The sequence below is a fragment of the Neoarius graeffei genome, chromosome 3 (genome assembly GCF_027579695.1).
Source record: "Neoarius graeffei isolate fNeoGra1 chromosome 3, fNeoGra1.pri, whole genome shotgun sequence".
In the NCBI taxonomy this organism is placed as follows: domain Eukaryota; kingdom Metazoa; phylum Chordata; class Actinopteri; order Siluriformes; family Ariidae; genus Neoarius; species Neoarius graeffei.
Window position 1 is genome coordinate 84452080 of NC_083571.1, and position 72089 is coordinate 84524168.

At 40.8% G+C, this 72089-nt stretch overlaps 2 protein-coding genes across 2 annotated transcripts in view; one reads left to right on the top strand and one right to left on the bottom strand.

Annotated features, from left to right (window-relative positions):
* Window positions 1-10178: 10178 nt before the first annotated feature.
* Window positions 10179-29950, bottom strand: prdx6 (peroxiredoxin 6). The gene is made up of 5 exons (XM_060917544.1): window positions 29758-29950; window positions 15852-16008; window positions 12938-13084; window positions 10969-11115; window positions 10179-10506 (listed from the first exon to the last, which is right to left on the bottom strand). The coding sequence occupies exons 1-5, from the start codon at window positions 29847-29849 to the stop codon at window positions 10378-10380; spliced, it is 672 nt and encodes a 223-aa protein (XP_060773527.1). The 5' UTR covers window positions 29850-29950; the 3' UTR covers window positions 10179-10377.
* Window positions 29951-56928: 26978 nt separating this feature from the next.
* The window catches only part of plpp6 (phospholipid phosphatase 6), a 16989-nt gene continuing 1828 nt past the window's right edge, over window positions 56929-72089 (top strand). The window contains exons 1-2 of the mRNA XM_060917545.1: window positions 56929-57643; window positions 70563-72089. The exon at window positions 70563-72089 is cut by the window's right edge and continues 1828 nt beyond it. Of these exons, the coding sequence (XP_060773528.1) occupies window positions 57118-57643; window positions 70563-70930 (894 nt within the window). The 5' untranslated portion in view covers window positions 56929-57117 and the 3' untranslated portion in view covers window positions 70931-72089. The remainder of the gene's footprint in view (window positions 57644-70562) is intronic.

Below are 72089 nucleotides of genomic sequence, written 5' to 3' on the forward strand. Positions count from 1 at the left end.
CTCATTTTTCATAGTTAAATATGTTAAAAAGTGGTTGTACAGCCATTAAAATCAAATTGAAAATGTGGTTTGCTGGAGAGTTTTAAAATGCAAAGCAGGTTTTGTAGGATTTTAAAATTCACTGGGTCCTTCATAGTAGCATTTATACAAGGAATTTGGGATGAAAATCTTGTTAGTATGGAAAAATGTACATATAAGGAGGACACACTGCAGTGGTTCAGCTGTAAATTGTTTCCATTTGCCATGGCCTTTCCTTTAAATGCTGTGCAACACTTTAGAGCCAGGACTAGGTGACTGATAACTGACTGATCTGTTATGTTTCAATCTACGATGTGCTATGTAATCCTGTATTGTGCTGCATGCCATCATCAAGCATTGTGCAAACATCAAGTTTCCTTACAACACAAGCGCTTGCTTTTACAACACGGCCTCAGGAGGGCAAACTGGTGTGAGAAAGATGAGAGTGTGTGAGAGGCTGAAGAGCATGTCGGAATGAGAGAAGCAGAGAAACATAAAACAATTAAACATAGCCATTTTCTGTGTGTGAACTGCTTGGTATTCATAATCACCTGGGTACAGCATCGATATCTTTTTCTCCATGTTGATGTCAAACTGTTTTCTTTTCACCTCACTTGATTCATACATAATTTATAGTTTTTGTAATTTGTTTTGAGATTTTAACCCTTTCTGGTGCTGTTACAATGCAAAATGCAATTTTATTGGTATAGATGTGAGTTCAAGAACTTCCACTTTTGCCTCTGATAAATTATTTTCCTGATTGTTTTGCCCTAATTTTGCTGTTTTCAGCACTTTGATTTAGAGCTTTGCCTTTTATGGCATTTTTTGGGCATTGATCATGGCAAATGAACTATCGGAGCCTCGCATGCGCTTTGAGCTTTATAAATGATTTTATAAATGATAGAAATGCCATTCATCAACATATGAGTATGTGAGTATGATGAAAATCGGCAGAATTTTTTTCTGGGTTCAGTTTGGCTTATGAAAAATTCACTCACAAATCTGTTAGAATATTGATAAATGAGTCCCTTAGTGGTGGCACAGTGGTGTAGTGGTTAGCACTGTCGCCTCACCACAAGAAGGTCCTGGGTTCGAGCCCATCAGCCAGTGAGGGCCTTTCTGTGTGGAGTTTGCATGCTATCCGCGTGGGTTTCCTCCGGGTGCTTTGGTTTCCCCCGCAGTCCAAAGGCATGCAGGTTAGGCTAATTGGTAGCTCTAAATTGACTGTAGGTGTGAATGTGAGCGTGAATCGTTGTCTATGTGTTAGCCCTGTGATGACCTGGTGACTTGTCCAGGGTGTACCCAGCCTCTCACCCATAGTCAGCTGGGATAGGCTCCAGCTTGCCTGCGACCCTGTAGGACAGGATAAGCGGCTACAGATAATGGATGAATGGAGTCCCTTGGTTAGTAAACTTAAATATTGTGATACAGTGGTGCTTGAAAGTTTGTGAACCCTTAGAATTTTCTATATTTCTGCACAAATATGACCTAAAACATCATCAGATTTTCACACAAGTCCTAAAAGTAGATAAAGAGAACCCATTTTTAAAAATGAGACAAAATATTATACTTGGTCATTTATTTATTGAGGAAAATAATACAATATTACATATCTGTCAGTGGCAAAAGTATGTGAACCTCTAGGAGTAGCAGTTATTTAAAGGTGAAATTAGAGTCAGGTGTTTTCAATCAATGGGATGACAATCAGGTGTGAGTGGGCACCCTGTTTTATTTAAAGAACAGGGATCTATCAAAGTCTGATCTTCACAACACATGTTTGCGGAAGTGTATCATGGCACAAACAAAGGAGATTTCTGAGGACCTCAGGAAAAGCACTGTTGATGGTCATCAGGCTGGAAAAGGTTACGAAACCATCTCTAAAGAGTTTGGACTCCACCAATCCACAGTCAGACAGACTGTGTACAAATGGAGGAAATTCAAGACCATTGTTACCCTCCCCAGGAGTGGTCGACCAACAAAGATCACTCCAAGAGCAAGGCATGTAATAGTCAGCGAGGTCACAAAGGACCCCAGGGGAACTTCTAAGCAACTGAAGGCCTCTCTCACATTGGCTAATGTTAATGTTCATGAGTCCACCATCAGGAGAACACTGAACAACAATGGTGTGCATGGCAGTGTTGCAAGGATAAAGTCGCTGCTCTCCAAAAAGAACACTGCTGCTTGTCTGCAGTTTGCAAAAGATCATGTGGACAAGCCAGAAGGCTATTGAAAAAATGTTTTGTGGACAGATGAGACCAAAATAGAACTTTTTTGTTTAAATGAGAAGCGTTATGTTTGGAGAAAGGAAAACACTGCATTCCAGCATAAGAACCTTATCCCGTCTGTGAAACATGGTGGTGGTAGTATCATGGTTTGGGCCTGTTTTGCTGCATCTGGCCCAGGACGGCTTGCTACCATTGATGGAACAATGAATTCTGAATTATGCCAGTGAATTCTAAAGGAAAATGTCAGGACATCTGTCCATGAACTGAATCTCAAGAGAAGGTGGGTCATGCAGCAAGACAACGACCCTAAGCACACAAGTCATTCTACCAAAGAATGGTTAAAGAAGAATAAAGTGAATGTTTTGGAATGGCCAAGTCAAAGTCCTGACCTTAAAGTGCATATTACGGATAAATTCAGGAGCAAGATCAATGTAATTCTCCTATTTTATATTAAACTTTGGTCAAATATCTGTCACATTTTGTATTTTGTGCAATTTTTTTACCTTGCGCAATACCAGAAAAATTCAGTTGAAATCAAGCCATTTGAGGCGAATTCATCCGCCTCTGAAAAAACTTGCCATTTGGATTTCCCGGCAAACATTGATTTTCGTGACATCACGTACAGGATGCCTCCTTCTGAATCCTACGTCAATGCTGGTTTGTTTATGAGAAAACGACCTGGTGGTTTTCTGCAAATTTCTTCAACGTTATCACATAATTATTAAAATGGTTAACAGATGTATCATAGGAGGGTATAGCAACACCAATATTGATGGGATTAGTACTCATCATTTTCCAAAAGACCGGACAATGAGAGAGAAATGGGAGCGCTTCATGCAAGGCACCCGGAAAAATTGGCTACACGCTACAGACTACAGCATTATTTGTGGTGCTCACTTCACAAGGCCTGACAACTTTGAGAACTATTTGCAGTGGGAAATGGGCTTCGCGAGGCAACTTGATCTGAAAAAATACGCAGTTCCATCTGTCAGAATGCCCAAAGCAACACCATCTCCATCTGTGTCAGTGTCACCAAAGGAGCCAGCCGTGTTCGTCTCCCCTGACAGAAGGCGAAGTGCCACATCCACTGAGGCCCTCGAAGCCGAGGACCAAGCAGAGCCAAGAAAAAGACCAAGAAAACTGGCAATTCACAAGTTGACTGTTGCCAGAGTAAGAAATAATTCTGACATCTCATTATATTCTTCATCCAAAGGTGAAGTAACATTGCGCTCAGGTGACAATTCCATATTTCAATGCAAAATCGCTAGCTGCTAAACGTGGTCTACACAGGCTGTGCACTGAAACCGTGCAAGCTCTCGCAGCCTGCTGGCAATTCAGCAGGTGACGTCACGAATCTGGCTCCAGACTCCCTTGGGATTTTTCCAGACGTGTTTTGTTATTTTATTTTTTTTCTGCTGTAGACAGATGGCCTTGTGCAAAATTACCCTTCTGGATGAGTGTGTAAAGGGACATACTTTCATATAAAATAAAAACGAAATTGGTCCAGCATATGCACTTTAATCCAATCAAAGGACCTGAAGTGAGCAGTTCATGTGAGGAAACCCACCAACATCCCAGAGTTGAAGCTGTTTTGTATGGAGGAATGGGCTAAAATTCCTCCAAGACGGTGTGCAGGACTGACCAATAGTTACCAGAAATGTTTAGTTGCAGTTAATGCTGCACAAGGGGGTCACACCAGATACTGAAAGCAAAGGTTCACATACTTTTGCCACTCATAGATATGTAATATTGGATCATGTTCCTCAATAAATAAATGACCAAGGATAATATTTTTGTCTTATTTTTTTAACTGGGTTCTCTTTATCTACTTTTAGGACTTGTGTGAAAATCTGATGATGTTTTAGGCCATATTTATGCAGAAATATAGAAAATTAGAAAGGGTTCACAAACTCTCAAGCAACACTGTATATCTCCAATATCATAAAATGCTTTCAAGTACCCTAATGTAAAGTTTGTGTCAAATACAAATTATTGCATTTACACCTAAAAATCCAGCAAACAAGTTTTTTCAACCTGCATGTTCATCCTTCCCTGTCTCTTCAATGGTTAAAATTTTATTCCAGATAAGTTCAAATCAGGGCGGCATGATGGTGTAGTGGTTAGTGCTGTCGCCTCACAGCAAGAAGGTCTGGGTTCGAGCCCCGTGGCCGGCGAGGGCCTTTCTGTGCAGAGTTTGCATGTTGTCCATGTGGGTTTCCTCCGGGTGCTCCGGTTTCCCCCAAAGGCATGCAGGTTAGGTTAACTGGTGACTCTAAATTGACCGTAGGTGTGAATGGTTGTATGTGTCAGCCCTGCGATGACCTGGCGACTTGTCCAGGGTGTACCCTGCCTTTCGCCCATAGTCAGCTGGGATAGGCTCCAGCTTGCCTGCGACCCTGTAGAAGGATAAAGCGGCTAGAGATGATGAGATGAGTTCAAATCACAGAACTTCTTGTGTAGATGCATGAAGTATACGCTACCTTATTTGCTAAGGTGGTAAAAGTTTTATTACTTATCTAAATAAGCAAAAACATTCGTAAACATTGACATAGAGCTCTGAATTCTTCACCCTGGTTAAAGTAGAAAAGTGAAAACTCTTAAATTTACTTAAAGTATGAATGTAAAGCTACATTAAAGATTCACAAAGGGAAAAGGTACAGTATGTGCCTCAAATCATACACGGATTTTACTTACTGATGGTAAATTAGTTGCCCTTTCACCATAGTAGGTGTGGAAACTTTAGCTAAGGCTAACTAACAACTTTTTCTTTTTCTCTCAAAAGTGAACTAGCATGATAATAAATCTGATGATACAAAACTAGTTGAATGCTAATACCTAGCTGTCACAATACAGACTCATGAGAAGTACAAAGTGTTTACATAGTAAGTAATGGGTATGAGGATTCATTCTTGTTGCCACATTTTTTGTTAGGATTTTTTTTCTGTGTCAAGTAAACAATTATAAAGAAATGTAGTGATGTAGGGTTTGAAAATGTAGTCAGTAGAGAGCAAATGTTTGGGTTTTTTTTATGTTGTAACTAAAAGTATTAGGTGAAAGGGGAAAAAAGTACAGATATTTAAAAAGCAGACTTAAGTACAGTTAATACGTAAACTTTCCAGCTCTGCTCACTTGTATAAAAGAGGCATTAGCTGCAGCTCTATGCCTCTAAAGCTTACTATTATACCTGGACCAGTCAGTTGTCCCAGAGGAGTCTGAAGCATTACTCTCTGTGATCTATCTCTCTCTTAATGCAGATTTCTGTAATAGTTCTGGCTGTGTTTATGAGCCTTTGAGTTTTGTGTGTGTGTGTGTGTGTGTGTGTAGCTGCAGTGCTGAAAGGTCATGGAAGCTAATATATGAGAGTGGAGGAGGAGAGACTTGGGTACAGATCCCAGTAGATCAGGCTCATAGGTTCTGCTTTAAAGAGGCCCTTGTTCTGAAGGTCATGCTCTGTTGAGATAAACCTGAAAATACTGCAACAGAGCAAGACCACTTGTGCTGTTTTACCCTTTTAAGCTCTTTCTGTGATAATGCTCTAGACTCATTCCAGACCCCTGGACAAGGAGGGAGTCAGTGCATGTTTTTCTGTAGAAGGGTGTGAGAATGTGGGCTAGTGAGCATGTAGGAGGCAGATCAAGGGCAAAGGAAAGAAAAAAATGCAAAAGGGAGAGGATGTGTGTGTGCCTGGATAATACCATGTCTATGGAGGCTGCAGATTAGTTTTGATAGTTTCCATACAAAAAAAAAAAAAATCCTTCCAAAAAATTTGAGATGGTGTTGGGATGTGGTTTTAGAAAGAACAAACATAATAATAATAATAATAATAATAATAATAATAATAATAATAATAATAATAATGTCATTCAGCATCTCTCATTTCCCAATTTCATGTCAAATAAAATATCAATAATATCAGCCTTGTATTGTTTATCAGACAGTGACAAAAACCACTTTTGTTATGATGGATATAAAAAGTCTACACACCCCTGTTAAAGTTTAAAAGAAATAACCCAGTTTTAATGTGCAGCAACCAAACTCAGATGATAAACAAATAGAAACATTTTAGGGGGGAAAAATGAAAAAACTTACAATAAACTGGTGCACACCCTTTTATAATGAGGCATGTGACATCACAAAAGCCTGCAATTTCAACCTGGGTGTGTAGACTTTTTATATCCACTGTACATCCAATTAGACACATAGGCACACAACCCCCCCACACACACGTACTGTATACAAACCTGTTTAACCCCTGACCAGTGTGTTGTACATTGGAATGTCCTGAGTGCTGTGAATCTGATGTATCTACGTATGTTGTTTTCACTCACTATATAGTGGTCAGTTGATAGGAGATCCTCAGGAACTGAATGAAGACTGGATGAAGCACTCATACAGTTAAAACTTGTAATTATTTTCAAGATGATCTCAGAAAAGTCTTGCACCTAAACTATGAACAAGAGAAGGTAACATATTTATTATTTGGGCTGAACATGATTCCAAAAAACCTAAGAGACCATTTTTTCTTTAACTTCTCTTTCTTTCTTTTTTCTTTCTCTCTCTCCTCAGAACCAAAAGCCATAAATTGGGAATGCTGGATGGAAAAACCATATGGCTAATGAAATGAAACTCCTAGCGACGAGCAGATGCAGTGATTTGTTACAGTAATTTTAGTAGCATTCAGATTCATGGGCTTAAAGACCTGTGGCATATGGGGAATGCTTATAACCCACATATAACTAAGGCTTGTAGCTTTCCCAGGCTCTTTATCAGCTGGATTGGCTCTTTCTCTCAGTGTTAGGCCAAATAGAAGGCAAGTTCCATAAACTCTTTGAAAATATCAGCACTGCCCTGTGATTACTGTCCAATTATGCACCCTAAAACACAATAAGCAGGCTGCCAGAAGAACACGAAGTGATCAAAGCAACCACATTAATACAGAACGCTGCAGTTTAAAAATAAGCCCAAAATGGGTTGGATAAGATCACATCTTCTAGCCATAGCTGTTTTCATTTCTCATTAGGTGTAGTACTGATCAAAAGTAACAGTACATCTTGCCCTGTGTCTCTGTTTGGCCTTTGTTAGATGTGCACAGAGTGCAGTGTGTATTTTGTACGGAGTAAGATAGGGCTGATATGTGATACTAGTTGACATGTGGAACCCTATCAGACCCATGGAATAATGGAACACATTTTGTACATATGGGTTACGCACACACACTACACATAGACAAACATGCATATGTATGTATGTATACAGTCTTTCCTCACACCCACTTGTGAAAATCTGAAAACAAACCCGAGGACACGCCGACTAGAAGCCACTGACATATAAATACATATACAGTACTAAACATTTATATAGACACACAAACACCTGCACACACTCTCTCTCACAACACTTAATCCCACACCCTGAGACTCATTCCAGGCCAGACATACGTACATTACTCTGGGAGGCACAGCAGTAGTAAATAGTAGTGGGAGCTACACCACAAAGACAGACTGTCTGATTCTCCCGAGGATATTTGTCTATGTGACAGCATTTACATAAAGTTTAAATAGGAATCAGTGTCTGTCACTAATAAATTTTTTGACAGCCATCTTTGTAGTCAGGTATTTGAGAAATGTGTTTGATCCGTAGATTAAGTTGCATGATAGGTATGCTGTATAGAGGGTGTGTGCACGCATATGTATATAATCTCTTCCTCTCACAGAGCACACACATACACACGCCTACACTCATAAATCAGGGGTCATACAGATACTTCAACATAAAATCCCAGAAACATTCAACCACTATTTAATTTTAAGGATGTTTATTGAATAATATATTTTTTTCCCCAGTTAGGTGTCACATCATTAGCTCAGGAAATATAAGCTAGAGTGTTGGGTGTCAGGTGTGAGGTCTATAGAAGTGCAATAACTGCTTAGTCTGGAAGTTTACAGCTTCTTAATGTTGTGTTTGTGAATTAAGAACTATTGTGTTTCCTGTCCAATATCAAACATACTATTAGGCCAGTCTCAAAAAGCAATTTAGACTGATGTCATAAACAAACTTGGCCCAGCCTGTTGGACAGTGAATTCCTATCTTGATTGCTGTCATTAGTTTTGCACAGGCCAATGTTTTGATGTCCAGTAATTATATGTTATTGTGTCTCGAGTTGGGCTTCAAATGCATCTTTCTCTGGTATGTAGTAAACACAAATTATACAATGAATTCAAGTTAAAGTTCAGCTTAGTTGTTGTAGTTAGTAGTGTATTTTGACTCCATTAATACCAATAAAGCTTTCATTAATGTATTAATAGCCTATGTTCTCTGAAATATTGGTAAATAGGGTGCAAAGAGTAGCCCTGACTGTACTACAGAAAGGGTTAGGCTCAAGTTTGAATAGGCATGAAATAGCTTTTCATGTGTAACAATGTACCACTGACATCTAGTGGATATGGAGATTCCTGCAGAGACCCTGAAACAGGAAGCAGAGAGATCTCACACGCCACAACTTTCTGCATGGGGGTGGTTTTTTCAAGAACCAAAAAGACATTCCATGTGCATTCTAAAAGCCTCAGTGGACAATGAGGGGAATCCCAGCCTGTGTCCATGACCTTCTGAAACACAGAGCGCAACTAGATCTGGAAACTACACCACACCAGAGCATCTGGCCCAAAACCACTGAGCCACATAGCTTCCAGGACCTTTTAGAGTGTTACATGAGCCGTAGCTATGTGGGTCGTGCAGCTCTGGTAACCCACACCCAGCACTCTGAACACTGTTCCTATCACCTGCTTCTAAGGGCTCAGGGCCAAAGGCAGCCAGAGCTTCCCGCTCTTACAGGAGAACTGAAGATTGTGTGTCAATGATTTACTCAACCAAGTGTCAGCCTGAGGGCATTCTTTGGTTTTAAACTGGACAGGTGGAATGCTTGTAATTAAGACACTTCCTTGAAGGCCTCTCCAACCCTCCACGTGTTGTTAATTTGGCTTGGAGTACCTTCTTCCCCAGGTACTAGAACAGAACCGACAACAAAGCATAAACACAATAGCAGAGGAAATAAGATTCATTCAACGACAGTCAAAACTGACAGCATAAACCATTAAATAAAAGGTTGACCACTATGCCAGTTTTATAAACAGTTCTACATTCACTGGATTTATGCTGCCACCTATTGGGTACGATATTAAAAGAACATGGCTTGCTCTGCCTGCCTGCCTCCTTCTTAAACTGTTAAATCTTTCATTGTCAAGCAAAATGCAAACAAGGCAATACCATGAAGTGTAGTAAAAATTTAGAATTTAAAATACTTTAACTCAAGCAATATGCACCAATTTACTTTTCTAAATAGCCAACAAGTTAGCCCATTAAATTAGTGTATGAAATTCTACATATTTCCATTATGAAGATAGGTTTTGGGAGTACAGGTACCATCTTTAAACACAATCTGAACGTTTAATACATCAAAACGGTTCTAAAATGTTATGGCATTGAATTTAAATTCATTCTAAGCACTCAGCAAAAAGGGCCAATACTTCAAGCACCAAATTCTAGATGCATTAATTATGAAAACTTCAGTCACTTCAGGAAATCAAAGTAATAGCAATTGTTCTGAACAGTCAGTCATCTAAACTGCTGTTATTCTAATGACAGCATGAACCAGTTTTGTATAAACCACATGGGATCAGGTCTTTTTTTTTATTTCTCAAGTAGTATAAAAAATAAATTAGATTCAGTTTCTTCATCCACACACCTGTTCTTATTCCTACTGCACCTCAAGCTATATTTTATATAAAGTGTTTATTCACCTCCATGGACAGAGCAGATGACTAGCACAATCACAGGACAAATATAACTGCAATAACACCAAATTACTCTAGTTAGCATTCACATACATTCTTTTAATACATGGTATCATACTAAAAGAATAAATACACGAGTCAAAAATAATTTGCCAAAAATAAAATTTATTGTATGCAAGGCACTATTTTAGAGTGAGGTACATTCCATGATTTAAGTGAATGTCTTAATTATGAGCAATACAAGCCCCATAATGCTGAGTTGACAAAATTAAGTTTAAAAAAAAAAAAAAGTGAACCATTAGTGAAAACAGGTGCACTGTTTATTTTCTTGAAATGCCTGCTGTTTATGGCTGTGGGGTGTAGCGTAGGTACTTTTTCCCAGAAGGCAGTTCCTTGGTGGTGAATCCAGCAGGGAAAAGCTTCTTGGCCTCTTCATCCGAGAGAGAGGGGATGACCATCACATCCTCTCCAGACTTATGGACAAAGAGAAAATAACCATTGAAAGCCATTTAATCAAAGAACCAAATATTATAGATAAATAGATAGATATGAGTAATGTTTATACATCAGTCTCCGGTACAATCAGTGCAGTTTTATAAGGAAACCAGCCACAGTTCTTCTGGACACTCTGGCAGTCACACTTGCTCACTAATTTTGCAGCAAAACTCAGTAGTTTTCTATAGGTTCTTTTTTTTAATCTGAAAAAGCAGTCTGTGTAATATGCTGCTCAGATACAGTTCCCCCCGGCAACATTAATTTTCTAGCTCAAAATTAAATGTTTGGAACTCTAAAAATGTTTATTGACTTGATAATGTAGAAGTCATAAAATAGAAATCTATACCAGTTTGTATTTAAAAAGTATCAGACTTTTGCAGTGTGATTTAAAAAAAAAAAAGCATACTCTATTTAATAAAACGCAGTGTTGGTAATCTTACCTTCCAGTCCACAGGTGTAGCCACCTTTTTGTTTGCAGTCAGCTGCAGAGAGTCAATGACCCGAAGGATTTCGGTGAAATTGCGCCCCGTGGTGGCAGGATAAAGGATGGACAGCTTCAGCCTCTTATCAGGCCCAATAACAAACACCTGTAAAAAGAAATCCTTTAGAGCAGGGCTTTTCAAAGTGTGGGGCACGCCTCCCCTAGGGGGCGCCAGAGTTCTTCAGGGGGGGCGCAACGTGAGGAAAAATAAACCAGAATAAGTTACTATTGCGGACATTTAGCGAACTTCAGCTAGCCTTTGCCAGAGACAAAATGGATCGATTTTTAGTACCTAAAGCTACAGTGAGTGAGGAGACAGAGTCTGGGCCAAGCAAAAAAAAGTATGACTACAATTATTTAAAGTTTGGATTTTCATGGACTGGATCTGAAGATGCTCCACTGCCACAGTGTGTTGTCTGCCAAGAGGTGCTAGCTAACGATGCTATGAGATGTTTAAAATGTGTAAAATATTTTTTTTTTTTTTTTTTAAAGTACAGATGTTTAAAATGTGTAAAAGAAAAAGTGTACAACAACCTTTTTTTTTTTTTTTTTAAATACGAATGGAACATTAAGTATAGCAACAAAAATTGTAAGGGGGCGCTGTTGTTTATTTGCTCTCTGAGGGGGGGCTGACTGTCCTACACTTTGAAAACCCCTGCTTTAGAGAGAAGCTTCTAGATCATTATCCACAATGCTGAACATTTTGATGGTCTACATGTTTTCAAAAGTCCTGTAGTTACAGTAGCTGTAATCACTGGTTGTCTTATCACCACACCTGAAACTGTGCATGCTTGGTTTATATTTTTATAAACAGGGATACTGAACAGTGAACATTCCAGTCCTCTGAGAAAGTCTTGCTAACTGAAACTGAAGTGATTTGCCTGAATGAACAACAGCCATATCTTTAAGGCAAGTATAAAACATAAGCGAGTTTTCTTTTTTTTTTTTTAAGCCATGTCAGCACCTAAGGCTATTTCATGGCAAGAGCATTTCTAAAGAGGCACTATAATTTCTTAATTAAAAAAAAAAAGTTACATAAACAAGATGCATCAGATACATGTGATAAATTCTAAAACTTGTGGTGTATTGAAACAAATCTTACAACTTTCAAAATCAGCACAAACATGTTCGCAAGTGAGCTTATGCAAGGCTATCAAATTGTACAACAGAAAAGTGCGCAGCAGATCACGAGTTCAAATCCCTGTGATGCCAGAGCAAGCTGTGGCAAAGTACAAGAGAGCAAAATTTGGCTACAGCTCTAGGCCAGTGACTGGAAGGTTGAGAGTTCAAATTGCAGCACCAAAAGAAAGCTACTGTTGGGTCTGACCCAGATACGCAGAGGTGCACTGGATAAAAGAATGTAACATGAAAACGTAAAATCAGATCTACCACTAATCAATCACTGAAGTATGTGAGCTCATGTATGTGGAAGAAGGCAATTAGCACCAAGTGTCCCCCTCACCGAGCTGCCCTGTGATGATGCAGCTGGCTTTAGTCCTTTCAGAGGAAGCATGATCAGTTAAATCTAGCTAGTGAGTAGAAACTGGCAAAAGATCAAATTGGGAGAAAATTTTATATTTAACCCCCCCCAGTGTGCTTCTCAAATAGTGCTTATACAAGATGATTCAAATAAAGTCTACATTCACTTTCTGTAGTATTCTGTAAAAGTTATAGAAAATCTTATCCACAGAGGAGCACTGTGGCTATTATTCTAACCAAGAAGGCAACAGATCTTGCTCCAAGTGTATAATAAAGTGGGTGTTACTCAGTCAAACAATTAAGTGGTGGAATCAGGTGCGCTCCTGCTTGGCTGCAACTCCAAAGATTGATCATGACTGGTGTAGAATTTACTTCCTAGGGCTTCTGTGTACACTTGGTCATAGACAAAGACAAGATCTAGGTCATTCGAAGTCACCAGGGAAACGCACACAGCGAGCAGTGAGAGGCATGCCATCTTTGTCCCTCTCATCAGGATCCAGCATTCCCAGAAGAACAGACAGCTCTCGCTTATCATCTGCTATAATGGGGAATGGCAGATGACTGCCTGCTGTCTCGGAGTGAAGCGCCACCACATCCTATAAAAACACAGTGGAGTTTAAACTTGGTCAACCTACAATGAACACATTAGTGGAAAATGTGATAAGCAGCAATAGGGTGTATAAACATTACCAATAATCACTTTATCAAAATAAATTGGTTTTAAATGAAGTGGAAAATGTAACTATGTATAAGCACCTAAAGTAAGTGCGAGTTGCTGTTCTTAAAGCACACCAATTGCTTATCAGCAACTGGACCTCAGAAAAACAATATTCTACTGTGGGAAAGATGAGCATTTGCTGTTCACACAAGTTCAGCCAAAGGTCTGTGAAAACTGAGTAAGGCAGGATATCTTGCACTCAAACGTATAAAATAAAGAGGTACAATATCATTTAATAACCAAATAGCTCCAATTCAACACTAATTCAATAACCATAGGCCAGGAGGTCCCAAATTAGGGGGACATGGCCCAAGATGGGGCGAATGGATTTACAAATGGGGGTCACAAGATTAGTTTGTAAAAATGTTTGAAATGAACAAAACATGTAAATATGAGAAGAAATATCACCAAGATATATTAAATGTGACTCCCAGGGACATAAAGACAAGCCATGTTTAATGCAAGAGTACACCTGCTACTTTCATGCCTTCACTGCCCTGACAAAGCACTAGTGTAGGACTTCAGCAATATAAAATGGACAAATTTTCCCCTTCTAGCTACCCCCCCACGAGTGTGTGTTCCAGAATCACATACTTGTGTACCATTTTAGACTGCTATTGAGCAACACTTCCACACTACTGCAACTTGCTCTTAGCGTCTGCATTTTAAAAACCTCTCATTGTCTTTAAACCTACCAAAAGATCCATTTGTGGACACTTTGGATTATCTAGATTACTAAAGTTCAAGTTAACTTTGTCAATAATGCCATGTGCAGGACATACAGAGAATTGAAAATTACGTTTCCCTCTTATCCGCAGTGCAAACAGTAATAAACATGAAATATAAAATATAGGTACAAGGTATAAACTATAAAAAGGAAAAAAGGGGGGAGGGAAAAGAAAAAGGGGGGGTTACACACACACACACACACACACACACACACACACACACGCTAAAGCTATCTGAGAAAAGACAAGACAGTGGCAATCCAGAAAGTGCAAGTGTGGCAGTATGAACAGAATTAATGGTATAAATTTAAATGTGACGAATGACAATACAAATAGAATGAACAATGTAAACGGGAACAGCAGTCTGACATTATAGTAATTATCAGTATAAATATAAATAAATAAATGGCAGTATGAGCAGAATTTTCAGTGTAAGTATAAATATGGCAGATATGACAGTATAAAGAGTGTAGCAGTGAAGTCTATCAAAGATTAAAGATGTATAAAGTGTAAACAGTGTTGTAAACAGTTTTTATATAGTGCAATTAACTAAAAAAAGGCAGTATGAGCATAAGCAGTATGAGCATAATTTTCAGTGTAAATACTTCCAAATGCAGGTTCAAAGTTTTAGTTTTTTTTGGGGATGCAGCTCATGACAGTCACAACTACAGCAGAAGGTTTTAAAGATAAAAAGAGCTCATTAGTGTTTAAGGTCACTGTGCATTAACCTACTATACATTTTACAACCAGGAATGTTTTATCTCCAATGTGCCAACTAATGAATGTCATTTAAATGTCACATGCTTCTGCATGACCACAAAGTCAGGCATCTAAACCCAGTGTTAACCAGACCCCTTTGCTTCACATTAGGCCACAACACCACCCCAGTATGGATTCTTTTTCTAAAAACACCCTGTCATGCTTTATTCCTTATGTAGTGTTCAAAGCTTAAGGGGACAGTGGAAAGAGACAAGCCTTTTTAAAAACCCCTCCTGACCTGAAAAGCTGGGTCAACAAATGCAAGTTCAGCCTTCCCACACGACTGTTAAATCAGTGCAAGAAATAGTACTTTGGATTTTAATCGATCATGTTACGCACATGATCCTGAACTAAAAGTAAATTTTACCCCATTACAGCAAGTCATTCTGAATAATAAATCTGGAATATTTATTTTAATGTAGGGTGGTCAAGGCTTAGGCTTGCATAAAACTGAATGTCCATCCGGGGTCGTTTGCTCAAAAGTTTCAGAACCAAATGTGGTTAGGGGTTATATACACACACGTGCTGTAAACAAACCCTTTTGATGAAGACACCAGCTACAGCTGGTAGCTTCTCTATCATGATCACTAACAAAGTTAAGAGATCTCAGCCTTGGCAAGATAAGACATTTTGGAAGTTTCAGCACCTCGGAATTAATAATTTAAGTGATTGTATGTAAATTTAACCCTGCATGTAAAATTTTGACCCTGTGTTGATTTCAGAAAGTCCAAAGAAAATTAAAACTTGTGCACCAAATTCTAGTTTTTTTTTTTAATCAAAGATGTATGCTGTACAATCATTCCGCCACAGAAAACAGTTCAAAGAAATTACCGAATAAAAAAAGTATATAAATAAAAAACACTTCTTTGCAACCACACAAGGTTGGAGCAGTTTCTACCAACCAGAGAGCGCACGCTAATGGTTTTAAGGAGCAAATCTCTGATAATGAAAGAGTTCATTTAGCTTTTAGTTAAAAATCTATTCAGGGAGTGGCTTAGTGGTAAAGCTATAAACTGAGCAGGTGATTGTGTAAAAACAAACCAAATATGGAGAGCACTGTGCAGTAGGACAGGGGTCATATTACACTTCAACAATAATGTATAACCCATTGGCCATAGGTAGAATATGCAATACAAGCTGATGAATCCCAAACCACACCTTGCTCCATGCACAATGATCCGCCACACTGTCTATAGACAGAGCAATCATCTTCACATCCCGCTTCTTAAACTCGTCACTGAGCCTAGCAGCACAAGCTAGCTCCGTTGTGCATACAGGGGTGAAGTCACGTGGGTGAGAGAACAGGATGCCCCATCTACAAGACAGGGGGGGGGGAAGCACCATTAAGAGACATTAAAATTATTGCACTTAGCATATCACATCACTGCACAGAAAGAAAAAAAGAAACCTTTATTCGTCACATGCACACTTCAAGCACAGTGAAATTCATCCTCTGCATTTAACCCATCTGAAGCAGTGAGCACACGCACACACTCAGAGCAGTGGGCAGCCACACTAGAGCGCCCGGGGAGCAGTCAGAGGTCAGGTACCTTGCTCAAGGGCACCTCAGCCCAAGGCCACCCCACGTCAACCTAACTGCATGTCTTTGGACTGTGGGGGAAACCGGAGCACCCGGAGGAAACCCACGCAGACACAGGGAGAACATGCAAACTCCACACAGAAAGACCCTCGCCGGCTGTGAGGCAACCGTGCTAACCACTACACCACCATGCTGCCAGCAGAAAATTCCTGCTATTTGTTCACAGATTTGGAGTCACTTGAATTTAAAGTTACACAATAGCTTCACCTGGAGAGTCTGGCTAGTAACTCATTACACACTGCAACATCGCCTGATGAAACTTTATACCAAGCATTAAAGAAAAACACCTCCACCCATCCTATAAAACTCAAAATGTAAGCAGTTGCTGATCAGTGAAATGGCTCTCCAGAAGTCCCAGGTTGCTCAAACATGCAACACCAGACATTGCTTAATATTTTCCCACTGAGACACGATTTATACTTCATCTTCATATCTGCAACTGACAACAGGAACGTGTGCTATGAGACAGTGCCATATGTACTGCAACATATTAGGGCCATTGTAGGTTTAAAAAAAAAAAAAAAACGGATATCCTAAGACAAACTCAAATTCCAAGATTAAAGTGTTAGTCACATGCTTCCTGGCTGCAATGCATTCTGGGAAATGTACTTGAAAATCTGTTGGTGCTTTATTCTTTTATTTTGAGCAATCAAGGAGGAAAGACCACATTTTCTATAACTCTTGGGTCAGTGATACAGCCTTGCAGTGTGTGTGGACACACACAACGACAAATACTATTTTTCCAAGATTTTCCTCGCAAATGTATGACTTAATTTTAGAAATGATCAGAGCATTTTCCGCCCCTCAAATTTACTACTTTAATCTTGGAAATTCTCTGAGACTATACTCAGAATTACTCCCTCACTTTTTTGAATCTACAAATGGACCTTAAATTGTACATACAAACCAAAATGTACAGAAAAGTTAACAATACATTTTTCGGTCAAAGGTCAGAAATAAGGATTGAGGGACACAAACCCTGCATCCATAATCTTGGATATGTATCCCTGCTGAACTAATAACCCAACACTGAGATTTGAGGCATGTACATTTCATCCTTTGCAGACATCTGTGCAGTACATGTACCTATAATCCCGTTCTCTGCACCATGACGCATTGCACAATTACACACAACAGCTGAAGTCAGTCAGCTGTGAATCCTTTCAGCCAGTCTACTTTCACTGAATTTTAAGAGCTGTACATCAAGAATCATAAGACAAATGTGCAGTATTTTGTTTAATAATAATATTTTTATTCATTTCATTTGGAAGCTGAGTCCTGGTAATACACCAACTTTCTCATGGTTATCACATCTACACTGCAACTCGAGACACTAGCTTTAGTGTGCACACTCAAATTAGATTCACAATGGAGGGAAGTGCTGTAAACCACAACTTCCCCCAGGGACAACCATCTGTTCAGGTTTCAGTAACCATTCCAAAATGGTCATAACAGGGGGGAGGAAATCCTACTCAGTGTTTTTTGCATAATAGGTGGCTAAAGATGGCGCATGCATATTTTTATATATATATATATATATATATATATATATATATATATATATATATATATATATATATATACACACAAATCCTGATCAGCCTCTGACATGGTTGATTCTTACAGTTCAAGTAGATGTACTTTAATTAGTCAGCAATACTCAAGGACTGATCTAGTAACCTGGTTGTATGAAAAAGTCATTAACAGTAGTTAATGTATTCCTGTATCTGTGTTCATCCCCCTTTCCTTTATAATGCCACATTAACAAGTTGCATGTTTATGAAGGCATCCTGGTTTCCTATGGTCTACAGCAGACATGTGGACTCGAGTCATGTGACTTGGACTCGAGTCAGACTCGAGTCACCATTTTCATGACTTGAGACTTGAAATCCCTAGATGAGGAATGACTTGCAACTTGACTCGGACTTGCACGCTGTTGACTCGAGACTTGACTTGGACTTGACAGTTTTAGCTTGCAATGACTTGGCGTATCAGGTATAAAATATTCTTTTTCCCCCCCCTCGATTTTGAATCCAAGTACACTCATTATTTGAATGCGGTGTAGCTCCTTGTCCTAGGCTACAGCAGCTCAATCCACTAGCATAGGGTATTAGGCAGAAAAAGAAATTTACCAGTCAAAAATAATATTTTATATAATCCTGATAAGCGCCGCAGGTGCGAAGACGAGCGCCGCAGGCGCGAAGTCCCTCTAGGGGGGTCTGGGGGCATGCCCCCCCAGAAAATTTTTGAAATTTAGACTTCATTTCCTGCATTCTAGGACATTTTCAGGGTAAAATGGCGTGTAATTTTTGATCAGAAATATTGCATATTTTTACTTTGTATTTTTTTCAGTTTCACTCCTGAATGTATCAGATGTATGTATGGTGTTTGATTTGGTAACAAAAGTGAAAAGAAAATAAACAACAATGAATTGTATATAATCTTTTGATCTAGTTACAGTATTTAATAAAAAAAAAAACCAACAGTATTCTATTTTACCATACCCCAATGAAACCCCCTTGTTAATCAATGTATCACACATACCTTTTCTGTCTTTTTGTGGAAAAACGAATCAGTTTTTGTCACATTCAATTTGGGGCGTTTGTTGGGATTCATCTTGATCCAGAAGAGTGAGTCAGCAAAAAAAAATGCGGTTCTCCCGCCAAGAAAGAGGAAACTACAACGCAGGGTGTTTGGCAATTTTCGACCAATCAGAATTCGCGATTTATTCAGTCCGCATGTTACAAGATTCAGTGCGGGCCAAAATGGCGGAAACGATGAAATATTCTGATTTTTCATTTCAAGTTTTCAGTATTTTTCGTATTAAACTGTGTTTCTTACGATTTGTAAATGATGGCGGAACCACACACGGACTGGCCATCGGGAGTAGCGGGAGTTTTCCCAGTGGGCCGGTGGTTCAGTGTGGGCCAGCGGAGAAAAAAAAAAAAAAAAAAAAAACAGTTGCGCGCTGGCCTTTAATATGATAAGCAATGTTAACAGTTTCTTTAACAAACTGTTAACATTGCTTATCATATTAAAGGCCAGCGCGCAACTGTAATAAGCAATGTTAACAGTTTGTTAAAGAAACTGTTAACATTGCTTATCATATTAAAGGCCAGCGCGCAACTGTTTTTTTTTTTTTTCTCCGCCGGCCCACGCTGAACCACCAGCCCACCGGGAAAACTCCCACTACTCCCGATGGCCAGTCCGTGTGTGGGCGGAACATAACTGGATTTATCGGATGACATGTGGGAGTATTCATGTGCGAAAATTTTCGGCATTATCGTCCGTTTCAGTATCCGTCTGTGTGTATACTTGCCCGTTGAAATCGGCAATCGCCCGTCAAATTTACGGGTGGACGGGTCTCTGCCTAATACCTTACACTAGCACTAGGTGTCACTCAAGCACTTCAACTGGTTCAAATGAAAAACCAAACGGTGAGCAACGAGGACGCTGAACATTGATGACGCTGAACGATGAACGGACGGATAAAAACATGATTCCCCGCGTAATTTCCTTTGGATTTAAAGAATACTCCAATACAGATGGCAAACGCACTGCTACGTGCAGAACATGTGGAGCCACAATTTCGGACAGCCAGTCAACCACATCAAACTTCGCTCGTCACCTGAGGCTGCATAAGGACAAGTAAGTAACAAAGCTAGGCTACAGCTAGCAAGAATCTGTACAGGCTAGTTGGTGGCTAGAAGTGGAATGTGTTAATGTATTAACGCTGTCAAGGATTTGTTTTGCTTTGCTGAATATAAAATAGTGAAGTAGATTTTTTATTGGATTGCTTTTGTGCTCAGTCTAGTGTTAGATTATTGGGCTAGGCTACCAGTTAACACGCATTGGGAAGGCATAGCCAGAAGGTGGTGATTTGGTCAGAGCAGAGAACGTTTACAAGATTGTTATAAAGGCTCTGGTCAGAACGACACAGACTTATGATAAGAACCGGACAGCAAAGGATAAAACGTGAATCAAATAAACAGTTACCCAGGCTGCAAACTAAGTATGTAAAACAGAAGTTCGCTCTTTGCAATGAGAGTCAGTGCTCGTCATGAAAGGCATTTAAACCATTGAGACGAGATGACTAGCAATGCAAGTTAAACCAGGCGTTTAACTGTTTGCTACGTACTGCACCAAGTCGTGGACGCTGTGCGGTGTGTTATTAGTGCTGGGATTACGTGTCATCAGAGACATTCAATTCTATTCTCTTCCTCTCTCTGGTGTCGTGTAGGCAATGTGAATAATGGGCCATTTGGGCTATGTAAAATGTAAGCTCAGCTGATGTTTTATAGCGCAGTACATCCCGACAGATTGGAGTGTAGCCTACTCCGACGCGAAGCATTATCCCACAGTCTTACCCAAACGACAGGGCACACAATGCCTCTACATAGCGTGGCTTTACCAGTGCATTTATTAGTCTCTGGCAAGAAACCAAATTCGCCAAAAGCACGCAACTTGGATCTGGAGGATTCCGCTGAACATTCTGAAATTCACAACAACTGTTTATTCTACTTTATTATACGGCTCTCTAGAATGTTGCCAGGGCTTCATTCTCACATTCTGGCCAGAGCCCTAGAGGACTCTGATTCTGGCTACATCGTCACAACGTTCTGTGTTTATTGAGGCTACCGGTATTTTAGCCAGTGTTTAGTGAATGCATTGTGGTCTAGCTAAACTGCTTAAGGGAACATCCTGGCTGGCTTGTATTAAACATTATACTGTGTATAAACAAATGTTCAGATTAAATGAACTCAGACTTTGATATTGAAAATGATAAAAACATGTTAATGTCTACATGATTAAAAACAGAAAACAAGTAGGCCTACTAATTTTACATTTTTTTTTCTTGTTTAGATTTGCAGAATATCTGAAGAACAAGATCATCCCAAGTGAGACAGAGCAGCCGTCCATTTCTGGATTCCTTACTGCAAAAGATACACAGTACAATGCTACCCACCCACAACAAAAAGCCATCACAAATTCAATACTAACAGATTTGGTCATTGGATGCAACATCCCTCTCTCAGCAGTGGAGAACAGATATTTCCGGAATTTTTTGTCAGTTAGTTGGTCTCTCACACACACACACACACACACACACACACACACACACACACACACACACACACACACACTCAAGTCACATTGTATTGTGTTAAAGGCATGTCATGTTGTATGTTGGGACAGTGCCTAACTTCAGAAGGAAAACCATTCTTTGATTCTAAAAGTACACAGATCATCTGTTAGCTTGGACTTTGAGTTTCATGTCTTAAAATGCACATGAAAAGCATTATGTGAAAAATGACATGAATGAAATGAAAAGAAAATTTTGTTACACAGTACCAGTAAGTTTTGTTTAGAATTTTGTTTTAATTTCTCACTAATTTTCCAATAAAAAAATTTAAGGAAATGGTCATACTTTCACTCATTCTCACACCCTTAGCCTCAGATGTACACTGACTCACTCAAACTAAACTCACTGAAAATTTAGGATGCTTTACTAACGTTAACTAACTAATCATTGTCTCCTCTGAGATTCTTTGATTGTCTTGGGGCACAAGCTCTAAAACATTTTAAAACGGAAAAGAATGGGTGTACTGTAGTTACTTGTGCTGACTCTATGAATCATTGACATTACATTTAGCAGACATTTTTATCCAAGGTGACTGGAAAAGGAGGACATACACTGCAGTGTGGAGAGGTAATACATTTGTGATAAAAAATGTGTTGATTGCCTGTAGAATAAATGGTGACTTGTTAGGGACTTGGGAAAAAATGAGACTTGGACTTGACTTGGCTTGGGTAGGACTTGGACTTGACTTGGTCAAAAGTGCCTCGACTTGTGACTTGACTCGGACTTGAGTGGTAGGACTTGAGACTTACTTGTGACTTGCACTTTAGTGACTTTGTCCCACCTCTGGTCTACAGTGACAAAATCAACTGTAACCTCACTTCATGTTCAACTGTTTGTTTTACATCATCTGATTTCATAAATTATTCTTACATTATACACTCACTGGCCACTTTATTAAAAACACCCACTCACCTGCTGTTTTATGCAGTTATCTAAATCAGCCAATCTCTTGACAGCAGTACAATGCAGATACAAATCAAGAGTTTCGGTTCATGTTCACTTCAAACATCAAAACAGGAAAAACTGTGGTCTCTGTGACATGGATGTTGGTGCCAGTTTACACAGAAGAGTGCAAAAAACAAAAAACACTGACTGAGCGACAGTTCTGAGAGTGAAAATGCCTTGTTGAGAGGTCAGAGGAAAATGGCCAGATTGGTTCAAGCTGCCAGGAAGGATATAACAACTCAATCACTCTTTACAACCATGGTGAGCAGAAAAGCATCTCAGCATGCAACAGCAGAAGATGACTACATTGGGTTCCACTCCTGCCAGCCAAGAACAAGTTCCAAATAAAGTGTCCAGGGGAGTGTACAAATGTGTACACTGTCAAGAATCTAAGTTTGGCTGCTGGACATGTGGGACAGAAATGATGATTAAGTAAGACTAACCAGACTTGGGTTAGTCTTAGTGCAAGTCTAAGACTTGACCTGCAAAGCATTTTCACAAAAATCTTGGAGATTCTGAAGTCAATTAAATATGAAAAGCTGCCCCCACCAAGAGGGCATCACCTGTGGTGCAATCAATCCTAAATCTGCACCAACAAGCTTATTTATATCTATAAACACAAGCCTGCCATGTGTACAGTCATGCAGATTACTGAGATGGACAAACTTTTAGAAATGCTTCATTTTAGATCTTATGATAAATTATATTAAAAGAATTCATGTCAAATGGGAGACGTTCTGTGTCTAGATAATGGTAGTCAGTGAATACCCTCTAGTTTAAACACTTCACATCTATCAAAAAAACAGTGTTGCCAAATTTGGTCAGTTTTAGAGCACTTTTTAAAAATAAAAATCAATAAAGCCTAGCCTCAAATCGAGTGACTTTGAGCAGATGTTAGCAACCATTCTGAACCCAATACAGCTCTCCAGATCACTGACAGCAGGTTCATTCAACTCACCACTGAAAAGCCTGACCAAATCAAAATGCCCAATCACTGACCACCATTCTCTCAGACTTTATTTTAAAACATCTTGTGTGGGAAGCCATGTTTAGGATTTAATGTATCCGAGAATTCCATGTGAAATTTTCAGACAGACAAGCCCATTTTCCAACTGTCTAAGTGCTCAGAAGTCACCACAAAAGGCAGATGTGCGTGTTAAAAACTGAGTTATGAACAGCCGATAGAATTCAAGATGTTTAAAAACCTTGTACTATTTTGGACAGGCCCAGACGGTGACATTAAATTGCTAATAGAATCATGAAAATGGTCATGTTATGTTCCAAGTTGCAAAGTCCTCTCATATTGGCTTCATATCGGCCTTGACTCAACTGTATCCATTTACATAAAATATGCACATGTTTAAAAGGTTATGTACATCAAATCAAAACTTGTGTCACCAACCTTTATTATAATAAATTATAAAAGGATAGAATGACCATTACTGATCATTGTCTCACCCACACGCTTCTGTTTTAAGAAGAAACCTTTGTCACATGCACACTTCAAGCACAGTGAAATTCATCCTCTGCATTTAACTCATCTGAAGCAGTGAACACATGCACAGTGTGCAGCCATACCAGAGCACCTGGGGAGCAGTCAGGGGTCAGGTACCTTGCTCAAGGACACCTCAGCCCAAGGCCACCCCACGTCAACCTAACTGCATGTCTTTGGATTGTGGGGGAAACCGGAGCACCCGGCAGAAACCCACACAGACACAGAGAACATGCAAACTCCACACAGAAAGGCCCTCACCGGCCACTGGGTTCGAACCCGGAACCTTCTTGCTGTGAGGCAACCGTGCTAACCACTATACCGCCCAACTTAAACTTTCATAAGCAAGTTATTCCTTACACAACTATTTCCTTTGTGTCTCTCCCCCCCAACTATATAGGTACTACCTCAGAGCTTATGGCCCTTTTCCACTACCCTTTTTCAGCTCACTTCAGCTCGCTTCAGCTCACTTCAGCCCGACACGGCTCGCGTTTCGACTACCAAAAACCAGCACGACTCAGCTCGTTTCAGCCCTGCTTAGCCCCTAAAACTCGCACCGTTTTGGAGTGGGGCTGAAGCGAGCCAAGCCGTGCCGACTGAGGTTGGGGGCGTGAGCAGACACTCCCCTGTGCACTGATTGGTGAGGGGGAGTGTCCTCACATGCCCACACACGCCCCGCGAGCACGCTGGGATCTGTAAACACCGCAAACCCGGAAGGAGAATAATTACGAGAATTTCTGAAGCCTTATGCGCCTCGCCTCATCTATACGCTCTTGCCAGTATCTGTCCGCGTTGTCGGTGACAATAAGCCACAGCACCAAGACCAGCAACACTAACGACTCCATGTCCTCCATGTTTATTGTTTACTATTCGGGTCGTGAGACTACCGCTTAAAAGATCACTGAATCAGTGACATACAGAGCATCGTGGACGAGTTCGCGGAGCGCAAGGCTCGTCGTATGCCCTTCAAATAATGCGCGCAGTAGGCTATTGATGTTTTATTATGAGCCATGTACAGTATGTCACCTAATGTTTTTTTGTTTCTGAGTTACATGTTCGTTTGAAGGACTTAATGTACAAACTAACATAGTTGCACCCCGTAGTGTTGAAATTGGTAAACACAGTGCATTCAGTGAGGTTTGCACCGCCCTCCTTTTATTTCTGACTCTTCCTGTCACCGTTGCAACCTCTGAGCGCTCATTCGTATGCCCTTCAAATAATGTGCGCAGTATAGGCTATTGATGTTTTATTATGAGCCATGTACAGTATCCTAATGTTTTTTGTTTCTGAGTTACATGTTCGTTTGAAGGACTTGATGTACTAAATAACATAGTTGCACCCGGTAGTGTTGAAATTGGTAAACACCGCAGTTGCGGACATTTTGTAGCCTAAAATGATGTTATGATAAGCTTTAATAAAGTGCCCGGTCATTTGCCCCGCCCCCGGCCCGGCTCTGACTTGTTCCGCCACTGTCACTGATGTCACTGTTTGCGCTGCTTAACGACATCACGTGACGTCCACCCACTTTCGCTAACTCCACCCAATGTGTCCACCCACTTCCAGCCAGCACGGTTCAGCGCGGTTGTAGTCGAAATGCAACTCCAACAGCCCCGCTCAGCTCGACTCAGCTCGACTCGGCACGGCACGGCTCAGCCGCGTTTGTAGTGGAAAAGCGGCATTATAGTATTCTGTACATAAATTATCCATTTTCTATTATACAACAGGGAGTTCTTGTCCAAATTTTTTTTGTGCGTGCACATGCAAGAGGTGTTCTAGGAATGCTGATATTTAATATAACAGCACTGAGACATTTTACTGTATCATTCTGCTTGTCTGTGTTTGCTACATAAATGTCCAATTTTAGCAATAGTCGGTTATATTGAAACAATTACAACATCTACTACAGGCTGTCAGTCAGTCCACGCATTGGCATGGCAACATGCAATACTCAACCCAGCTGTGGCTCCTTTGGAAGATAATTTCATTGACAGGAAAAAAAAAAATTATATATATGGTCATAATGTGTCTAGGTAGTTACTTGATATTTATTATTAATACACTGCTGTATATAGATATCACACTTGTAATCATCCGGTTATGCTGAATATTGGCATGGCTGTGATTACCTGCAGCCTAGAACAACACTCCTACTCATGTTTCATTCTGATAAATCTGTACTCTTCTATTGTGATCTACTCAACATGTCTCTAGACATTCATATAAAAAGTGCAATACAACACACAAATGATCATGACAATTCAAGAATATGCAAATTAGTTTATGATATCATCTGATAACTTCTTGTGACTTTTTTTGCATGCTAATTTACCCTGAAAGGAGGGGGGGGGGGGGGGGGGGAGACGGTATAAAGCGAAAAATACACATGGTAGAGTGCATACCTAAGGCAAGCCACATCAAAATAAATCAATCACTCGTACCTAGGATAATACTAAATCTGTACACCAAATTTGATCAAAATCTGTTCAGTACTTATGTTGGGAGTAGACCAAAAATAAATTTAAAAAAATCCTGGGTCCACATATACCCCTTTTCCACCAAGTCAGTTCCAGGGCTGGTTCGGGGCCAGTGCTGGTTCACAACTCGTTCAACTTGCGAGCCAGCTGAGAACCAGTTTGCTTTTCCATAGCTCACGGTGCTAAGGGAAGACACGTCATTACGTCGCTGTATACATCAGTTACGTTGTTGTATACATCATTACGTCGCTACGTTTACATAAACCTTGGCGCGAATATCGAAGCAAAAACAACACGGAAGAAGCAGCAGCAACAACAATAATAAATGACTTCGCGTTTGTACAGCTGCTGCTTCTCGTCGCTTAAAAATGGCAACCTTCCGCGGTCTTGTTATTGGTCTTAACAACTCCGCCCCCGCTGACATAAGCGGTTCTTTCCTCTGGCCCAGCAGAGAGTTGGTGCTAGCCTGGAACCGGTTTTTCTGGCCCCAGAGCCAGTTCTTTGTCAGTGGAAACAGAAAACCCGGTTCCAAACTAAGCACTGGCCCCAAACCAGCCCTGGAACTGATTTGGTGGAAAAGGGGTATATATTGCCCCTTTTCCACCAAAGCAGTTCCAGGGCTGGTTCGGGGCCAGTGTTGGTGCTGGTTCACAACTCGTTCAACTTGCAAGCCAGCTGAGAACCAGTTTGCTTTTCCATCGCTCGCGGTGCTAAGAGAAGCCACGTCATTACGTCGCTGTATACGTCAGTTACGTCGCTACATTTGCTTAAACCTTGGGGCGAATATCGAAGCAAAAACAACACGGAAGAAGCAGCAGCAGCAACAATTAAAGCCGCAAGCGGCCTCGACGGGCCCTCGCGCCAGCGGCCAAGGGGGGCGGGGGCATGCGTCCCCGCGAAAAACCTTCCACAGCTTCTTCGGCAAGAGACATTACACCCACAATGGCGACAAAGCACAGAATTGGACACATGGCAACAATAGGGTCTCGCACTGAACGGTGCTCGGGGCCTAATAATAATGGTTCTCAGTAGCGGTGGCAGTCCAAGAAAAAGGGGCAAAATTTCGAGCGTAGTCGACCATGGCAAGCGCCCCAATAAGGGTCTTGTAAAGAGTTTGCTTGCCAAGTTTGACAAATCAGAAGCTGCAATATCATTTCTGCCATAACCAGCACCCGCAGGGGCGAAAGTGCACAAAATTTGGCGTAAATGTCAGGTGAGCAACGAAGAGTTTGTGTATGAAGTTTGATGACAATTGAGTAAATAGAAGATGAGATATAGATTTTTGAAGAATAAATTTTTTGGTTTTTCCCATGTCAGTAGGTGGCGCTATGCTGTACATGAGCGATTATGAGATGGAAAAATAAGTGTCTACAACAGCAACGTACTATCACAAGGTAGTGGTGTGAAGGAAAAGCATTATGGAATTATTTACCAAAAACCCGTTTTGGAGAAATTGCGTCGGCCAAAAACAGCGCCCCCCATGGACGAAAATTCCCAAAATGTGGTATGCATGACATGGGAGGTAGTAAGAGGGTGGCCGTGAAGTTTGATCAAATTTGAGGAAAGACTGGAATTTTTGCCCAAAAATAGCGCCCCCAGTGGCGAAATATCACAGAAACTGGGTAACATGTCAGAAGCCCAATGCGTGATTTGCGTGTGAAGTATGAGCAGTTTTGAGCAATTAGAAGATTTATGAATTTTTAAGCATGTAAAATTTTGAAGTGAAAATTGATTGACGTAGAACTTCTGAACGGTTTATCCTACGCGAAACGTATTTAGTAACTTTTGTCAGCCATGTCTGTAGATGATGTGTATCAATTTTGGTGACATTCCCATGAACGGTCTAGGAGGAGTTGCGCCGTCTTCGTGGCCATGCATTTCGCACAAAAGTGAAATTACCTCACTTCCTGTTGGGCGTGGCTAATGCATTGGCATTACATGTTTGTCCGGCTCAGTGAGAGACATATGCGTACCAAATGGCATGCCAGTACTACAAACTATATGGCAACCAGGCACCTTAATGCGGGAGGCCAAAATCACAACGACTTAGGGGGCGCTATAGAGGCCCTGAGCCCCGGCCAAGTTTGGGCTTTTGGTTCTGAGTAGCGGTGGCAATTCTCGGAACTGGTGCCAAATTTCGCACGTTTTCGCCCATGGCAAGCGCCCCGAAAATGGCCCAACAGCGGAGAAAAATAAAGAAGAAGAAGAAGAATAGTGAACTCTTACAAGAACAATAGGGCCTTCGCCCAGTAGGGCTCGGGCCCTAATAATAATAAATGACTTCGCGTTTGTACAGCTGCTGCTTCTCGGCGCTTAAAAATGGCGATCTTTTGCGGACTTGTTATTGTTGTTGGTCTTAACTCCGCCCCCCGCTGACGTAAGCGGTTCTTTCCTCTGGCCCAGCAGAGTGTTGGTGCTAGCCTGGAACCAGTTTTTCTGGCCCCAGAGCCAGTTCTTTGTCAGTGGAAACAGAAAACCCGGTTCCAAACTAAGCACTGGCTCCGAACCAGCCCTGGAACTGCTTTGGTGGAAAAGCGGCAATATACAGATCCAGCTCTGCATCAAAATCTAAAGCAATCATTCCTTGGTCCATAGCTCACCTTTGCTCGAAATCCATTCTCTACTTTTTGAGTTAGGCTGTGAATAGTCAAACAGAGGCAAAATCAAACTCCTCCAAAGTTAGTGGAGGTAATAAGACTTTGCATAACCTGAACAAAAGTAACTGCGTGCTTGTGCGCATGTCCCTTGAGATAAGACGCATCTATTATGCTTTGTAACACAAGACAAGCATCTGACTCAAGAGATAAGTTTATCAACCCATCCATATTTCAACAGTAAGGTTGAAATAACGTTTCTCCAAGACCCGTCGTGCAACATAGACAAAATACAAACTCCGTTTGTCTTAGCTCACGTTGCACAAGACCTGCAAGAGGACTTTGTATGCAGAACACAAATGATTGCCAAAGAGAAGAAAGCTCTCTGGCACTGGAGTCAAGTCACCATGACTCTGCAGTTAGAATAACTCCCTATGGAGCTTTCAACACCAGTCTACAACAAACAGGGACTTAAACTTACCATTTATTTACTGAGCAGGATATAAGAGCTAGCAAACCCACAGCCATTTGTATCCTATGCAAAAAGAAATGTAGTTAACGATTAAAATTATGATGTAACAAACCTTTCTCCCGACCACAAGAAAGCAACGAGCGAAGAGCTTTCTTGTGCCTACCTTAGCTGCAGTTAGATTACAAGCAGACTATGATGATATATGATACATAGTTTGTGTATTTCACTTTCATACAGACTTTAACCACAAATAACCTAGAACGCACAATCAGATCAGATTGGATGTTATGGCCAGGCAAGGCTACATACACGATCAATTCAACCGCATTAAAATTACTACTTACGAGTCGCCCAAGAATTCGTGAAATTTTATCTTGCCAATAGTAGTGTCTGCTTCAAAGTTAGGAAAGACATCTCCTAGCAGAACACCTGGCATGATGACACGCTCTCCTTAACTATCGCTCGAGATGCAATGAGATAAGAAGGCAAGCACGCTGCTGTATCCAAAATCACTCCCTACTCACTATACAGGGCATTATCTTCTTCTTCTTCTTTAGGGTTTTATGGCGGTTGGCAACCAACTTAAAGGAGCATTACCGCCACCAACTGGGCTGGAGTGTGGAACAGGTAGATATTGGATTAAATAAAAAAAAAAACTTATATCCTCTGGGCTAGCCCAGTTTCTTTGAGAAATCTGAGAACAACATGAGATATATATATATATATATATATATGGCGGCACGGTGGTGTAGTGGTTAGCGCTGTCGCCTCACAGCAAGAAGGTCCTGGGTTCGAGCCCCGGGGCCGGCGAGGGCCTTTCCGTGCGGAGTTTGCATGTTCTCCCCGTGTCCGCGTGGGTTTCCTCCGGGTGCTCCGGTTTCCCCCACAGTCCAAAGACATGCAGGTTAGGTTAACTGGTGACTCTAAATTGACCATAGGTGTGAATGTGAGTGTGAATGGTTGTCTGTGTCTATGTGTCAGCCCTGTGATGACCTGGCGACTTGTCCAGGGTGTACCCCGCCTTTCGCCCATAGTCAGCTGGGATAGGCTCCAGCTTGCCTGCGACCCTGTAGAAGGATAAAGCGGCTAGAGATAATAAGAATGAGATATATATATATATATATATATATATATATGGCTAGATGCCTTACCCAAGATGCCAGGCAGATTAAAACTGCTGTGTTTCACTGTGCTTAATGACTGACAAAGGTTTCTTCTTTCTTCCTCATACTGTTTGCAGTGAAATAAAACATGCTCTACTGTTTCCAGCTGGCTACAGTAATCACAGTTTCCTGTGTGATGTTTACCTATTATTTTTAGTGTACCGTTAAGCCCTGTGTGACCAATTCTTAGACAGGTTATCATGCTCTCATCTTTCCTACTTCTACCTTCCATTCTTCCTTTGTCCACCTGTTTTTGGATGTTGTACAGATGTCTGCCCTTTTCATTGTCATCCCAGTATTCCTGCCAGGTTGATTTGGCATGATTCTTTATAAGGACCTTAGCCTCCGCCTTACTCACAGGGATTAGTAAATCTACCTCTTTGTGCTTGAGTGTTTGTTTGGCTAACTTGTCCACCTGCTCATTACCCTCAACACCAGCATGTGCCGGTACCCAAAGAAAATGAGTTACTATTCCTACTGCTTCTAGATGGAATAATGTACTGTATACTTCATTGATGAGGTCGCCCCTGAATTATCTACCTGACTGTACGCTTTGTAGAGCAGAATAACTATCTGAGATAGTTATTCTGCTCTACAGAATATTCTGCTCTACGGGCTAGCTCCTCCTACTCAAGCGAGTAGGACGCTTCTTTGCTTTGCTCCTGCTTTCTTAATCTTTATTTCTATACTTTACTTTCTCATTGACTTTCCACTATTTTATTTATTTTTTATCTTTATAAGCTTTTAATTTAATTTTAATTTAATGTCCACTTTTTTTTTTAAATGCCAGGAAGCAAAAAATCCTGCAGAAAATGCATGGAATTAGAACAGAGGATTTCTATTCTGGAATCAAAGATTAATGCTCTGCCAAAGACGGACGAATTAAAAGCGATATCTCAGGAAAGGAGTACTGAAACAGTGGCTGAGAATGCAGAGATTGCGCTCCGACAGACTGAGGACATTGCAGACCAAGTGGAAGAATTCATAACTCAACCTGTAAGTACTGAAAACTGGCAAATGATGGGTGCTAAGCCAAAAAACAAAAACAGAAGAGTAATTACTTCAACACCAGCTCGTTCTACAAATTACAATAGGATCTACAATCCTATGGAAAATCCACAGCCTATAAGGCTTCAGAACAAATTTGAATGCCTCAGGGATGTGGAAGAGGATTTGTCAAGCGGACAAACACATAGTAAAAAGAGATCACACCAAGATCGAAGAGCTGTGAGAAGAGGCAAAAAGCAGCTCGTAACACCACCTGATCCCACAACCCTTGTTCTTGGTGATTCCACTGTAAGACAATTAAAAGGTTATGAGAATCAAAGATTAATGCTCTGCCAAAGACGGACTAATTAAAAGCGATATCTCAGGAAAGGAGTACTGAAACAGTGGCTGAGAATGCAGAGATTGCGCTCCGACAGACTGAGGACAATCATCTTTGCAAGTCGTCATCAAGGACACACAAACATCTGACTTGCAGGCCTCCCAACATTCAAGGACAGATGACTCCACTTCTCCTCGGATGGATTTCCCAAATAGCATGAAAAAACTGCTCCCAATGGCTACACTTTCCTTTTCCAGCCCAAATCTGTCGTGACATGGATGTAATGTTGAAAAAAAGTTGGGACCCGATGTTGACACTATTCCTGTGTTGATAAGAAACAGAAAACATAGAGCACATTTAACCCTGGGGGTGAACCAATCTAATCTCCTTCCTGTTTTAAAACAGCATCAGACTGCACAACCAAATATTGCTTCTAGAATTTCTGTAAAGCTAGCTCTTCTGAACATTAGATCACTTTTAAACAAGTCATTTTTAATTAATGATCTTATTTGTAAACACAATCTTGATTTTTTTGCTTCTAACTGAAACCTGGCTGGATCAAGCAAATAGTGCTACCACCCTTATCGAAGCAGCTCCCCCAAATTTTAATTTTTTGAATGTTACCCGACAAGGGAAAGGTGGAGGGATCGCAAATATATTCAAAGTCTCTTTTCAATGTAAACAATCCTCACTTGGTGATTTTACGTCCTTTGAACACTTATGTGCACTTGTTACATGCTCTCCTAACATATTATTATTATTAACTATTTATAGGCCTCCGAGACATTCAGCCAAAGTCTTTCTTGAAGAGTTTGGTGAACTGTTATCAGTCATTTGCTTAGAGTTTGACTGTCTTATTATATCTGGGGATTTTAACTTGCATGTAGATAATACTGATAACATTTATGCCAAAGAACTATTTGCAATTATTGATAACTTTAACCTGGTACAACATGTACAGGGACCGACCCACTCTCGTGGTCATACTCTTGACCTCGTCATCACAAAGGGTCTTACTGTTTCTTATACTGTTGTTGACCTGGCATTATCTGATCATTTCTGTGTTTTCTTTGAAGTTTCTATGTCTCCTCACATTCAGAATAGCTCAACGACTATAGGTAGGAGAGTCATAAACGACAACACGTGTTTTTTTTGAGCAAGCTCTCTCACAGAACTCAACCAAAATGTCAGACTCTGTAGATGATTTACTGGAATTTTTTAAATTTAAATATGACCCAAATTATGGATGATATTGCTCCATTCAAAATAAAAAGAGTCAATGATAAGCAGAAAGCACCATGGAAGCAGTACCCGGCTGTTAAACTGCTAAAGAGAGAATGTAGAAAGACTGAAAGAAAATGGCGCAAATCTAAACTTCACATCCATTATCAAATCCATAAAGAGATGCTTTGTAATTATAATTATAAAATTCGTAAAGCAAGACAGTCTTTCTTCTCCAACATCATCAGCAGGAATATGAACAATGCCCGTGTGCTATTTTCAACAGTCGAGAAGCTAACTAATGCCCCACCACAATTAGCACCTGAACTTCTATCAGTTAATAAATGCAATGAGTTTGCATCTTTTTTCAAAGGTAAAATTAATAAAATAAGGCAGAATATTTCTCATAATATATCTCAGTTGCAAAAAATTGAAAAACTGCAATCACCAATGACACAGATAGATAACTTTAACACAATGTCAGAATTTTGTTTAATTGATTATGAGACTCTTGAAAAAACTGTACAAAATCTCAGTTCCTCAACATCTGAACTGGACATTCTGCCCACCAACTTTTTTAGGTCTGTTCTTCATCTTATAATTACAGATGTGCTTCAAATTATAAATACATCCTTGGAGACTGGCGTTGTTCCTGTGTCCCTAAAAAAAGCTGTTGTAAAGCCCCTTCTTAAAAAAAATAATCTGGATCCTTCAGTGTTAAATAACTACAGGCCAATATCAAATCTCCCATTCATCGGGAAAATCCTGGAAAAAATTGTCTTCAATCAATTAACTGCCTTCTTGATATCAAACAGCCGTTTTGATAATTTTCAGTCAGGATTTCGTGCCAATCATAGCACTGAAACAGCGCTGATTAAAGATATAAATGACATACGTCTTAATACTGATGCAGGCAAAACATCGGTCCTGGTATTACTGGACCTCAGTGCAGCTTTTGATACTGTTGATCACAACATACTGCTATATCGACTTGAACACTGGGTTGGATTGACTGGTAAAGTTATCAATTGGTTAAAATCATACTTAAAAGATAGAAGCTTCTTTGTTACCCTGGGAAATTGTTCCTCAACATCAATGCCCTTGACCTGTGGTGTCCCCCAGGGGTCAATTCTTGGACCATTACTTTTCAACCTTTATATGCTCCCACTTGGGCAAATTATCAATAAAAATTAAATTTTGTATCACTGCTATGCAGATGAAACCCAAATTTATTTTGCTCTATCACCTAATGACTATGCCCCCCTTGAATGTCTCTACCAGTGCATCGATCAAATCAATAGCTGGATGCCACAAAATTTTCTTCAGTTGAACATAGATAAAACAGAAGTAATTCTATTTGGAAAAAAAGATGAAAGACTCAGGATTACCACTATTCTTGACACAAAAGGGATTAAAACTAAAGAAATGGTTAAAAATCTTGGTGTTTTCATTGACAGCGAGCTAAACTTTGACAGTCACATGAAAGCAATCACTAAAACAGCATTTTATCACCTAAAAAACATTTCCAAACTAAGAGGACTTATGTCAAAAAATGATCTGGAAAAACTAATACATGCCTTCATCTCTAGTAGGGTTGATTACTGCAACGGCCTTTTCACAGGCTTGCCAAAAAAGACCATCAAACGACTTCAGCTGGTTCAAAATGCAGCGGCGAGGGTTCTCACACGAACAAAAAGAACAGAGCACATTACCCCAATTCTAAGGTCCCTTCACTGGCTTCCAGTAAGCTACAGAATTGACTTTAAAGTATTGCTGCTGGTGTATAAATCTCTAAATGGTACAGGGCCCAATTACCTCTCTGATATGTTGCAGCGGCCTAACCCAATCAGATCTACCAGATCAAAACAGAAAAATTTACTATTAAAACCAGTTGTTAAAACAAAGTGTGGTGAAGCAGCTTTTAGCTACTATGCAGTACATCTATGGAACCAACTGCCAGAGGACATTAAAAATGCTCCTGCTGTTGGCAGCTTCAAATCTAGGTTAAAGACCAAGCTGTTTTCAGATGCTTTCTGTTAAATAATTAATATTTTTACATTTTTTATAATCTTTACTTTCTCTGCATGTTTTAAATTTACTTTAATTTTATTCTATTTTATTCCACTGGTTTCTTTTTCTCCTTTTTTCTTTTTGGCGTTTTATTATTTTATTTCTACTATTGTTTAATTCTTATTATTTTAATTCTTTTAATTCTTTTAATTAATTGTTTTAGATTAAAAATAAAATTATTTTATGTAATTTTATTTCTCTATTGTTTACTGTTTTTGTTTTTGCTTCTGTAAAGCACATTGAACTGCCATTGTGTATGAAATGTGCTATATAAATAAACTTGCCTTGCCTTGAGATGATGACGGTATTGTGAATTTTGTTTTCTTTTATCCATTCCAGGGTCAACCAGATCGCTACTAACTCTGTAGTGTAAACAGATAAGTTGCCATCTATTCTTTTCAAAATGCTCACATCATTTGCTGGAATGTGTACTGCTGAACCAGCACACTCTCTTTCTGGATCTTTTGATCCATCTGTGAATATGAATGTATGGCATGAAAAATGTAACTCTAAATAATTTTGCACAATGGTTTCTACTGTCACCTCTTTTGGTTTCTTTTTAATTTCTAAATGAATGCCCAGGTCTACAGAAGGTAATGGGAAAAACCATGACTGAATAGATAAAGGTATAACAGGACTGTACTGCGACTGATATAGCCCTAAACTCTCTGCTTTATACAGGGCATTATATAGTGGGACGCCATTTTGTAGTGCTGTCCGAAACCTTAGTGAGGATTATTTACACCCTATATAGTGCACTCAAAGTATCCCACAATGCATCACAAAAAGTAGTGTACAACCGATCGTCACTAACCAAAGCAGTGTATCCCATCATGCATTGAGGTCACGCTGAAATAAATCAAATTAAAGGCTCAAATTTGATTGTATAAAAGGCAGCGGCAAATAAAAAAGTATTCAGCTTTGATTAAAAAACCCTGAAAAATTCAGATACTTTGTACTGATTAATGTGGGAAATACGCTCAGTATAATATGTATTTATGACAAAAATACATGCATGTATTTATTATTTTGAAAATCCACCAGCCGACTGGTCTGACACGTTTTAATTGTGCGACAGTAATGACGTAATACCAGCGCGACGGAGTAGTGCCCGAAAGCGTTTTTTCATTTCACAAATGAGCTCACTATATAGAGAGTAGGGAGCGATTTCGGACACAGGATCTGTCTCTGGGCGGGTTTTCTACTTCCCGCCCAGAGACACATAATGGGCGTAATTTGAAGAAGAATGGCTTTATTGTTCAAATGTATAACGAAACTTAATTCATCATAGGAGAGCAAAGCCGCTGTGTACATGCGCGCTGCCACTTTTGAGTACTTCAGCCCAAGGCCATCCCATGTTAATCTAACTGCATGCCTTTGAACTGTGGGGGGAAATCCACGCAGACAAGCCCTATCGGCCACGGGGCTCGAACCCAGACCCTTCTGACTCGATAGCGCTAACCACTTAAGCCACCAAGTGTACTTATGCAATACACAGAGTGTTAACCACTACACCACCATGCCCCTCGCTCATATATACACACTCACTCTGTATATATATATATATAGAGAGAGAGAGAGAGAGAGAGAGAAGCCCGAAATTATTCATACCCCTGGCAAATTTTGACTTAAAGTTACTTTTATTCAACCAGCAAGTTTTTTCTTGATTGGAAATGACACAGGCGTCTCCCAGAAGATAATAAAACGATGTACAAGAGGCATCATTGTGGGAAAAATATAATATATTTTTCAGCTTTTATTTACATTTGAACAAAAAGTGGCATTTCCAAGATTATTAATACCCTTCTCAATAATCAGTAGAAAAGCCTTTATTGGCTATTACAGCAATCAAACGCTTACTATAATTGCTGACCAGCTTTTCTATGTCTCCACTGGTATTTTTGCCCATTCATCTTTAGCGATGAGCTCCAACTCTTTCAGGTTGGAGGGTCTCCTTGCCATCACCCTGATCTTTAGCTCCCTCCACAGATTCTCAATTGGATTTAAGTCAGGACTGACTGAGCCACTGCAAAACGTTAATGTTTTTGTCCGCTAACCATTTCTTCACTACTTTTGCTGTGTGTTTTGGGTCGTTGTCGTGCTGAAATGTCCACTGGTGCCCAAGGCCAAGTTTCTCTGCAGACTACCTGATGTTGTTGTTGAGAATCCTGATGTACTGCTCTTTTTTCATGGTGCCGTTTACTGTGATTAGGTTCCCTGGTCCATTGGCTGAAAAACACCCCCAAAGCATTAGGTTCCCACCACCATGTTTGACAGTGGGGATGGTGTTCTTAGGGTTGAGGGCTTCTCCTTTTTTATGCCAAATGAAGGACACATCATTGTGGCCAAACAATTCAATGTTTGTTTCATCTGACCATAAAACAGAAGACCAGAAGTCTTCTTGTTTGTCCAGATGAGCATTTGCAAAGGCCAAGCGGGCTTTTGTGTGCCTTATCTGGAGAAGTGGCATCCTCCTTGGTCTGCGTCCATGGAACCCAGCAGTGTGCAGTGTCCGTTGGACTGTCTGCCTTGACATCTTGCCACCAGCAGAGCCCAGATTCACCAGGATGGCCTTGGTGGTGATCCTTGGATTCTTTTTCACCTCTCTCACTATCCTCCTGGCCAGCACAGATGTCACTTTTGACTTCCGACCACGTCCTCTGAGATTTTCCACAGTGCAGAAAGTCTTGTATTTTTTAATAATACTTTGCACTGTAGCCACTGGAACTTGAAAACATTTAGATATGGCCTTATAGCCCTTTCCTGACTTGTGAGCAGCCACAATGCACAGCTGCAGGTCCTCAGTGAGCTCCTTTGTCTTAGCCATGACTGTCCACAAACCAACTTCTTCTTCTTCTTCTTCTTTGGAGTTTTATGGCAGCCGGCATCCAAATAGTTGCATTGCTGCCATCTACAGGATTGATGCCTAACTAAGGCCCAATTACACTATATCCTACTATACAGACCAGTATCCAATAAAAACTTTAAGAAAAATCGTCTTCCCTTTCCACTTGATCCTATTTCTAAAATGCTTTTCAAAGTCATCTCTTCCAAACCAAGTCCACACAACTGTGCGAGCAGTTCCTGTCTTTGACTGTCATAATTTCTGCAAAAGAGTATGACATGATGAACTGTCTCCGGTTCCTGACAAGAACACAGACCATTCTGATGTTTTCCCAATAAAAACAGAGTGCTATTTAAAAATGTATGCCCAATTCTCAACCTTGCAAAAATAACTTCCTCCTTACGATTACTCCCTCTTTTACAACCGAGTCAGTTACTCTACTAGAAATTGAGAATAGATGCCTACCCTTTGTTTCTTGTTGCCAACTCTGTTGCCATTTTAAAATTGTTTCTTGCCACACAATACTTTTGCCCTCTGATTTTGATAACTTTATATTTACATCTATGGACTCTCTTTGACAAGCTTTCTTAGCTAATTTATCCACTTTTTCATTAGATGTGACACCTACATGAGCTGGGACCCATATAAACGACACCTCTATCCCTCTTCTTTTCACCTCACTAATTATCAGTAAAATCTCATAAATGAGATCCTGTCTGCTTTTTGACGAACCTTTTCCAATGCAGCTAATAGCTGACACAGAGTCACTACATATCAGTACTTTCTGACTCTGTATCTGTTCAACCCACTGTATTGCCATTAGGATTGCATAGAGCTCCACAGTAAATACACTTAAAAAATCTGAGGTTCTTTTAAAAGCTTGAAAATTAAAACTCTGAACAAAAAAGGCTGACCCTGTAGCTCCTGTTTCTTGATCTTTTGACCCATCAGTAAAAATTAATATATGGTTCTTATATCTTTTTCTTACATGACACTGAAATTCAAATGCCAAGTCTACCTCAGGATTTTCCATCTTAATTTCAAGCAACTTCAAGTCAGTCTTTGGAACCTCCAATTGCCATACAGGAATTAAAGGCCACATTACTACTGAACAAAAGCTCTTATTAAGAATGTTCAATTCCTGTGCTACGATTTCTCCAGACCACCCAAAACTTGAGATTCTTGCCACCTCCCTCTCCCATGATGGTTCAATTACACATTTTACAGGGTGATCACATCTCTGACTCATCAAATTGACCCAATAGTTAGCTTGAAGCTGCCTTCTTCTTAAACCAAGTGGCATTTCACCTGTTTCCACTTGTAGCGAACACACTGGAGAAGATTGTACAGCTCCCGTGCATATTCTCAACGCCTTAGCTTGAACTACATCTAATCCAGCTAAAACGGATTTGGCTACAGAACCATACACTAAACACCCATAGTCAATTCTTGACCTAATTAAATAAACATAAATCTGCTTCAAGGATGCTACATTTGCTCCCCATTCTGTTCCAGCAAGACATCTCATTAAGTTCATGACTCTTTTACTTTTGTCTATTATTTTTGAAATATGATCTCTCCAGGTAAGTCTTACATCAAAAATAACACCAAGAAATTTGAAACTCTTAACCCTTTCCAATGGTCTACCATACAGCTGTAGTTGCATATTTTCAGGTACCTTCTTTCTAGTAAAAAACATTACTTTAGTCTTTTCAATAGAGAATCTAAAACCCCATCTCTTACCCCATTCTTCTACTAAGGTTAAAGCTTCCTGAACCTTCTTCAGGGTGTACTTCACGTTTTTCCCCATTTTCCACAAGCTACTATCATCAGCAAATAGAGATCTCCCTATCCCTGGCTGAACATTAGAAAAAATATCATTAATCATTATATTAAATAACAATGGACTAAAAACACTTCCTTGTGGAGTTCCATTTTCAACCAAACATCTTCTTGACATGTCTTTCCCTATTTTCACCTGGATGCTTCTATTAGTTAAAAAGTCCATTACCCAGTTAAACATGTTTCCTCCAATCCCTAATAAATGCATTTAAATTAAAAGTCCCTCCACCCAAAGCATATCATAGGCCTTTTCTACATCTAAAAACACTGCCACAACAGTTTCTTTCTTTACTTGTGCTTTCCTTATTTCATCCTCAAGACATACGATTGAGTCAATAGTACTTCTCCCCTTCCTAAAACCACTCTGACAGCTCACCATCAGACCCCTTTCTTCAATAAAGTGCATTAACCTACAATTAACCATTCTTTCCATCAATTTACCTAAGTGAGAAGTTAAAGCTATAGGCCTATAATTTGCCAGATTACTAGCATCTTTTCCTGGTTTTCTAATTGGAACAATAACAGCCTCCTTCCATACTGCAGTAATCTTTCCTTGCTCCCAAACTTTATTAAAATTCTTTAAAACAACCTCAATTCCCTTATCACTTAAATGTCTTAACATATTATAGCACACTTCATCTTTACCAGGAGCTGAGTTCTTACACCCATCCAGGGCATTTCTTAACTCTCTTATTGTAAAAGGAACATTATATTTATCTTCTAATTTTCCTTTCTTTTGTATAACCCTAGCATAAATACTCCTTGTTTGTTCCCTTCCCCTTCTGTCTTCTGATAAATTAATAGAGCTATGTATCTTACTCAGAGTATTAACCATCATTTCTGCTTTTTCCAGGTTTGATATAGCCAACTGAACTCCATCTGTAAGAACGGGATAATTCCACTCCCTCCTATTACCCTCCATTTTTTTAATCATTCCCCATACATCGTTAATACTAACATTACTTCCAGTTGAACTACAATACTCTCTCCAATATGTTCTTTTCCTCTGTCTTATCGTCCTTTTAACTACTGCCTGAGACTTCTTATACTGAATTAGATGCTGAAAGTTATGTGTTCTTTTTAACCTCCTGAAGGCTCTGTTCCTATCCCTCACAACCTCTTCACATTCAGCATTCCACCATGGAACTGCTCTTTTTATAAATTTTCCTGAGCTTTTTGGTATTGCAGTCACTGAAGCCATATACAGTGGTGCTTGAAAGTTTGTGAACCCTTTAGAATTTTTTATATTTCTGCATAAATATGACCTAAAACATCATCAGATTTTCACACAAGTCCTAAAAGTAGATAAAGAGAACCCAGTTAAACAAATGAGACAAAAATATTATACTTGGTCATTTATTTATTGAGGAAAATGATCCAATATTACAGATCTGTGAGTGGCAAAAGTATGTGAACCTCTAGGATTAGCAGTTAATTAGAAGGTGAAATTAGAGTCAGGTGTTTTCAATCAATGGGATGACAATCAGGTGTGAGTGGGCACCCTGTTTTATTTAAAGAACAGGGATCTATCAAAGTCTGATCTTCACAACACATGTTTGTGGAAAGTGTATCATGGCACGAACAAAGGAGATTTCTGGGGACCTCAGAAAAAGCGTTGTTGATGCTCATCAGGCTGGAAAAGGTTACAAAACCATCTCTAAAGAATTTGGACTCCACCAATCCACAGTCAGACAGATTGTGTACAAGTAGAGGAAATTTAAGACCATTGTTACCCTCCCCAGGAGTGGTCGACCAACAAAGATCACTCCAAGAGCAAGGCGTGTAATAGTCGGTGAGGTCACAAAGGACCCCAGGGTAACTTCTAAGCAACTGAAGGCCTCTCTCATATTGGCTAAAGTTAATGGTCATGAGTCCACCATCAGAAGAACACTGAACAACAATGGTGTGCATGGCAGGGTTGCAAGGAGAAAGCCATTGCTCTCCAAAAAGAGCATTGCTGCTCATCTGCAGTTTTTAAAGATCACATGGACAAGCCAGAAGGCTATTGGAAAAATGTTTTGTGGATGGATGAGACCAAAATAGAACTTTTTGGTTTAAATGAGAAGTGTTATGTTTGGAGAAAGGAAAACACTGCATTTCAGCATAAGAACCTTATCCCATCTGTGAAACATGGTGGTGGTAGTATCATGGTTTGGGCCTGTTTTGCTGCATCTGGGCCAGGATGGCTTGCCATCATTGATGGAACAATGAATTTTGAATCATCCCAATAAATTCTAAAGGAAAATGTCAGGACATCTGTCCATGAACTGAATCTCAAGAGACATTGGGTCATGCAGCAAGACAACAACCCTCAGCACACAAGTCGTTCTACCAAAGAATGGTTAAAGAAGAATAAAGTTAATGTTTTGGAATGGCCAAGTCAAAGTCCTGACCTTAATCCAATTGAAATGTTGTGGAAGGACCTGAAGCGATCAGTTCATGTGAGGAAACCCACCAAGATCCCAGAGTTGAAGCTGTTCTGTACGGAGGAATGGGCTAAAATTCCTCCAAGCCGGTGTGCAGGACTGATCAACAGTTACCGGAAACATTTAGTTGCAGTTATTGCTGCACAAGGGGGTCACACCAGATACTGAAAGCAAAGGTTCACATACTTTTGCCACTCACAGATATGTAATATTGGATCATTTTCCTCAATACATAAATGACCAAGTATAATATTTTTGTCTCATTTGTTTAATTGGGTTCTCTTTATCTACTTTTAGGACTTGTGTGAAAATCTGATGATGTTTTAGATCATATTTATGCAGAAATATCGAAAATTCTAAAGGGTTCACAAACTTTCAAGCACCACTGTAAATACTCTGACGCACCTCTATTTCATTCCTTTCTATATCATCTGTTAACTGGACTGAACTAATGTGCAAATCACTAGTTTCCATAAACTTCTCCCAGTTTGCCTTTTTAAAAATCCACCTCCCATGACTGTCGTCTGTACTCATCCTTACATCAATGTCTAGCTTACATATAATTGGGTAGTGATCACTTCCCATAGTACTTCCTCCATGTACTTCCCACTCACATTTTGATGCCAGTCTGCTAGATAAAATTGTCAGATCTAGTACTGACTCTTTCCCAGTTCTAATATCAAACCTAGTACCTTTACCATCATTCAGACAAACTAAATTTTTTTCATCCATTAACTCCTCAATCACCTGCCCATTATTATCTATCTTATCTCCCCCCCACAATGTATTATGAGCATTAAAATCGCCACACCAAATAATATTATCTCTATCCTGCCCTTCTATTTCTTCTAGCTCTTTTAACTGTATTTGCCTACATGGGTTATAGTAATTAATTACTACTATTTTCTTATTATCTGCCCATATTTCAACTACCACATATTCTTGTTCCTTCCCTATGCCCAATACCCTATATGGCATATCCTGTTTTACAAAGGTAATACAGCCACCACCACTCCCTTCCTCTCTATCCCTCCTAATAGCTATATAGTTAGAAATACCAAAATCAAACCTAGGTTTTAACCATGTTTCCTGGATACATATTATGTCTGGAACCACACTCCTGTTATCTATAAACTGTTTAAACTCTTGGCCATTTGCTAACAAACTCCTTGCATTCCATTGTAAAAATAACATAACCGGTATGGTCATCCCACACTACTTCCCTCCTGGCCTGCTGATGCCACACTAAGGCCATCTCTGATCTCCTCCCATTTTAAACCCAACATACCCAGATGTTGAGTCGCTGCTTTGGCAATAATTTGAATTCTCTCTGTTTTGGACTTGACTTCAGCTGTTGCATTAATCACCCCTGCAATAAAGATAACTAGATCTCTCTTTTCCACCCATTCCTTTTTCTCCTTCTCTTTAACAATTTCTTGTCTCATCAACCATTCTTTATCTGTAGCTAATTCCCGTCTAATGCTTCTTCCATTAGTCCTTGACTGTTCCACCCTTTTAACTGCTTCTGCATAGGTAACTTTGCTTTTCATTTTCACATTCTGAATTTCTGTCTCCCTTCTCATTACCTCACATCCCCAATAAGCTGCACTATGACGTCCTCCACAATTACAACATTTAGTAGTTCCTTCTACACACTCTCCATAATCATGAGCCCCACCACATTTTGCACATCTTTTCTCCCCTTTACACATTTTAGCAACATGACCAAATTTTTGACACTTGAAACATCTCATTGGCTTGTGGATGAATTCTCTCACACTGTATCTCATGTATCCAAAATAAAGCTCTGTATCTCTTTAGTACTAAACTGAATTAAAATCGACTCAGTTTCCGCTTTCTCAAATCCCCTAGTTAACCGCTTTGCACTCTGAACAGCGTCACACCTTTCTTTTAGATGCCAAACTAGCTCCTTGATCTCCACTGACAAGGGAATCCCATAAATCACACCTTTACTCCCTTGATCACCAACTCTAACCACCTTCACTACCTTTGCTTTTCCAATAGCTTGCAACTTTTCAGCCCTCCCAGCTTGCTCTTCAGACGTACATCCTAGTAATAAATTGCCATCATTTAGAATCCTAGCATATTTAACCTCTCCAACCTGATTCTTAATTATTTTTGTCAGCTTTATTGGATCCATGTTTTTAACTCCACCATCTTCAAACCTCACAACAATATTCCATCTCTCCTCAGAACCTTTAACTCTCAGTCGTTTGGCTTTATGCATTTTCCTTAATTGCCAACTACCACCATCCCCATCTAAATCATCCATGCTCCAGCAATCCTCCTCTTCCTGACTACACGCCATGGTAGAGAATATTGCGCAAGTGTATCGTCTACCGGACCTATACAGGCCGTCGGCCGATACTCCCGCAAAATACCCCCTCCACTCAAACTACTATAATCCTAATAAGCAAAAAAAAAAAAGGAAAATAGAATGATGCTGTGTTATCTAATACCACAAACTTTCCAAGAACTGCGATTAACACCAAACCTGCCGGCCCACAAACCAACTGCAGAGAGCTGCTATTTTTCACCTGTTGAGTTGATTAAAACAGCTGTTCCCAATTAATCAGGGTAATTAGGATGCTTTAGAACAGCTTGGACTATTTGGAATGGTATAGAACTTTGGATTTTCCCATAGACTGTGACAGTTTGCAAAGGGTATAAATAATTTTGGACATGCCACTTTTTGTTCAAATGTAAATAAAAGCTAAGAAATCATTTTTTCCACAATGATGCCTCTTGTACATTGTCTTATTATCTTTTGGGAGAAGCCTGTGTCATTTCCAGTCAAAAAAACCTTGCTAGTTGAATAAAAGTAACTTTAAGTCAAAATTTGCCAGGGGTATGAACAATTTCAGGCTTAACATATATATATATATATATATATATATATATATATATATATATATATATATATATATATATATATATATATATATATGTGTGTGTGTGTGCGAAAGAGAGACGGTGGTGTAGTAGTTAGCACTGTTGCTTCACAGCAAGAAGGTTCTGGGTTCGAGCCCAGCAGCTGGTGAGGGCCTTTCTGTGTGGAGTTTGCATGCTCTGTCCATGTGGGTTTCCTCCAGGTGCTCCACCTTTGTCCAAAGGCATGCAGGTTAGGCTAACTGGTGGTTCTAAATTGACCTTTGGTGTGAATGGTTGTCTATGTGTTAGCCCTGTGATGATCTAGTGACTTGTCCAGGGTGTACCCCACCTCTCGCCCATAGTCAGCTGGGATAGACTCCAGCTTGCCTGTAGGACAGGATAAGCAGCTACAGGTAATGGATGGATGGATATATATATATAGAGAGAGAGAGAGAGAGAGAGAAAGAGAGAGAGAGGGAGAGACGCAACACACACACTATATATATATATATATATATATATATATATATATATATATATATATATATAGTTTCTGACGATGCAAGGAAAGAATGAATAGAGGATTGATTTATTTGAACAACTTCATATATGTACAAAAGATAAAGCACTATCAGTTTACTTTGAGATAAACAAAATCAAACTGCGTAATTAGCCAAACAAATATGAGATGTAAGAATGGATACAAGCCAAAAGTTTGGACACACCTTCTAATTCAATGGCTTTTATTTATTTGTATTAACTAAAAGACACTTCATGTCTTAAAGTAATGATGTCGTTTCTCTTTACTTAAGCTAGTATCTCACTGGGCTGCGATAGCTTGCAACAAATTGTGAACGTCATTCGCGAGAGAGTTTCAAAAGTGTCTTGAAACATTCGTGGGGCTTTTCAATTTCCTCACATGAGTCGCAAAGTGTCACTCCTTCGTTGCTGAAATTTTGAACATGTTTAAAAAATTTGTGCGACAAAATTTCTCTCAAAATAGCCAAAAATGCGTCGCTGGTGTTGCAAAGCCGTCACGAACCCTTCTCAAGTCAGTTTCCGTGAGGCTTCCTTTACTTCCCTGCCTGCCGAGGGAAAGCTGGGCTTCGACAGCCTGCGACTAGTTGGAGACACAACAATTATGGTAAAATGTGCGAATATCAATTCAGTGTGATTCAAAGTGAAAATTGTCGCTAATTCGCATATTTTATCGCAATTGTTGTGTCTCCAACTAGTCGCGGGCTGTTGCAGCCCAATGAGATACTACCCTTAAGCTAGTATCTCACTGGGCTGCGACAGCTTGCGAACGTCATTCGTGAGAGAGTTTCCAGGGATGTGATTTTTTCGCGAATTCGCGGAATTCCGCTTTTTTCACCTCAAAATTTGAAAAAAAAATTTTTTCCGATTTTTCACTCAAAAATCCGCATTCATATCCTATTCGTTCCGACTGTCAGTAATTCCGTCATTGAGATGAAACGAGGTACGTGATTGGCCCATCACTCTGTAACAACCAATGAACGCGCTTGTTAGATAGCTGTATGTGAACTCGCTTCAAACAAAGAGTTGAAAGATGGCAACCTCCGTGATTGAGCGTAAAGATGCACCTGATCATCAGTTTGGTGTGTGTGTGTTTTTAAAGTAAATAAACATGGGGAAGAAGAAAAAAACAACCCAGCTCATTTCTTTCCCCATAATAAACCTGTGAGTGGTGATGGTGTCACTGCACGTGCGACAGTTGGGTATGTTTTCGCGGGGTGACGAAGGTTGCCGCGGCAACGGGGCCTCGCGCCATCTGTTGCTTCCTGGATGCGCATGCGCACGCTATGAAAGCTGTGGTGAAAAGGTTAGCGTCGGAGGCTAAACCTTTTGAGGAGAAAAGAAGGGGTGGTTTTTATTTGTTTGTTTTAGGGTGTATTCAGACCAGGATAGTTCGATAGTTCACTTGCTTTGGTCCGAACCAAATGTTTTTTTATTTTTTCATTTTGGTGCGGTTCGCTTTCACACTGTACATTTTAGTAAGCGGACCAAAATCTGTCAACAAAGCCACGCGCCCTGAGGTCGTTCAGCTATTGGTCAGAGACGACACGCGCACAAAGCGTTAAGTTCAACAGTAGTCATGGAGGCTTTCCGTGCTGTTATTCTTTTTAATGTCATCAAAGCTATATGTTTTTTCCAGTTTTTACAATTGTGCGATTACTATGCTGTTGTACAAGTAATTTATCAACGACGATGACAAAGGGCGGGCGGCACGGTGGTGTAGTGGTTAGCGCTGTCGCCTCACAGCAAGAAGGTCCTGGGTTCGAGCCCCGGGGCCGGCAAGGGCCTTTCTGTGCAGAGTTTGCATGTTCTCCCCGTGTCCGCGTGGGTTTCCTCCGGGTGCTCCGGTTTCCCCCACAGTCCAAAGACATGCAGGCTAGGTTAACTGGTGACTCTAAATTGACTGTAGGTGTGAATGTGAGTGTGAATGGTTGTCTGTGTCTATGTGTCAGCCCTGTGATGACCTGGCGACTTGTCCAGGGTGTACCCCGCCTTTCGCCCGTAGTCAGCTGGGATAGGCTCCAGCTTGCCTGCGACCCTGTAGAACAGGATAAAGCGGCTAGAGATAATGAGATGAGATGACAAAGGGCAAAGCGGCTACGGAGGATAGCGCTGATGAGCGCACATCATGTTGTGACAGTTCTGGCTCTTCACGCAAGACGGAGGAGGTGTGTGTCGGGATATTCGCCTTATCCATCGTAATAGATGAATTTCTTTTTTGCGTCGCTAGTACCGCCACTTTTTGAAAGAATGTCCCTGATTTTAATGTAGGTCTGACGGAGTTTCTTCACTTTTAGCCGACATTGTTCTGGGGAGCGCGTGAACCCCTTCTCCTTCATTTTCTCACTGAATACAGCAAACACGTCGGCATTTTTGTGTGTTCTCTCCAAAAGCTCAGATATGTGAACATCTGCCCATATATCCACAAGGGTACGCGTTTCTTCCTCGGCCCACGTTTGCCCCCTACTCATTTTTTGTACTCTGTAGTCTAGCCTACCACTGGTCTGAATGACTGAACGACTGTTGTAAGGTTCCCTTGACAACTGAAACAGTGTTTGCACTTTGCGGTGGAGTGTCAAGACTCTGTTTCCCATAATGCTCGACAAACGACGGAAGCTCCCGAGGTACAAAAAAGCAAAACTGTCAGATTAGGTCCGGTCTGCTTTCACACCTCCAAAAGGTCCGCACCAGGGTTCCTTTGGTCCGGACCGAGTCCGACCTTGCAGCTCGGTCTCGGTCCGCTTGTTTGGTCCGGACCAGAGTTCGGTGGTTTGTATTCAGACCAACCCAAAAGGTTGGTTTCCCAAGGGAAATTTGGTTCGTTTGGTCCGGACCAAACAACGTAGGTGTGAATACGCCCTTAGTTACGTCCGAAGAAACAGCAGTTTAAATCATGGCTCTAGTTTACAAATCAAAATGGTTACTCAGTGAAAACAAAACAAAAGCTAGAGAGAGGGGGAGCGGTGGGAGTTTAACCCGGGAAAGTGAGTCTGTGAGGCGGCAGTGATGCTTGACCCCTCCCGCCTCCTCTCACTTTACCTCAGAGTCTCTGCCAACTTCATCACAGATTATTTCACCTTTTTCACTCCAACTTAGTTTTAATTTTTGCTCAAAACTTTTCCCACAGTGTGGATGTAAGGTAATTATACACAATTTTGATTTGTTTATTCAAGATTAAAATGTTAGTGCAAATAATACATACTTGCCAACTTTTCAAAATTCTCATGAGGGAGAAAAGTGCATGAAAGACATTTTCAGTTGGCCGAGGGTCTGATGCGCGGTTGAAATGATAAAAACAGTGGATCCCAATTAATTGCAAACACATTTTTTGTGAATGTTGTTTAGTGAAAGTGATTTTTATTCTTGCATATGAAAATCCTCAAGTGAGTGAACACTGTACAGTTCTGTATATGAGTCAGTTTCACAGAAAACATTTTTTTTTTTTTTGTCCGGACGTGTTTTGTTTACATTTTGAGATTTCTAAAACCTTTTTATCGTCTCATATGATAAAGCATTATCAGTTCTACCTTGCATTTCAAAATTTGACTACTTTGGTTCATAAATGTGTATTTTGTAGCAAATTTTAGGGTCGAAAATGAGCAAAAATGGCTGTCCCACTGAAAAGAGACTTGTTTTCAGACATGATTCTTAGGCTACGTTCACACTGCAGGCTGAAGTGACTCAAATCCGATCTTTTCGCCCATATGTGACTTGTATCCGATCTTTTATTGACAATATGAACGACACAGATCCGATTTTTTCAAATCCGACCCAGGCCGTTTGGATATGTGGTGCTAATTCCAATTCCTATCCGCTCTTTTCATATGCGACTTCAGTCTGAACCGCCAGGTCGCATTCATCCGACTTACACGTCATCAACAAGCCACAAACGTCACTATTCTGCGCTGAAGTAGGCGGCGGGTCTCTCAAAAAAGTTACAACAACATGGCGCATAATCACGGGCGCAGATAGAGGGTGGGACTCGTCATATTTAAATTCACCTCATTCGGTCCCCCCTACTTATAGGGAGGAAAAAACGTCTATGCTGTCTTTCTTTGCATAAGGCAAACCTCACGGAAAAATCAAAAGACTAATTACCATTCGGTTTATTGAGGTGCACAGCAGTACATACATATAGTTGCAACAACTCACATAAAACAAAACAAAGACTGATATTCGGTTGGTTGAGCTGCGCAGACTGCACAGGTTGCGAGCTCGAGCTTGGTTGCTATGGTTACTAACAACAAGTTTGACAGGCATATCGGGGTTGGGGTTGGTTTGCTGGCAGCTTTGTCCCCCCCCCAGTTTTTTGTCCCCCCCAGTTCAAAAAACGTATCTGCGCCCCTGCGCATGACATCAATGCGAGGGACGCTTCGGGCTGTGAAGGTTCTGAATCTTCTCAATGGAAGGACGCAGAAGTTAGGGAGCTGATTTCCATTTGGGGGGATGCAGCTATTCAAGCTAGATTGGATGGGTCATACCGCAACCGGGCGGTTTTACTTCCGTAAACACTGGCCATGCTCACTGCATGTGACGTCGTCGTATCCTGCAGTGCGCATGCGGAACACTTTTAGGTCGCTTTTCGTTCATACTGAGGATCACATACAAGTCGCATATATTTGTTAATGTGAACGACCTCACAAAAAAATCGGATTTCACAAAAAAATCGGAATTGAGCATTAAGCCTTGCAGTGTGAACGTAGCGTTAATGTTAGACAAAGGTGGAATTGAAACTTTTTCATGTTCAACGACAAGACTGTGGAAACCACAATGGACATATGATGTCACAAATTGAAAATGCCATTAAGAAAAGATATTTTTTCGATGTTTTGTTAATTTTTGTACCTGTCCCAGAGGTTTGTGTCAGTTCTGTTACCGTGATTAATCACATAACAAAAATAAATGCTCCCATGGATTAAAGTTTTCCGTCGCTATGACGGATTTCCGTCAACTGGGAGCGCTAAAGGTCAATAATGAGACTGATGCAGATCCGAGGAAAAAAGGGGGGGGTAGGCCCATAGGTCTGACACCTATGTGATTTAGAACTTCACCAAGCTGCTGTGATTGCCTGTTGTTGAACCCTTTCTTGTGCTATGTTTGAGTATATGTAAAGGAATAAGTTGTTGCACTAGATAGGCATGCATAAATAAATAAATAAATAAATAAATAAATAAATACAGCCTCTGCTACTGTCTAGTCCCGGGGAGGCTCGGCGTAGGCCACTGATGAAACTATTTGGCTGTCCTACTACTAGGCAACTAGGTTACTTGTCTACTACTAATACTAGGCTTTTTGTAGTAGTAGTAATAATGATATTTGCCTACTGAAAGGTGATCAGGTGAAAAAGTTGAAGCCGCAACAAGACCTTTGCTATTAAGCCTTTTGTAGGCTTCGGCAGACAACGTCCTGGAAAGGCTGTGTTTTTCTTTGGTTTGATTAGCCTACGATTTAATCTTTAAACATTATGGTTTCAGCAGTTCGCTTAAACATTGGAGGCTGCAGAGTCGGGCTGCAAGATTTCCCGACACTTGTTTAAGATGCCAAACTTCATAGTAAGGAGAAAATAATTCCACAGTATTTACAGCCTCGTCAGTCTCAAAAATTAATTGTGAAGGACCAACGCGAATTAAGTCCCAAAAAAACATCTCGTAGGCCTATATTTTACATTTTCAAAAAAGTCCGGAATTGGAAGTCGGTCAGTGGAATGTAATGAAGTGTCTCATTCACTAAGCACAAAAGGTCGGAAAACAGTGGAGAAAACAGCTATTGCTTAAATAGGCTACTAATGTTTTACATTAGTAATTTAGTGTATGTGACAAATAAATTCATTGATTAAATAGATAAAGAAGTGAATACTCCGAAGCTCAAAATTCAGGAAAGTGGCTCCGGTGTCGCAAGTGCACAAGAACAGTTATTTGAAAGTTAACCTAATGAATTTGTGCGTGCATGTGCGATTTCATGAAGAACCGGGACAATTGGCATTCGGTGAAAGATTCACACCTATGACTCATTATATTCATGCGTGCCCTCTCGCCCACTGTTGCTTCGTTTTCCCTATTTACACGAGTGTCTGAAGATGGAGTTTTCAGAAATCTCCACTCTTCCCAGAGTTTGCGAAAGTAGCTGTTTTCAGTGACTGAAACCTCTGTATAGGTGTGAATGAGAGGTGCAACCGAATAAATAAATATGCGTCTTTTTTATCCGGCTACATGTAGGCTATCACTGTGCAAAGCCTCTAATGTTGAAATAGTAGTAATATTTGTTAAAATAACAGTAGGCTAATTTCCACAATAATTGGTAAAATGGCACAAGGGATGTGATGGGGGGATGGCCATTTTATAAGGGGGATGATTTGAGATTTTTATTTCAGAAGGGGGATGCCTCCCCCCACATCCTCCCTCAACTCGAGTACTGCGTATAAGGCCATATTTCACCGGACATAGGCCCTTTGATTTCCATCACTAGAGTGCGTCAAATTACTTTCGGTTTTGCCAGCATGGATAGGCTTCTTTTAAATGAAGGCACAGATGTGTCGGTCATCAACAAAACGGTAAAGAATAAGTGGAGATGGGGCTTGGCTAAATGAAATGGGCGATAATGGCAAGCCATTTAGTTCATGGTGCAAAAAGATGAAAATGGCAGGTGTGTGCTTTTGTGTAGTTTGCCATAAAAAAAAGTCTATGGAAGCAATGGTAAAAAACTAGATGCCTTTGGCTTCACTGCGAAGAAGCAGAAAAAGTGAACTTTCACTTTACTTTTCTTGTTTCCTGGTTTTATGTCAACAGATTTTCTTATTTTTCTTTCTGTTCCACTCTTTTGAAAGCATGGTTCAAGTTCGACTGCACTTGCACTTTTCTCTTAACCACTGTTGTGCATTACTAAAGTATTGTTGAAATAAATTTTGCACTTTGCCCTGAAAACTTGATGTTTCATCACTTATAGCCAGTAATGACGATGGTAAAGTCTTGCCTTAGCTTTAGTCATTGTTAAAATTATGTAAATGTACTATAAGTAGGGGCCGAGGGGATAATGGACAACACGGCGTTTAAAATTTGACGCATCGCTGGCGTGGTAGGGGCCAACGACATGGAGCTTTTTTTTTTCAGTCAGATGATTTTTTTTTTTTTGCTTTAATCCATGTGCTCCCAAAAGCTATTATTGAAATTATTTGTTGCCAAGGATCTACATATTCTCACCTTTTATATGGATGGCAGAATGAACTGAATCTGAGAATATTTACTTAAAAATTTCAGTTTTGGTAAGTAGTCTATGCATGACTAATTTTTTGTGTCAATCCTGTTACCCTGTCTAAACGGGGTGTGCAGTAACTTAATCAAATATTAGAAGTTGCCATACATAAGAAGCAAACCAGGAGACTACCAGGAGCAATAGAGTTTAATAAATAATGGTGGATAAATTCTTATGTTGCATCATGTTTGTTTGAAAAGGCACATTTAGGTATGTTCAACTTCTACAGTAATTGAAAGTATAAATTTTGTTTTTCCTTATACAATTTTCTATTTATTCTAATGCAGATGATTTAATTTAGAATGACATTTTTAGGTTTCATGTTTTGGCTTTTTGTCAGTTAAGAATCATTGAATTTACTATAGGGGCTGAGAGTTGCATGTTGACCATTAAATTGGCTTGAATTTGTTAATCATGACAAGTTTTTTCTTGTGTGTTTGCTTGCCATTTTAGTACAATTTTTAAGTCAGAAAACCCCAGAACCCAGGAGCTTCGGGGGGCTTCGCCCCCCCTTGTCCCCCCACCAGGGTGCTGCCTTGGACCAGCTGGGAGCCTGCGGCCCCCAGACCCCCGGCTAAAATTTTCAGATAATTTCACCAGCCCCAAATCGCATCCCTGAGTTTCAAAAGTCTCTTGAAACATTCTTGGGGCTTCTCAATTTCCTTGCATGAGTCACAAAGTGTCGCTCCTTCATTGCTGAAATTTTGAGCATGTTCAAAAAATTAGTGTGACAAAATTTCTCTCAAAATAGCTGCAAATGCGTCGCTGGTGTCACAAAGTTGTCACGAACCCTTCTCAAGTCAGTTTCCGTGAGACAGGAAGTGCGAGTTAAGCGGTTCTTGACATATTATGGATTGTGGAATAGGACAATTTTTTGTATTTTTATTATTTACTGTTTGACCTCAAACGCATTAAGAAGACAGGAAATTCCACTAATTAACTTTTGACAAGGCACACCTTTTAATTGAAAAGCATTCCAGGTGACAACCTCATGAAGTTTGTTAAGCTAATGCTAAAGTGTCATCATGGTGTAATGGTTAGAGAAGTAGCTTTAGGCTCAAAAGGTTGCTGGTTTAGTTCTCTAGACCAGCAGGAATGGCTGAAGTGCACCTGAGTAAGCCACTTAACCCTCAAATGCTCCCCAGGCTCCGTTATATCTTACTCTAGGTAAGAGAGTCTGCTAAACGCCATTAATGTAACATAAGGTAAATGGTGGCTACTTTGAAGACTCTCAAAGTGAAACTTTGTTTTCCACATCTGTTATTTCATAGTTTTGACGTCTTCAATATTGTTCTACAGTGTAGAAAATGGTCAAAATACAGAACTATGTATGAATGAGTAGGTGTCCAAACTTTTGACTGGTGTGTGTGAGATATATAATATACTTTTTTTTTTTAAAATAAAGGATTCTGTAAGGGAACTATAGGATATTCATGACCTGAATATTCGTGATATTGCTATAGCCGACAGTAGTAATCAGACATATTCAAGTTAGTGTCTTTATTTGCTTTGAAACACTTGTCAAGCTTCATCATTCCAGTTATTAGTGTGCTTGCCAAAGGCAAGCACACTATTGCTCTTAAGTTTACTTATTCTGCCTTATTGCGACACGTTTTTTGGATCCACTACTCCTCCTAGGGCGTTCAAGATAGAGACACCGTTCCAACTCTGAGATGTCTGGCCTGAAGTGGTGTAGTGTGCTTGTATACAGCTTTTGGATCAACGCACCCGTTCTCTTGTTCTTGTAATTTTTCTTTTGGTTTTTTCCCATAGAGAATGAATAGGGCTCATGAATCGAATCATCCTACTCGGACACGCTCCATTGCCGATGCACCAAACCTCATGTGATACTTCAGGCCAACTCCCCCGACACATACATGCAATCGGTTCTGACCCACACTCATATTTTTCCTTTCTTTGTGCTCATCCCTTTTTCCTCCATAGGCTTGCATTGATTTTTGGCCCCATTGAAAATGAATGGTGTTTCAGGAGAAAAACTTTCCATCAATTTTTTTAACCAAGTGACCAAACTTCAAGAAACTTCACTTGATGCCTCAGCCCAAGTCCCCGCACAGATCCATCCCCTCATCTGAGACCTGCACTCGTCTTTTCCTTGGTTTTCACGCATCTCTTTTTACCTCCATAGGCTTCCATTGATTTTTAGCCCCATTCAAATGAATGGAGTTTTGCTCAGTAACACTTCACCACACATCCACCAAACTTCATATGGCACCTCAGGCCAAATCACCCATCACACACGATATCGGTTCTGACCCGCACTCGTCTTTGTCTTGCCTTTCATCTGTCCATTTTTTCTCCATTTTGCTGCTAATCAATGGAAGCTTGACTGAGTCATTCCTCTCTTCCCCCATAGGTGATGATGCATTTGGCAAGAATCTGCTCATTTGAGACTTTGACAACAAATCAACTTCAACTCAATGGCCACTTTATTAGGAATACTTACACGCACACACGATAGCAATTAGCATATAAGCATTCACGTGTTACCATGCTAACTGTTAGCATGTTACCCATTACGATATCATGCCTGCTGTTAGCTCGCGAGTTGTTAGCATGTTCACCATTAGCATATTATCATGAGAGCTGTTAACGTTAGGATTAGCATGGTAGCATGCAGAGTTCACGTTTGCTGTTAGCGAGTTCGCCTGAGCATGTTAGCCGTTAGCATGTCACCCTCAGCGTGTTAGCATGCTAAAAGTTAACATACTAGCCATTAGCATGTTAGCTGTTAACATGATAGCTGTCAGCATATTAGCCTTAAAGTGTTAGAATTTTAACAAATAGCATGTTAATCATTAGCATGTTAGAATGCTAACTGTTAGCATGTTATCTATTAGCATGTTAGCATTAATATGCTAGTATGCTAGCTTTTAGCATGTTAGTATGCTAACTGTTAGCATGTTGGCATTAGCATGTTGGCCTGCTAGCTTTTAGCATGCTAGCTGTTCTGCTACACCTCAGCAAGCATACTTTGCATTTTCTCTGCGGAAATGCAGTCTGCTTTATTGTTTAAACTTGTACCTTGGCATGTCTTTTAGGTCAGAGTTAGTCATGCAAGCAACTAGTTCACTACGTTCCATATTTAACCCTTTCATGTACAGCGTCATCCACTCTTTCACTGGACAGTCAATTAAAGGGTGGTGGGTTGTATGTGTGGTTTTTTTAATCCTTTATTTTACCAGGAATGTCCTATTGAGATACATTATCTCTTCTTCCAGGGAGTCCTGGCCAAGGTGGCAGCAAATAAAGTTTCAATACACAGACAACATACACATGGAACATGCAACATTAACACATATAAGCACACAGGCATTCCAAAAAAATGAAAATAAAATAAACACAGACTAAGCACATAGACATTCCAGATGTCAACATTTCAGATGTTATGGACAAGAAAAAATAAAAAATGAATTAAAGATATAAGGGTTAAAAATTATGAAAAACAATGGCACTGTTGTGTGAGAACTGAGTTTAAAAGATTTTTAAAAGACATTTAGGGAGTCCAAATTTAAAGTAATTTTTGTAATACAAGATGTAAATCACCACTCATTTGAGCATTCTTGTAAATTAATGTAAACTTGTGTAGCTCTCAAAACAAAATGTCATTCTCAACTAACTGTCTCTACATTTCAAAAACCTAAAGTTTTGGTACCAGACTCCATTAATCACTTGAGTGCGTTTGTTTTGTTGTAAAAACAAAGTTTTTCTTTCCTGCTTGCTTTATATAAAAGTCTTAAAACTAAAAGAATTGTGTCTGGGTTCAGTCATTTCACATTCTGATCACAGCTACCCCTGGCTTTTGCCTACGTCCCAAACCGCACGCTCTTTTCCTAAATACTACATCAAACACTAGTACACCTGTTACCATAGACAATCACTATAGTGCGTACTACTCAACTAAGTGGTTTTGGACGCAGCCTCATGTTGGGTCACGTGGTTCAGATTTGAGGCTCTCCGGCTGCTCTTTCTGCTGTAAGAGGTTTTCAAAGATGGCGGTCCTCCACGGTACGGATGGATGCGAGGACAGGCGTTGCCTCTAAAACGGTGAACTTACATTTTGGCGGTGTTGAATGGATATAGCAGTGATTTAAAGCAAGATATATTTGTTCACCATGCCGTCCCCGAAACCCGTCAGAGCCAGCAATGCGCGCAGTAGCAGTGTTTCCGGAGTCGGTGGTGGCAGCAGCGGTCGGTACGAGTTCATGTCGCTGACTCGGACGCCTCCACTTTCTCCTTCCTCTCCTCCGCACCTCCTCCAAAGGCAGGGCTCGGACCCTACAACAGCGCGGCTCCGTGCTTCTGAGAGCCCGACTCGGCGGCGTAGGGGCTCTGCTTCCTCCACCGCTTCCACGTCATCGACCGGCGGCGCGCAGCAGCAGTTTCCGGAAGAGGACTGCATGCACCTCAACCCGTCCATCATCAGCGTGGCGCTCAGTTCTCTGCTGGCCGTGGACCTGTGGCTCTCCAAGCGGCTCGGTGTGTGCGCGTATGAGGAGGCGTCATGGGGGAGCGCGCGGCCCCTCATGAAATTGGTGGAGGTTTCTGGACACGGCATACCGTGGCTCATCGGCGCCGCCTACTGCCTGTACAAAAGTGACAGCGCCGCGGGTCAGGAGGTCATGCTGAACCTGCTCATGGGTGGGTCATATAACCTGTCTTCTTACCAGGGCTTTACATCAGGAACCTGGGGAGATTTCAGGGTTCCCATTTCATCCCAAAAGTGTTCAGTCAGGGCTATGCAGGTCACTTGTTCTTCCACTCCAGCCTCAGCAAACCATGTCTTCATAGAGTTTGCTTTATTCACAGGGGTATTGTCATACTGGAACAGGTTTGGGCCTCTTAGATCCATCCATTATCTGTAGCCGCTTATCCTGTTCTACAGGGTCGCAGGCAAGCTGGACCCTATCCCAGCTGACTATGGGTGAGAAGCGGGGTACACCCTGGACAAGTCGCCAGGTCATCGCAGGGCTGACGCAGAGACAACCATTCACACCGATGGTAAATTTAGAGCCATGGCTGTAGCCAGCTATGAGGCCACCGAGATCCAGACCTCGGTCATTTTTAAGAGCTGAAAATATATTTGTACGCTAAATATTCAGCTGGATAAAAAAATAAATAATAACATTAAGGCAGCACGGTGGTGTAGTGGTTAGCGCTGTCGCCTCACAGCAAGAAGGTCCGGGTTCGAGCTCCGTGGCCGGTGAGGGCCTTTCTGTGCGGAGTTTGCATGTTCTCCCCGTGTCCGCGTGGGTTTCCTCCAGGTGCTTTGGTTTCCCCCACAGTCCAAAGACATGCAGGTTAGGTTAACTGGTGACTCTAAATTGACCGTAGGTGTGAATGTAGTGTGAATGGTTGTCTGTGTCTGTGTGTCGGCCCTGTGATGACCTGGCGACTTGTCCAGGGTGTACCCTGCCTTTCACCCGTAGGCTCCAGCTTGCCTGCGACCCTGTAGAATAGGATAAAGTGGCTAGAGATAATGAGATAACATTAAAACGGCAGTAATAACATTAAGGCGGCATGGTGGTGTAGTGGTTAGCATGGTCGCCTCATAGCAAGAAGGTTCTGGGTTCGAACCCAGTGGCCGGCGAGGGCCTTTCTTTGTGGAGTTTGCATGTTGTCTGTGTGGGTTTCCTCTGGGTGCTCCGGTTTCCCCCAAAGACATGCGTTTAGGTTAACATGGGACGGCCTTGGGCTGAGGCCTCCTTGAGCGAGGCACCTAACTCCCAACTGCTCCCCTGGTGCTGTTAGCATGGCTGCCCACTGCTCTGGGTATGTGTGTGTGTGCTCATTGCTCACATGTGTGCATGTGTGTGTTCACTGCTTCAGATGGGTTACATTCAGAGAGGAAATTTCACAAGTGTGTGATAAATAAAGTTGTGCTGTCTTTTCTTTCTTTCTAAAACGTCTCCGTAAAAAGTGCATTGTTGATCCTGTCTTCTGTTTCGTGGGTGCGGCTCTGAAACCAAGAACACAAAAACGAATGAGTGTGCGACTCGGGGGAGTGAACGCAGTATGCTGAGCTGAAGAAACCAGGAATCTGGGAATCTGACACACACGTACACAGTTGATAAAGCAAACTGTTGAACAAGTTTAAAGTTACCCCTACTTTTTATTCAAACATCGTGGTGTATACTGATTTTTTTTTTTTTTTTCCCCAGAATTTTTTTTTTGTGTAGGTGTAACGGATGCCAGATTGTTAATGTATCTTTGTTCCATAGGCTACATGGTTAGGGTATCTTTTTTTTGTCCTCATTGCTTGGGTCAGATCAAATCATTAAACAAGCTTAAATTATTCTTACTCTTGCCACATACATGATTTTTTTATTATTTTTTTTCAAAACTGATGATATTCAGTTCAAACACCATTAAAAGTAATTTCAGGAATAGATCTCTTGTGTGACGTGTAATTCACCTCTCTCATTTAAATACGGCAAGCATAGAGTCGCAGGCAAGCTGGAGCCTATCCTAACTGACTATGGGTGAGAGGCGGAGTACACCCTGGACAAGTCACCAGATCATCGCAGGCAGGGCTCGAAATTAACTTTTTTTTTCTTTGTGTCCCTCAGTGGTCCCGAATTCTGTGTTGTATTGTCCCGAATGGAAGCAATAGTGTCCCCATTTTTTTCCTTTCTGAAATAACCAGTGGTTAATATTATCATATGAAGTTACTATTATATTTGTAACTATGCGATTTTGAACCCTTTATATCATTTTTACAATAAGTCACAAAACACAAGTGACACATGTCCTATACATCATCTACTTCAAAATTAGTTATTGCATTTTCAGTTTATTAAACTTTGGCGATCTCACTGTATGAATAGATACCCATTTATTTAAAGGGGCCAACTAGCTCATTCAGAAAATGTTTCAACTCACTACATCTGCAGTACACTTTAGTTGAAAATAAGACCCCTTTTATGTTCATTTCATCTACTTATACCTTGAATATCTGTTGGCATATATAAGGCCAACTTATCATTTTCACCATTACCATTATCCATTTTTATGTAATATACCTGTTGCCCCATTCAGAGATGTTTTGAAAGCCATCAGCCATACCATCAGTGGATGAAATGCCCTTGAGCAAGGCACCTACCCCAACATTGCTACAGGGACTGTAACACTGTAAAAAACTGTAAAGTCACTTTGGATAAAAGTGTCATATCATATAAGTGCAAACAAAGCAATGTAATGCAAGTTTTTTTTTTATTGTAACCTTTAGTCATAGAAATCATTTACATTATTTACAGTGCTTAATTTCATTTTCTTTGACCTAGATATAACCCATCAGTTTTTAATTAGAGTCACTGAACATGGGTCGTTGTGCCCTGAGGCCACTCTACCACCACTTTTGGACTGCTGGCTCTGCATCATACTCTACTACCTCTGGCCCATGTAAGGAGATATGGAGGAGAGACTTGAGTGTTGAATTAGAGAGTGAACCCCTCCAGTCGGACTTTATCCTTTTCATGCAAGAGAAGCCTCGCTCACAGCAGGAAGTTGACATAGGGAACACAAGCACCATCTCTGCAATCACTTTCATGTGGGTAAACTGGTCAGGCCTTCCTATGGCACCTTGCAGAAATCTCTGCCACATCAGTTGAGGTTGAAGATGTCTGAAATGATGATGCAGAAGTACTTTCAGGTCAAGCCACTCCTGTTTGGCTTCTGTAATCGATGTAAAGTCTTCACATCCTTCAAGAATTTCCTGAAAGTGATTCACTACAGTCTCGAGATCAGCCAGGCCAAAAGTAGCCAAGTCAGTGATGTCCTCTGGCCAGTTGCTTGGATCAAACATGGTAGCAGCAGCTTTGAAGACACCTTCATCAAGGCATCCGAACCACTTGGTGACATAGTCACAAAAGTTGTGGATCAGCTGTCTTTTCACTTTATGGAAGTCGTCATCATCCTATTGTTTCCTGTTGAGTTGTACACCAGAGTACATGTGTCCCAGAAAAGGTCCAACTTCATCCAGGAACTGCTGCAAATGTTGGCCTGGGACTGTCTGAAAAACATAAAGAACACAGAAAAACATAGAAAAAACATGTTAAACTAATTTTAAAGTAAATTTAATGCAAAGACATTGTAGCACACAAAATCCTCTCTGCAGAGTTTAGCTATTAACTATTATATATTTAAGCAAAATTTGCACTTCTGCACTTTAACCCCCCCCCCGCCCACACACACACACACACACACACACCCCCCTATGGACAGTACAGGCGGACAACTCTAATTTCACCGCATGTTGTACTTTTAGTAATTGTATGCATGTGACAAATAAAACTCCTTGTATTCTTACCTGCATGGCTACAAGAGCTAGGGTCGTCTTTTGCAATCCATCTGACACCATCTGTAATGTCAGTCCATCCTTTTGGAAGAGAAGGCTCAGGTCTTTTAGCTCACTCAGTATGTCAAGTAGAAGGTGAACAAAAATGGTTTTGTATTGTTTCAGTGCCTTCACGGTGTGGCTGGCCCGTCCCTTCATGGTGTCACTTGCTTCTCTGTCCTGCATGTGACTTGCGTGACTCCATATAAACTAGGATGGCCGGGTAGTTTCTGATGAGGGCTGACATTGCATGAAGTGTGTGTGGAAGCCACCATGTGCCATCGATGGTCCCTGGTTTAACCAACTGTATATTCAGGGCTTCTGCCACAGCATTCAGTTCACGACTTGCTTTTGGTGATGTGTGGTAATGTTTGTATATTCCATTGATGATCTGCTTCAATTCTGCGATGACTGGAAATGTTTTCATGCTGTCTAGTGCGGCCAGCTCAAGACGGTGAGCCACACACCAGACGGTCACAAGCGCAGGAAACTTCTCTTTCAGCTTGGCTGCCACTCCATTTCTTTGTCCTATCATGACAGAGGCCCCGTCACATCCAAACCCAATTAGCCTTTCTTTTAAATCCTCTTCTGATACCCCAACCTTTTGAAGACCACAGAGAATGGCATCGAGGATGCCCTGGCTGTTGGCATGGGCCAATTTTACCATGTTCACCATGGCGGTTACAGGAAGTCCATTTTCAACAAAGGTAACGTAAATTATCTCCTGGTCCTGCACAGATCGGTCAGTGGAAGAATCAGTCATAACAGAGAAAAATCTTGCATTCCTTATCCTTTCCTCTAAAGACTCGGTCATCGTTTTTGCAATGCTGTCCATAAATGTGTGACAGGAATGGTCATTTTTGTAGGTGTTAACCAAGCTAAGTCCATTCTTGAAATGCAGGTCCACCAATTTGGGAAATTTCGTGAAGGGTTCCTCTTCCTTTGCTACATAGTAAGCTATGTTGAACAGTTTGATCAACTTGTCTTTTATGTCCTTGTCAATTCTGTGGAGGCAGCTTGTCAGAGGTGCTTTGTCAGGATGGGCCTGGGCTAGGAGAGCCTAGTCGCAGTCGATGTGTGCGGCTGTGCGGAGATGGTTTTGCAATGTTCGGATACGTACTTTGTCGCCACTGACACCCAGGAATAACGCATTGTCCCTTGCTTTGGCTGGAAATGATCTGCACGTTGAACAGTACATCATGTTGGCATCAACATCGAATTGTGCAAAAGGGTACATTTGCTTCCACTGTGGAAGCCACTTCCTCTTCCTCTTAGACTCATAGCCTCTGCCATCCTGGGAGTGTGACACTTGCAGCTCCTGCAATATGTACAAAAAAGGTATGATTCATTAATAATAATAATAATAATAATAATAATAATAATAATAATAATAATAATGAATTATGTCCCAAGTAAGTCCTTTTTTTTTTTTTTTTTTTTGCAAGTTACTCATAAAAAAAAAAATACATTAGACTCACAATGCCCTCTCCTGAATATTATCAGATGACTTATTGCCAATACTTTCATTTACATTTACAGTCATTCATAACATAGGCATGGTTTGAACTTTTTGTGCCTCTAGGTGGAGCGCTAACACAAAATTTAGACCTGCCCGTTCACTTGTAACGTTGCTTTGGAAAAATCTACTTTGGGGGGGGGTTGGAGAGGTGTTACGCACGGGCGCAGATAGAGGGTGGGACGGGTGGGATTCGTCCCACCCAGATTTAAATTCACCTCGTTGGGTCCCCCCACTTATAGGGAGGAAAAAACGTCTATGCTGTCTTTCTTTGCATAAGGCAAACCTCACGGAAAAATCAAAAGACTAATTACCATTCGGTTTATTGAGGTGCACGGCAGTACATACATAGTTGCAACAACTCACATAAAACAAAACAAAGACTGATATTCGGTTGGTTGAGCTGCGCAGACTGCACAGGTTGCGAGCTCGAGCTTGGTTGCTATGGTTACCCACAACAAGTTTGACAGGCATATCGGGGACAGCTCCTAGTTCAGGACCCCAACACGGCATGATGAAGGGTGCCAAACCAAAAAGGCAGAAAATGATTGCTTCGTTTTTTCAAAAACAACGACTGTAAGTAAACTGTGCCTTACTTTATCATATCACCTTGCAATTTTTTGATAGTCTGTTCAAAGTAATGTCGTAGTGAAAGTAAAATCGTACGGAGTAGAGATGCCTTTCTGGTAGCCTCCTTCTTTCGGTGGTAGCCTGTAGATACAGTGCTCAGAAGGCAGTTTTAATGTTTAATCTGGCGTTCCCTGCCATAATTTCAGCAAGCATATTGTTTCATAAGGAAACTTTGCGAAGAGTTGTTGACTGACTGCCGCTCACGCAACACACAGGCATAGTTAGAAAGTCAACACATGCTGACAACACATGGTGGAGGTGGGGTTTGTTTGCTGGCAGCTTTGTCGTCCCCCCCCCCCCCCCCCCCCCAGTTCAAAAAAACATATCTGCGCCCCTGGTGTTACGCTACTTTTCTCCTGCAGAACAATTTGCATATCAAGCGCATACATGTCAACATTTGATTTGGGTAGTAAATTCAAACAGTTTTATGGTGGTAGCGGGACGAATACTGATTTGGGATCAATGTAGAATACGAAAGAACAGACTGCAGGGAACGGGCAGCAGCTAATGGGTCTGAAACGCGGGAGAAACCCAGAAAAAGGGGAATGTTGGCAGCTAAGCTGGCGACAAGTGTTTCTTGACAGAATATGACAGACAACACAAGTCAGATCATATTTTATCGGCTAGACTCGCGTTTCCTCTCACATATAATTTTCCCTGACAAATGAACATTGTGCAGACTGTAACTTCGCCGCTTTGAGTACCCAACCTGACTTGACGTTTCACGACTTTTCACACTGCCCTAGCAACAGCTCATTGACAAACGTTATACAATCCAACCAGGTATATTCCGAATGACTGTGTGTATGATAGCATCTAATGACGAACGTACCATTCATAAATGTGTGGAATCTCCACTGCAGTGTCTTTAAGTTTGGTTAGTCTGCTAGCTTCTAGGCAAGGAACTTTTTCGCTGCCGAAACGTGGGTGCAAATGTTAGCAACATCAACATAGTGCCAGGTCCTAGCCTAGTTGTGCTGCTGACTGACTAAACTTTCTGAACTAGAAAGACACCAAGAAAACTCACTTATTCTGTTGAACGGTATCTTCCGTCAATATCATCCACATCATTCCTGTTGTATTCTATAACGTGTCTAACAGTGTTCATTAAGTTCATTCAGTTGCTAGCGTTGCCTGCAGACCAGCCAGCACTCGAAACTAACGGTGTCCCGATGTCCCGGGGACCATAAAAAATGTCATCGGGACACAAAATTATCATATCTGGGACAATCCCGGGACAATGGAAAAAAATAGATCTAGAAAAAAAGTTCTACATTAATATTATTTACAAAGCCGTCACACATACGTAGACATTCACCTAATTTGTCAATTTTAATTTTAAAACGTTAACAGCGAAAAATACATAGCTACACTTTCGATGCACCTGCATCCGCAGGCTACAGAGCAGCGCATTCTGTTCTAGAATCTTCGGCCGGTGTCCGCATTATATGGAGTTGGAATGGAATTGCTACCGCACACGCTGCGCCGACTCTTGCCAGAACAAAAATGCTTAAGTGGTTGAAGCGGACCGACCGCGGGGAAGAAACTGAAAGCCCAGACATAACGTCTCCGGGACCTTCAGGATCCAAAGTGTCATCGCCTGGTCTGCAGGCAACGCTAGCAACTGAATGAACACTGTTAGACACGTTATAAAATACAACAGGAATGATGTGGATGATATTGACGGAAGATACCGTTCAACAGAATAAGTGAGTTTTCTTGGTGTCTTTCTAGTTCAGAAAGTTTAGTCAGTCAGCAGCACAACTAGGCTCGGACCTGCCACTATGCTGATGTTGCTAATTTGCACCCGGCAGCGAAAGTTCATAAAATGGATAACGGAAAGTTCATAAAATGGATAACGGAAAGTTCATAGAAATGGATAACGGAAAGTTCATAGAAATGGATAACGGTAATGGATAACGGAAAGTTCATAGAAATGGATAACGGTAATGGATAACGGAAAGTTCATAGAAATGGATAACGGAAAGTTCATAAAAATGGATAACGGAAAGTTCATAAAAATGGATAAAGGTAATGGATAACGGAAAGTTCATAAAAATGGATAACGGAAAGTTCATAAAAATGGATAACGGTAATGGTGAAAATTATAAGTTGGCCTTATAAGTGCCAACAGATATTCAAGGTATAAGTAGATGAAATGAACATAAAAGGGGTCTTATTTTCAGCTAAAGTGTACTGCAGATGTAGGGAGTTGAAACATTTTCTGAATGAGCTAGTTGGCCCCTTTAAATAAACGGGTATCTATTCATACAGTGAGATTGCCAAAGTTTAATAAACTGAAAATGCAATAACTGTAATTTTGAAGTAGATGATGTATAGGACATGTGTCGCTTGTGTCTTGTGAGTTATTGTAAAAATGATATAAAGGGTTCAAAATCGCATAGTTACAAATATAATAGTAACTTCATATGATAATATTAACCACTGGTTATTTCAGAGAGGAAAAAAATGGGGACACTATTGCTTCCATTCGGGACAATACAACACAGAATTCGGGACCACTAGGGGACACAAAGAAAAAAAGTTAATTTCGAGCCCTGAGACCAGCCCTATCCACAGTAGTTCCTACCTAACCATAGCATCATAAGTCGTAACCTAATAATCACAAATAACTTACCACATTGACAAGCGATGACACTTTGGATCCTGAAGGTCCCAGAGACGTTATGTCTGGGCTTTCAGTTTCTTCCCTGTGATCGGTCCGCTTCAACCACTTCAGCATTTTTGTTCTGGCAAGAGTCGGCGCAGCGTGTGCGGTAGCAATTCCATTCCAAGTCCATATAATGCGGACTCCGGCCGAAGATTCTAGAACAGAATGCGCTGCTCTGTAGCCTACTGATGCAGGTGCATTGAAAGTGTAGCTACTAATGTATTTTTCACTGTTAACGTTTTAAAATTGACAAATTAGGTGAATGTCTACGTATGTGTTACAGCTTTGTAAATAATATTAATGTAGAACTTTTTTTCTAGATCTATTTTTTCCATTGTCCCGGGATTGTCCCAGATATGATAATTTTGTGTCCCGATGACATTTTTATGGTCCCCGGGACGTCAGGACACCATTAGTTTTGAGCGCTGATCGCAGGGTTGACACATAGAGAGAAACAACCATTCACATTCACACCTATGGCCAATTTAGAGCCACCAGTTAACCTAACCTGCATGTCTTTGGACTGTGGGGGAAACTGGAGCACCCAGAGGAAACCCTTGCAGACACGGGGAGAACATGCAGACTCCACACAGAAAGGCCCTCGCTGGCCACTGGGCTTGAACCCAGGACCTTCTTGCTGTGAGGTGACGGTGCTAACCACTACACCACCGTGCCATCCGTCTTAGATCCAGTGAGGGGAAATTGTAATGCTCCAGCATATAGAGGCACCCTGTACAACTGTATGCTGCAGACTTTTTGGGAACAGTTGGGGGAAGAAACACACATGGGTGTGATGATCAGGTGTCCACATACTTTTGACCAAATAGTGTAAGTTGCCTCAATGAAATGCAGCAAAAAGATGATCGGAAATTATTACCCCTTAATTTTGGATTAAATAAAGGGAAGTATCAATACGCACTCATTGTCCAGTCAGAATGTAAATGAGTGGTTTATTTCTTTTAGTTGATATTAGACAGTGTTGGTGTTGACAGTGTTGGTGGGCGGCACAGTGGTGTAGTGGTTAGCATGGTCACCTCACAGCAAGAAGGTTCCAGGTTCGAACCCAGCGGCCGGCGAGGCCCTTTCTGTGTGGAGTTTGTATGTTCTCCCCATGTCTGCGTGGGTTTCCTCCGGGTGCTCTGGTTTCCCCCACAATCCAAAGACGTGCAGTTAGGTTGACGTGGGGGTGGCATTGGGCTGAGGTGCCCTTGAGCAAGGTACCTGACCCCTGACTGCTCCCCGGGCACTCTGGTATGGCTGCCCACTGCTCTGTGTGTGTGTGTGTGTGTGTGTGTGTTTTCACTGCTTCAGATGGGTTAAATGCAGAGGATGAATTTCACTGTGCTTGAAGTGTGCATATGACGAATAAAGGTTTCTTCTAAGACAGCAGAGAATGTGGGTGTACACTCTTCAGTCTGATGGCAGGTCTTGCTCTGATGGCTTCAGTCATCTACAGTAGTGGCTTCCTGTTGTCTTCTACTGGATTATTATAGGTTTTCTCCTCTCAACCATTCTCTCACACACCTATGGACAGTTTAGAGTAGCCAATTAACCTAACCAGATGTCTTTTGATGGTGGGGGAAACCAGAGCACCCAAAGGAAACCCACACAGACACAAGGAGAACATGCACACACAGAAAGGTCCCCATCAGCCACTGGGCTCAAATCCAGAACCTTCTTGCTGTGAGGCAACAGAGCTAACCACTGTACTGCCCCAGGTGTACACTGCAATTGCTTAATTAGTGATCCAGATACTTTTTTTTTTTTCTTTTAACTACTTTTTTTTTTTTTAAATAAAATAAACTCAGACAGGGCGGCAGGGTGGTGTAGTGGTTAGCGCTGTCGCCTCACAGCAAGAAGGTCCAGGTTTGAGCCCCGTGGCCAACAAGGGCCTTTCTGTGCGGAGTTTGCATGTTCTCTCCGTGTCCGCGTGGGTTTCCTCCGGGTGCTCCGGTTTCCCCCACAATCCAAAGACATGCAGGTTAGGTTAACTGGTGACTCTAAATTGACCGTAGGTGTGAATGTGAGTGTGAATGGTTGTCTGTGTCTATGTGTCAGCCCTGTGATGACCTGGCGACTTGTCCAGGATGTACGCTGCCTTTCGCCCGTAGTCAGCTGGGATAGGCTCCAGCTTGCCTGCGACCCTGTAGAACAGGATAAAGCGGCTAGAGATAATGAGATGAGATAAACTCAGACATTTCCCAGTTCACATGTACCTATTTTAAACCTTGATTTTCTAACTGTAGGGTAACTTGAACCCATCCATCCATTCGTTTTCTGTATCGCTTATGCATTGAGGGTCAAGGAGCCAGTCCCAACTGTCATTGGGCAATCTTGGGTATCATTGGTTAGCAGCACATGCAGTCTGGATGGAAAAGTGGGGAACATCATTTTTTATTTAGGCTGAAATATTCGGGGGTAAATATCAGGCATTCCTCTTGAATGTGTGTGGGTTTTGTGTTTTTGTTTTTGTTTTTTTGTTTTTTTTTTTGGGGGGGGGTCTATAGACCCCTTTCACTGACGTCACCCAAAACCGGAAGTAAACAGACCCTGCGCCATTTTGGAAGACCAACAAACTCGTGATTAGGGGGAAATAACGGCAGCGGTATGTGAATCCACGAGAATAAAGTGGAGTGGCAAATGACTTAAACAAACAAATCTGAGCTGTTTTATTTATGATTTATTGGCCCAACAGTAGACTTGAAAGAAACCTGTGTGAGACTTGGCAAAAAACTGTGGATATAATGGATAAGTCTGTGCATGATCTGTGGACATTGAGGTAAGCAAACGCAAGAAATTCAGATTTAAAACATGCTAAATTGGCCCCAAGTTGATAACTGTATGAGGAGCAAGCCTCCCAGACTTCTACAATTTAATAATAATAATAATTTAGGATGGTTTGGGGCTTGCTCGCTGCTGCCAGGTTGGTTGTTGAGTAGCCTGACTTTTTTTTTTTTCTTGCGTGTGGTATCATTGTTGACGCGAGGTTGTTTTTTGAACATGCCAATGCGGACACGATTTCCCCTGATGAGTTATGACTTCAGACGCGATGCGTGTGTGGAGGTGTGGAGTCCGCGTGATATGTGCGTAAGATAGGCTTCTCATGTGTTTGGAGATCCGCGCTCCGAGACAAGCGCAAGCGCCCCCCCAAGGGAAAAAAAGGGACCCCCCGAAAATATCGGCATAGTTCGAACACTGAGTGTAGGCACTGGGTGTAAACAACAAATAGTTTACAATGTCTGGGTAGCAAACAGATGGCAGAATTGGTGTCCGGTCCTCCTTATGTTTCCATTCTCCCTTGCCGCGAGTCTTATCATATGGGTCAAACCCATCAATCACAGCCAGTTTCTCCACATACCGTGCCCTTTCTGCAGCTGGTAATGTACTCACATAACCAGAATTATCAGCCATCGTGTCACTTTACTCTCGCTCGTACTTTTTGTTTTATATTGTGAGTGCATGTACTTGGTCTTCCAATATGGCGCCTAACAAAATCTCGCGGCGCGGTGACGTCATGTGAAAGGGGTCTATAAAGACAGCTTTGATTGCTAATGAAAAGGAACAGCAAAATTTTCAACTGCTTGCTGTGACTTCTCGCTCCATTACCTCAGATTTGAGAAAATGTGACTGGACAGCGCTAACCTGCTGTAAAGTAATTGGGTAAATATAACCTACTGTAAAGTAAGTGGACAAGACAAGCATGGTGTAAAGTAAATGGGTGGGGCTAGCATGCTGTAAAGGGAATGGGTAGGACGAACTCGTATTTCTAGGCCATAAAGGATGATGGAAGACATGATTGTAAGGTAGTAAACAGGTGAGGGACGTAGAAGATGAAGCTGTAATTAAACGTGCATAAGGGAAACTAAAGGAAAGAAGAACAGTGAGTGAATGAATCTGTTGTTACAGTTGTCTCTAGTTCTGTTGGTTTCTATTTTGTTGTCTGACTCAGTGTCTCTTTTTCATGGGGTCCAAAAGGACTAAATTAGTATAAACTATCACAACCAGAATGGTGAAAGTTGTCTTTTACTCTGCCTGTGTGATTTAGAATACCAGGCATTTTGCCATGACCAGAGTACCACAGAGAATTGCGTGTAGTTCAGGGGGGAGCCAAATGGGCCTGTATTAATCTCCTGTTTGTCCCTGAAATGTAGCTGGTTTTTAAGCACCTAACTGAACCATGCAGTTGCTTAAAAACCCCCATGTTGTTCAATGCTTTGCTAAAATAGTCATAACAAAATAATATTGATGAGATTAACTTTAAAATCTGTACTATATTTTACTGTCTATAAAATATCAACTAGACTGTTTGTTTTTTGGGAGCCCAATTTAAATTGTGTCCACATCTAATGCTAAAGCAATAGTAGCTAGTAATGTGTTCGTGTACTGACACTATTTATCTTTCTTTCAGGTTTGGTGTTGGACCTGGTGCTAGTGGCCATAGTTAAAGCCATGGTGCGTCGCCGGCGTCCTGCCCATAACCGCATGGACATGTTTGCCACGTTCTCTGTGGACCGCTACTCCTTCCCATCAGGCCATGCTACTCGGGCTGCTATGTGCGCCCGTTTTCTGCTGGCCCACTTGGTCCTTGCTGCTCCACTGCGTGTCCTTGTCATGCTCTGGGCAGTTTTTGTTGGTTTCTCCCGGGTCCTTCTTGGGCGCCACAACGTCACAGATGTGGCCTTTGGCTTCTTTATGGGCTACTGCCAGTACAACCTGGTGGAGGCGCTTTGGTTGTCACCAGCTACGCTGCAAAACATGATTGGTCAGATGGAGTGAAGCTAGAAGGAGGCAGTAGAGACCAAGTGATTCCAGAAATGGACATACAAAGACTTGATCTGTAGTCACTGTGATATATTAATGGTGATATGAAATGGGTGGGGTTTTTGTTTGTAAATTTTGCCCCAGTTTGGAATTGTGTACAGTATTTCTGCTAAGTATTTGGAAGGTAAATGTAAACTTGATCCACTCTTCTACTGATCTGGTTTTAAGGAGTGTCCTAAATCCAGCAAACTGATCATACAAGTTAGGAGCAAAATTGGCAAAAGTCATGGTCAGAAAGGACCTCTCTGACCTCTCCTGATTGATGCTGCTGTGCCACTGTGTAATGGCCTGCATTCGCATTCACTATCATAATAATCATAATAATAATAAATCACTTTAAACTCCTCAGAACAATGTAAATTTTCTAAGTGTATCACATTAGTAACTTGGTATTAACTGCAATGCTCGAATTGAAAACAATTTTCTCCTTCCAGATGTTTTTTGATATTTTCAGAAAATTAATGAAGAGAAAGAAAATCCCCAGTATTACTAGGTGAATGGGTAATATGGGTTTATGTTCATATTAATCATTGAGGTGTGATTGGTTACGTTTTCAATACTCTGTAGCTGCGAGTGGCTGCTAATATCTGATACCGACCTGGTACTCTCTGTGAGCTTCTAGATTCATCACAGACATGAAGCTGAGAAGCATGCTCTAAGAAGTGTGTCCTGTCACTAAACATCACATGCAGTTGTAACACTAAATGCATCAGATCAGAAACAGTGGATTGGAAAATCCAGTTCAATTCCAATTCAGTGTTTTCTATAGTCTGTGTATGCCTAATATTTAAGCATGTGGATTATGGTGAACCTCACTTGTGTTGTCGTTGTGTGCGATTGTTTTTCGTCTCTACATGCTTTCCATCTCTTTTGGTGAATGTAGAGAGTTTTAATGCACTATTTTCTCTAATTACATGGTGGTCTTTGTTCGTACATTTTAGACCACTGATGATTTTATGAAACAGGTTGTTTTATTAAATGAGCTTCATTTTTGTTCCTTTATAGAAATAGATATGTTGTGTATATTGTGCTTTTTCTTGACATTGTAATTATTTTGACCACACAGTTTAATAGAAACATCTGCAGACCCACCTGCTCATTCATGCAATTAGCC

Coding starts and splice junctions, on each gene's coding strand:
- prdx6 (XM_060917544.1), bottom strand. CDS start 29,849: ATGCCAGGTGTTCTGCTAGGAGATGTCTTTCCTAACTTTGAAGCAGAC. Junction 16,009..29,757: donor CACGAATTCTTGGGCGACTC/GTAAGTAGTAAT, acceptor CCTGTCTTGTAG/ATGGGGCATCCTGTTCTCTC. Junction 11,116..12,937: donor TGCCTCTCACTGCTCGCTGT/GTGCGTTTCCCT, acceptor TTCTTTTTACAG/GTGTTTGTTATTGGGCCTGA.